Raw genomic sequence first — 69,183 nt, 5'->3', positions numbered from 1 at the left:
ACCCTTTTAAATCTCATCTGACTCAGCTCAAGTTAACTAACACGGATGGAACATTATCATGTTTCACCATGTTCAATTTGAGCCAATGTTCCCATCCTACCAAAGGTCTTAGATCCTGAGCCTGTCACCCAAATATTAACCAGCTCTGTATCATCCCCAGGTCTGATGCCCTCATCCAACCATCCATAAAGTGTTGAAGAGTACTGTGTCTCCTGAGAGGACTATTTTGAAAGAACTGAGGTCTAAATGAGTCTCTCTCTTTCAAATGGAGGCCATAGTTGGGTTTTTGGTTTTTTAAGAACTTTCAATTTTGGTAAATTTCTAACACAGAAGAGGATCAGAAAACAGTACAAAGAACTCCCACATGCCCTTTACCCAGATTCATCCACTGTTTACATTTAGCTCCATTTGCTTGATCCTTCTCTGTCCACATGTTTAAATATGAATTTTTTTCCCTGAACTTTGTGAAAGTTGGAGACATAGTGTCCCTTTAGTATTTCGTTCCTAAACACAAAGGCATTCTCTTACACAAACAACCTCAGCATGATTATCAAAATCCAGGAATTGAACATTGCTGCAAGACTGCTATGTAACTCATAGTCCATATTCAAATTCCATCAACTTTCCCAGTAAAGTCCTTCATAGCTATTCTCCCCAGTCCGGGCTCCGATCCAGAATCATGCATAGCATTCAGTAGGCAAGCTCTTTCGTGGGAGGCTATGGCTTTATTTCAGCACTTTGTTAAAAGCAGTTTGGAAACTTTTTTGAAAAACACCAACCTACGATAAACAGTGAAACCATCCCACCTTCCAGGGATGAAGAATCTGTACCTCCGAGGACAGCCAAACAAAATGTGCTGCAGACTCTGTAGGTACTTCCCATGAAGGCTTTGCCAATGTTTTTGAGCCATGGAAACATCTGGAACAAGTGCCGCCACCTGATGAGATCACTGTGGAGGGAATATCCTCAAAGAGAGCTAGGACTCCTAGGGCATTTGCTTATAAATTCGGCTCATTCCATGATAGTCAAACTGCACACCATCTTAGAGTTTCAGCTTCTGGAGAGCAGGGCCTTCTCAGTTAATTTGTTGAGGTATTGGGCTGCTGGAGCTAAGCCCCAGGTTTAGCTCCCCAAAAGGGCTATTTTTATTTGCCAGGGAATGAACCCTTCCCCTCTAAGGTCAGTCATGAGGGAGGGAATTGGGAGAACGAAGATGTACAGGGCAATCAATTCCCAACAACTCACAACACGGGTCAGGCTGATGGAGGATGGATAACGTTGACTTCCTGCCATACTCACTCCATAATGGACGCCCAATGAACACGAAAGCCCATCAACAAGCACTTGGCAGCAGGCGGCGCAGTGATCTGCTCAATGCAGGCTCCCACCGGAAATCAGGTTAGTGATGACCAGACAACGTTTCTGTAGATCTCGTCCCTCCCACGAGGTTCCAAGGCTTAGATTAGAGCTCAGTGCTTAATTGCTCCCCTTTCTCCCTCTGTTCCCAACATCTGTGAGTCACCAACCTTTTCACGCTTCTCACACTTATTCTTTCCTCTCCATTCTGGTCCAGGTCTTACTTTACTGTCTCCCTGGTCTCCGGTCTCTCCTCTCTCTTTGGTCAATTCATTCTATGTACTACCGCTAGATTAAGTTTCCCTTAAAAAATAGATCTATCTATGCTCTCCATGTCTGTGTTTAATGCTCTCCTTACGTTTCCATTTTAGATCCAGCCAAACTCACTCATCCATGAGTAAGCCATCTTCTTGGCCTTTGCTCTTGCTCTAACCCTTCCCCCAACCACCCCACTCCATCTCTCATTTCCTTAGAGATCTGGTCCCCGTGGCTCCTTATGGGGGCATGCCTAGCTTCAAGTCCTGCAACCCCTCCCTTCTAGCTGAGTGTTGAAATCATTTGACATCTCTACTACTTATTTGGCACTTAGCACATGACTCCTTTGATGATTTGTAATGTTAATGCATCTACTCTTTCTTGTAAGAAAGACTAAACCCTTCAAGAGCAGATATCATGTTCGTATCTCTTCCCATCTTATATTTAATGTAATGCCATTTTTATAGTTGGAGCACGATGCATGTTTAGTGCTGGTGACCATGGGATTCATTTGAAAAGGGTATATAACGGAGAAATAATAACAGACAACAACGTATTGAGCACATAACCATTAGACACAATGCCATACACTTTATGTGGACTCTCTCATTTGTTCCTTCAACAACCCAATGATCTAGGAACAATTATAATCCCCATTTTACTGATAAGGAAACTGAGGCTCAGGAAGGCTAGGGAATTTGCCCATGATCATCTGGCTAGGGAGCAGAAAAACCAGGATTCAACCCAAATGGTCTGATTCCAGAGCCCCTGCTCTTTTCCACCATGTGATGGCCATGAAGAGGATAATCCTCCCACCCCCAAGACTTTAAATAATAATAATTGTGATGCTGATGATAATAAATAAACATTTTCCAAGGGAAGTAGGACTCTGAGCTGTTCAAGTAGCTTTTCCAATGCTTAATGACTTCAGTCTCGCAAAGCTCTTTGGCAGTATGAATTCAGTCCTTTTTTGTTTGAGAAGATAAAATGAGCTGCAAAGTAACATTAGAATTTTACCTGGTCTTTAAAAGGCTACTCTCTTCTTTTTACTTTGTGTTTTGGCAAGGGTTAGCAATGAGGAAGACTCTAACCTACAGACCCTCTCCTGTGTTTCTGAATCCCAGGCCTGGCTAGAAATGTGTAATTTTCAGCCTCCACCACCTCTCCCAATTCCTAGTGAGCTGGGGCTTAGGGAAATTTGGTGAGGATGGCAGAAAAGGGGTAGGGTTGTGTTTTCTCGTTACGGAGGTGAGGTTTGGGGTTCCAATGGGGCCCTCAGTTCCCCATGACTCCAGAAAAGAAAAGGAAACAGGAAGCATTCTGTGTTCAGCCTGTGTTCACAGACGACATCTCAGCAAGGCAGACCCTAGCAGAGCCAGCTGATGTCACCAAGAGAGGAGGGGAGGATGGAGGAAAGAAACAATGAAAGAAGAGACAAAGAGAAGGGAGGCAAGAGGAGCAAAAAGTGAAGATGGGTAATATAGCAGAGGGGTGACAGCAAAGGGAATAGTGGAGGACAGAAAGAGGGACAATTGGAAGCCATCGTCCTTCGCCCACCTGCCTTCCCCCATCCCTCACCCCACGGGTGAGGACCTCTCGCCCTTCCCTGTCATCCAGAGGGGACCCAGACCCTCACCCTCCGACTTCCGGTGCTGTCTCCTGGGCCCAGAGGTTGCAAACAGGGGAACCGGTAAACAGTTTGTGCAATTTTCCTCCGGTTTCCCCGGGAGTTGCCCGTTTCCCGGGGCCACTCCTTTCCCTGCAGCCCTCGGGGAGCTCCCTCCCCGCAGGCCCCAGCCAGGCTCCAGCCACCCCCCTCTCCTCCATTCCCCCAGCTCTCTGGAGGGGCTCGCGTCTCCCCGATGCGCTCTGGTCTCTGTCTGAGCCATCCATCAAGGGTGGCAGGCTGAGGGAAACATGAAAAAGAGCCTATTTGGCTATTAACATCCCCTCCCGCTTTGTTGTCTCTCTCCTCCCCACTCCCCTTCCAGCCCCCCACCCCACCCCTCCCCTTCCCCTTTTGCGGGAGACAAAACCAGACTGACAAGCTGAAGACTCAAACATTAATCAAACTGCGCTCCGGAACAACCTTTCCCTCGCATTAATAAATACATTTGCGGCCCCTCATTGGACCGTTGGCCTAATTTGTTTCTCTTTCGCGGGGTGGGGGGAGCAGCCGCGCCCGCGCCCCCCGGCTCCCAGCAGCGCCGTGCAAAGCAGATGTTCCGCCGCGGACGCGGAGCTGCGCCGAGCAGCGCGCCCCGGAGCCCGCGGTTGTCATGGCGACGGCCGGGCCGCCTGCTGTCGCCGAGCACGCTGTCTCGCCCGCTCAGTGATTACCTCCATCTCCGCGGCGTTCGCCATACGGCCCGGCTTCTAATCAGATCCCCTCCCCTCCCCTCCCCCCACCCCTCCGGCGGCCCGGCGGAGCCCACCCGCCTCTGCCCCCCCAGCCCAGGGGCAGACGTGCCCCGCGCTCGCGTGTTCAGGAATGACCGGCCCCCGTTGGGAAGGGGTTCTGTGCGCCCGAAGCCATCTCTGGTGGCCCTGGACTCCCCCCCACCCCCCCGCGGCCCAGCTCCCAGTACTGTCCCCTGGAGACTCTTCCTGCCCCCCCCCCCGTCTTGGTTATGTTGAGGCGGGTCACCTGGGGTCCCCAAGAGAGGTAAGGCAGGCAACCCTAGATCCCCTTCCACCTGGGCAGGACTCTTCCATTCTGATTCTGAACATGCTAGAAATTTCTTCTGCACAGCCTGGAGGTGAGGTGGGCTCCTGGAGCCATCAGAACCTTCCTCCAAGCTCTGCTTCTTGTGCTAGAGCCCGTGGTAATCCAACGGTGCAGCCTGGCCCGAGGGTGGCCCATGGTGACTTTGACCGCCTGGCCATCACACACACACTATATGCTTCTGTGCTCCCAGGCTGAGGGGTTTTGTTTAAGGGCGATTTCCTGTGCACGCCCAGCAGGCAGTCTTGCAAGCCATGTAGTCTGTCCCTTCTCCAGGCTTGGTAGTGGGCAAGAGGCCGTTGGAAGGCCTCAGGGCCTTGGGGTACCCTGAGGTCTTTCTATTGAAAGAGGAGAATCTTTTCCTTTAGACTCTGAGGCTTCATTACAAGACCCAAACATCCCTTTCCAAACATCTCTGGCTTCAGGAGAAACAGGGTAATAATAGAGGCTGCAGGCAAAAGAGGACAGAGGGGCTAGGGGTGAGGCCAGCCTGCAAGCAGAGCAAAACATGTGGGAGAGGGATATGAGACTGTGGGTGTCGAAGTCCAAGGTGGTTGGAGCAAAAAATAATTTTGTTTCAAGTGAGGGATCCACCCCCCTCGGGGTGATGAGAAGGGGAAAAGTTCTCTTGAACACCAGGGAAAGCTTACTTAAACATTCCCACTACATCCAAAATGCGAACCTCCTCCCAATGTTTGCCTGCAAAGTCCGGAGCGGTACCAGCCAATGAGAAGAAATGCTACGGTCTGGGCTCTTTCTCCTGAGTCTACTAAGAATCCTCATGTTAGAGCTGCAAGGGCCTTTCGAGACCCAAAGCAATCCTTCATTTTACAGATGAGAAACTGGAAACTCAGAGAGGGCCCATAACTGGCTCAAGATCCGGTACCTAGGAAATAGTGGGACCTCGCTTTTGCTTTCTGCTATGGTGGCCGCTGGTGCCCCTCCCTTTCCTCTCTCAGAGGCAACTAACTGGCTGGGAAACTGGTTTCCAAGAGGCACAGGCAGAATCCCAAAAATCTCAGGCCTTTCTAAGCCGGTCGTCACTCTGTCTCCAGAAGACCTGTCACCTGAAGGCAGCACCGCTGAGTGACAGCTCCCGTTGGCCCCGGGCCAGCCTAAGGCCTCTCTGGGGGTGGTGGGGTGGGGAAGGAGCTTTTGTAGGGCCTCCCTCAGTCGATTGTCTGCAGCTCTGTCTTTGTCTGTCTGTCACTCAGAAGTGAACCGCTGGGGGGAGAGGTCAGGCTGGTTGGCGGAAAGGGAGAAAGAGGCTTGTCCCTGGCTGTGAGGGGTGGGGGAGAAGGCAGGGGGAGGGTGCCACTTCTTCAACCTCTTCATGCCCCCTCCCTTCATCTCCTCAGCTCCCCTACGGAATTCCAGCCTTGGCCCACTTTAGGACCAGGGTAGCAACTGTCCACAAAGAACCTTCTCTTCTTGCCACGTGAAATCTTGGGTCACCATTGGGGATCTACTCCCTTACTCTGCCCTGTCTGGAAGAAGGGGCTGCAAAGGAGTCTAACTCAAACCTCCTAGGAAGGGGGTTCCATTAACTCTTGGGTCGCCACTGGAGATCTACTCTTGTTTGGAAGAAGGGGCTGCGAAGTCCAACTCAAACCTCTGAGGAAGGGGGTTCATCCTGCCCCCATTCCACTTAGCCACCTCTCTGACTCCACTCCTGTGCTTGGCTGTCTCCCCGCCCCGCCTGCCTCATCAGATTCCCCAGGCTCCCCCCTCATCCCCCCACCGCAATCCCACACAAATCTATCCCCTGAGAGCCCCTGTTTTCAGGCTGCCCCAGCTTCTCCTGTACACAGCACATCTCCCCAGATTGTGCGGTTTCCAGTCTCCCCTTGCTCCCCCTGCACACGAATCTACCTCCCCAGCCTCAACAGTTTTCAGGCTTCTCACTCTCTGCCCCCCCTGTACACGAACTGTCTCCCCAGATCCTGCTGTTTCCAGGTTCCCCCATGTTTCCCCAGTATACAAATTGGCCTCCCCGGGTTCGGCAGTTTCCAGAACCCCCTTGTTCTCTCACTAGGCAGCTCCATCTCCCCAGATTCAGCTGTTTTCAGGCTCCCCTCATTTGCCCTGTACACGGATACCTCTCCCAGGTTCTGCTGTTTCCAGGCTCCCCTATTTCCCTTGTACACGGATCAGCCTCTAGCTTATGTTGATCCCAGCTGCCTAAGGGATTCAGCAGGTTTAAAGAGAATGGAAGGCAGAGGTGAGTCAGGAAGAGGAGGAGGAGAAAGACTACCATCAGGGAAGCTCCTTATTCCTCTCGTGACCTAGAATCCTGGGCCTCTGACTCTGCAAATAGCTCCCTTGAGCCAATCTGCCCTGGGACACCCCAATTCCCTCCCACCTGCTGCTGCCCAGCATCTGAACTTTAAGTCAAGCATCCCCGGGAGGGCCCCATCTTGGAGGAGGTACTTGTGAATGCCCTTCAGTGAGTCAGGCAGGAGCCCTCTCAAGCCCTGGACTGTCTCTCAGCCCGGCCTGGTCTCTCCCCTGCTTTCCCTCCACGCCTTCCCAGCTCCTCTTTGTCTCTTGCCTACCTGCTGCACCTTAGCTCCCCTCAGTGTCTTCAGGTAGAACTCAAAGGAGACCCCAAATGCAGCCCCTCGGAACAGAAGAGGTACAGAGCTAGAGACCCACACTTTTTTTTTTCTTTTAGTTTTTCAGGAGGGAGTTGATACTAATCTCACGTCCTGGAAATTCATTCTGTGCCTGGATTAGCATCCTGGCGTGCGTTGTAAACCCGTGTTTCATCCTTTCGCAGCACAGAAGCAGCCTTCCTGCATCCTAATCCTTGTTGGGGGATGGGGTTGAGGGGGGCGGGGGGCAGTATTCCGCAAGGTTTTCCAGGATTCTTACCTTCTCTGATTCATTTCAGTATTGCGCCCCAAGTTTCTAGTGGGGCCTAGGGAAGAGTGTCTGATTCTCCATCTCTCTCCTCCACTCACACACCCCCCTACCCACCCATTAGCCCAACGCCAGCCATTTTGTCAGTCATCATGCTCCACCTTGCTGGCCCCAGCAAACACCCTGGGTTCACGGGGAACACCTAGGAAAGGCAGGCCCACTGGGTCCTGGACAGTGTCCTAACAGAAGAGAGACTCTTCTTCAAAGCGAAGCCCACACCTGGGTTCAGACCTCGGCCTCTGCTCCCAGGTCCAGAGTAGCTTCCATTTCCCCAGCTGTCACGTGGGGATGGCAGTCCCTGCTTGCCTCACAGCTCAGGGAGCGCAAATAAAATTACGCGTGTGAAGGAGACAGAATTATTTTTACAGAACGTGGCAAATGTGAGCTATTTATGTAAGTCTTGTGAAAAGAAGTCTGTGCAAGAAACTGTTTTGTCTTTTGTATGTATATTCTCCTTCCACTGTTTGAAAACAAATGTGGCTAATGGTGCTCATTTCTTGATTTCATTATTTGAAAATCACTGTTGGAGTTGGTGTATCTGGAAACCATACAAACTCCCTATATACTGTTGTCAATTAAAATGTAGTTTTAGAGGCGCCTAGGTGGCTCGGTTGGTTAAGCCCCGGACTTTTTCCTTTTTTAAAGATTTTATTTTTATTTTTATTTATTTATTTATTTTTAAAGATTTTTGTTTATTTGATAGAGAGAGACACAGCGAGAGAGGGAACACAAGCAGGGAGAGTGGGAGAGGGAGAAGCAGGCTTCCCGCGGACCGGGGGAGCCTGATGTGGGAAGCCTGATGTGGGGCTCGGTCCCAGGACCCTGGGATCATGACCTGAGCTGAAGGCAGACGCTTAACAACTGATCCACACAGGCGCCCCTTAAAGATTTTATTTTTAAGCAATCCTTACACCCAACATGGGGCTTGAACTCACAACCTTGAGCTCAAGAGTCATATGCTCTACCAACTGAGCCAGTCAGGTGCCCCAAGTCCCGGACTTCTGATTTTAGCTCAGGTCTTGACTCAGGGTCATGAATTTAAGCCCCATGCTGGGACTTACATTTGGAAAAAAAAATTTTTTTTAAATGTAGTCTTAAAATGGATGAATTGTAATGTGTGTAAATCATACCTCAATAAATCTGATTGGAAACATGCCAAGAAAAATGTGAATTGGGATTTTCAGTCAAGAGCCCTATCTTTTTCAATTGCCCAGGAAGGCAGTCCTTGTCGTGGAAATTCTGTTTATAAATGTTAGATTCTGGTGTTCTGCAGAAAGCAGGGGGCAGTGGGGCAGAGGGAGGTGAGTGGGGTTTCAGGAAACTCTCATTCCTGTCCCCACTGTCACTTATTAGCTCTGTGACATCAACGAAGTCATCCTTGGAGATTCATGTCCCTCATCTGAGGGTCTCTAGCTTCCTCTCCCACAACCACCCAACTTCCTTTTTCTACATCAGAGTATAAACTGTGTTCCGTGGCCCGAACCTTTCAGCCCTTGTCTCAAGCCTTCAGTTGCCCTGGGGAGTGGGGTCAAGTCTCAAGTGTTGAAAGGTATATCTGGTTTTCTTGACAGTGTATTTAGCGGGGGGGGCCCTCTTATCTCCACACAATTGTCGCTGGTCCTATGTCCCTCATCAAGGGACACTCTTGCCTTTCCACCAAGACGCTCTCGTCTCTCTGAGGGGGCGCCCCCCCCCCACAAGGTTCTGTTCGGTCGTCTAGGGACCTCTAGGAAGGGATTCCAGCGCTCAGCACTGCAAGATAACCGCCGCCAGTAGGTAGTAGGGAAGCCCCCTAGATCTGGTCCCTGCAGGCTTTCCACCGCCCCATCCCGAGCCCAGCCCGGCAAGGAAGGATGGAAACGGGGCTTGTCTTACAGCACCATCTTCTGGGCAGACCTGTGAAAGCCGATGCTTCTTGCTGCCATCCAGAGAAGGCAGAGAACATTTTTGGTCCCAGAAGTTTTAAAAATCTCATCTGCTTCCCCGTAACCAAGTTCTGAATTCTGAACTTTTCCCAGCCATCTCTTAGGAGAGCATGTTCCAGGAGACCTCCAACCTTTTGAACACACGGCTGGACCCTCTGGAGCGGTAGGGATGGTCCTTCACCCACTGGATCCAGAGCAGCTGAGGCCAGTCTCTCCCAGTCATTTCTGTCAGTGAAGTCTTGTCTCCACATATCTACCCCATATGTCCCAACATACCCACCTTGGGAACCCCTGTCAGTCACTAAGCTGTTGCCTGGGGGTAAGGGCATGGCCTCTGTGACCTTCAGAATTTTCTTCCATCCTTAAGTTCTCCTGAATGAGGATTCATTGCAGCCAGGAGGATAAGATATTTGTTTTCAATGCCTTAAAAATAGGGTGTCTAGGGACGCCTGGGTGGCTCAGTTGGTTAACTGTCTGCCTTTGGCTCAGGTCATGATCCTGGGGTCCTGGGATTAAGCACCGCATTGCATTGGGCTCCCTGCTCAGCAGGGAGCCTGCTTCTCCCTCTGCCTGACACACCCCCTACTTGTGCTCTCTCTCTCTCTGACAAATAAATAAATAAAATCTTAAAAAAAAAAATCAGGTGTCTAGATAAAGAGTTGTGGGTCTGGTCAAATGAGATCAGATTGCTCTGACTACTTCTCTTTCTTTCATTGTGTGTGTGTGTGCGTGTGTGTGCGTGTTTTCAGACAGGGGGTAGGTGAGGGTGATAAGAGGGTACCAAATATATAAGCTACCATGTAAATTTATTACTTTTTTTTAGGACCTAATATCCAAGTCATTGTCCCTAACAAAGTGGTCCCTTTGGAAGCATTCTTTTGGAATGATTGCCTGGAATTACCTGAATTGATTCAAAAGCACCAACTCAAACGCTAAATGGAACTTGAGTTTTGCAGGTTATTTGGTGACATGATCCTCAATCAGGATGGGTGGCACTATCTTAGAGAGAGGATGAGCAGTGTAGTGAAAGCGATTGCCTTTTGTGGGTCATACATTGACCCCAAGTTCTTTTTTTTTTTTTTTAAAGATTTTATTTATTTATTTGACAGAGAGACACAGCGAGAGAGGAACACAAGCAGGGGGAGTGGGAGAGGGAGACGCAGGTTTCTAGCCGAGCAGGGACCCCGATGCGGGACTCGATCCCCGGACCCTGGGATCATGACCTGAGCCGAAGGCAGACGCCTAACGACTGAGCCACCCAGGCGCCCCGACCCCAAGTGCTTCTTCCCCTCTTCAATCCACATTCCGCATTGCTGCCAGAGTTCCTTGCTCAAAATACAGAGTTGATACCACTTAACTGCTTGAAAATCTCCGGTGGTTTCCTATAGGCTTCAGAATAGAAGCCAAGCTTCTTAGCTCTGTGGTTGGGGCAAATGGCAACAGCCATAGAATCAGACCAGTATGGGCTTAAATCTCACCTCTGTGCCATGAGCCAAATGACCCAAACCCTCAGGTCCCCTCAGTTATAAAAGTAAGTCTAACAACATCTACCTTGTTAGGTTGTTTTGAGGACAGTTACGTTTCTAAGGTGTACAGAGTAGTAAACTCAGTACATGGCTGTTATTCTCCAGCATGCATTCAACATTCACCCCCATCCAAGAGGAACCTGTCTTGGGAGAAGCCTCCTGTCTCAACACACCCCAGCCTCCCGCACAGAGGCACTCATCCCCCATTCCAGCTACATTTGCCCACCTTCGGTTCCTTGAACAGAGACTCTGCCTTTTGCTAAGCTAATACCATTGCTCCCTTCTTTCTTTCATATAGTATGTGACGCACCTTCTCCTCCGTCAATATTTATTATTTCAGCCTATGTGACTTTGTTCCCAGTCAAATCAGGAACTGTGTCTTCTAATTCATCTTAAATGCTCCCACCACCCTCAGCAAGGTGACTGGCTCAGAACAGACAGTTAGTAAATGTCTGTTGAAAGAATTCACTCCAGGGCGCCTGGGTGGCTCGGTTGGTTAAGCAACTGCCTTCGGCTCAGGTCATGATCCTGGAGTCCTGGGATCGAGTCCCACATCGGGCTCCCTGCTCAGCAGGGAGTCTGCTTCTCCCTCTCCCGCTCCCCCCTCTTGTGCTCTCTCTCTCACTCTCTCTCTCAAATAAATAAAATCTTAAAAAAAAAAAGAATTCACTCCAAATGAAAGTGAATTTTACTAGCATTATTATTATTATTTATCAATACTGCTTTTCTTACCAAAGGGTCCACTCTGGGGGACAGCGCTCATATACCTGTGCAGGGTAAAATCTATGTGTATTTCACAATGGCTCTCATTTCTTTGGATCCTCATTGAAGACGTTTTCCAGTTTTAGTTGGCAGAGATGAGGACCATACAAATGTGGATGATAGAGTAAAACTTGGCAGCCATTCGATTCTTTTCTTTTTCTTTTTTAATGAAGTATGACTTACCTACAGGAAAATACACACATCTTAAGTGTAATCTTTGAATTTTTGCCACCGCTCAGATCAAGATATAGAACATTGTTGGGCTTTAGGGGCGCCTGGGTGGCTCAGTCAGTTAAGCCCCCAACTTTTTATTTCAGCTCAGGTCTTGATCTCAGGGTTATGAGTTCAAGCCCCTAAAAAAAAAAAAAAAGAAGAAGAAAAGAAGAACATCATTTGATTTTACAATGTACTTCAACCTTGAAATATCTCCCCTAAACCATTTTCTCCTTTCAGCCCTCCACTCCTACCCCACTGCCAAGTCTGGAGTCAATCACTTGCAAAGAAGTCTCTCTCTCTCCTTTCCTTAGCTCCTGGCTCATGGCAAACACTCAAATACTTGAATGAATGAATGAGTGTAATTCACGAATATTGTTAAATGAATGAGACCCAGTTTAGAGGGAAAAGGGAGACCTGTAGCGTTGTGCCAAACCTGCTTTGGGTAAAATTTCCAACTTTGCCTACATCAGGTTCTGGAGTGAAAGGGTATTTACTGGGAATTCAGAGGTAAGATTTGTTGTTGTTGTTGTTGTTGTTGTTGTTGTTGTTGTTGTTGTTTTCCCCCTCCGTAGAGTTTCAAAGGTAGATTTAGGGCACAGAAAATTTGAGCTTAGGTTGAGCTCCAGCTCATTTCCCGCCCCATCCTCAGGCCTGGCTGGCTCCGCCTTAGCTAAACTGCCTCCCAGGAAAGACACCCTCGGCCGGCAGCGGTCCAGCCAGTGGGGAGCCATCCATCTCTGTCTGGATGCAAGCCAATCCGACCAGCCCTGCCTTCCTGCCAGCCAATGGCCGGAAAGCAGGGGGCGCGCGGGGCGCGAGAGGGAGCGACCCGCTCTGAGTGGTATAAAGGGGGTCCGAGGGCCTGGCGGTACTAACTCTGCGTCCCTAGCCCGGTCTAGGTGTGGCTAGCGTCCCTTCTGCAAGCAGAGTCCCGGGGCCATGCTTCTGCGTGCGCCCTCTGCCTGGCCCCAAGCCCCTGGGGTCTCGGTTTCTGACCTGCCCTGGTGCCCATTCTGCAGGGAAAAGCAGGCGCCCTGAAGTCCCCTTGTCTATGTATACTCGAGACTCGCTGGGTCGCCCACGAGGGCGAGGAGGAGGAGAATGTAGAAAGACGGGGAGGGCCCCTGGGAATGAGAACAGACGGGAAGGCAAGGCCTCGGCGGCCGCTCCCCGCGCCCCCCACCTCCCGAAACCGCCAACTGCCCTTCCCGAAACCCGGTCCCCGGCAGACGGCGCCCCCGCCTGCGGGGTGCTGCGCGCTCCGCCCTGCGCCCGCCGGCTCCGTCTGCGGGAAAGCCGGCGCTAGCGGGCAGAGCTCTAGGCAGACGGCCAGGCCGGCCGTTCTGGCGGCGCCGCCGGGCTGCGGGCGCTGAACGGCCCGGGGGCGCAGCGGAGTCTCCGCCTCGGCCTGCGGAGAGCCGGGCCAGCAAACGTGGGATCCCCGGGAAGAAGCAGCGCCCCAACTCTTCGGTTTCCACCGCCCTCTCTGCGCTGCCCTCCCCTCGCTGCGGACCTGGGTCGGCTACTCTGCTGCAATCCGCTTCCCCGTAGTCCTTTAGCCGCAGCGGGCGAAGACACTTTCTTGTCGCCTCTCTGCGTTACTATGCCCCCTCCGCTCATTCCTCTGAGCCCACTACAGTCCCTGCGTGGCCCTAGGTCAAGGAGCGCGGAAAAGCCACCTCTCTCCAGCAGTCCTCCTTCCCCAGGAGGCTTTGCAGAAACTGCTGCACACAGTTTAACTTTCAGAGCCTCGGTGTGCAACCTCGGTAAAATGGGAATAGCATCGGGGCGCCTGGGTGGCTCAGATGGTTAAGCGTCTGCCTTCGGCTCAGGTCATGATCCCAGGGTCCTGGAATCGAGTCCCGCATCGGGCTCTCTGCTCCTTGGGAGCCTGCTTCTCCCTCTGCCTCTCTCTGTCTCTCATGAATAAATAAATAAAATCTTTAAAAAAAAAAAAATGGGAATAGCATCGCTTGGTCCACAGGAATTCAGTGAACCAGTTTGTGAGTAGCGCCGGGCCCTCCCATTCCAGTCCCTGCATAACTGGAATTGCCGGGCCTCGGCAGACGCGACCGGGTTGCTAGGAAGCGAATTTGCCCCTTCCGACCTTGCGGTCGTTTAGCGGCAGTGGATGGAGCCGGGCACCGGATAAGGCCGCATGTTTGCCAAAGTATTCCTGGAGAACTTCTCATTTCCCGTCGCTACACTGGCCCCCGAACTCTACAGCAGTTAATTGCATATCCTTTTCTCCCTTTCGGAGTTGCCTTTTTGCATTATTTACTAGAATGGGTTATGTACACAGTGCTTACAATGTATTTGTTTACATAACTATACCTTTATCATTTTCTCTAATTACAGAAGTAGTCATACCCATTACAAATATCCAATCTTAGAGAGTTTTATAATGTAGGACGTGATAACCCGCGGGGACAGCCTCCATTACTATCCAAGGCTCGCTGCTCTCCTACTGTAGCGGCTGGCAGAAATTCGTGTGCCCACGCTGGTGCGGAACTCGCAGGGCGGGTCAAGCGTGCTGGTTGCTAGGGCAACGCCCTGTTGTCCGTGTTGGAGGCCTGGGAGGATCTTAGGAGCAGGGCTTGGTCCCGCCCTGGAGGCGGAGTTAGTCAGGGGAGCGGGGAGCGCGTTTCCCATCTTTCCCTCCAGGTGGCGCTGTAGGATCGCGGATGCGGCCCTGGGGCGGGGCTCCCCGCGGTGAAATGTGCCAGCGAGGGGCGGGGCCGGGGCGGGGCCAGGGCGGGGCGTGGACCTGCGGCTGCCGTCAGAAAAGTATCGAGGGAAACGAGCTGTTCCGGGACGGACCGTTACACACTCTAGGGGACTTATGTACAGGGACGCAGGGACGCGTCAGAGAAAGAAGGAGAAACAGGAGGTTCTGGGACAGGGAGAAAGAAGGGGAGTTACGTCGCCTAGGAAGTCGCTCCATCCTTCCCGTTTGCCCCTGGCATCCCCTGCCTTTCTCTCCTCACCCTGAGGACCTCCACTCTTCACGCACAGCCTCTGGAACGCACTGGGTGTTCTGGACACATATGCGGGTTGGGGCTGGCCAGTGCTTCCTCGCGGCCAGCATCGGGCCCAGCCATGGCAAGCTCGCAGGGCTCTAGTGCCCAGGCTGTTAGCCGAGGAATTCCGCGGCACCGGACATGCCAAGAAAAACGGGCGTGCTGTTCCTCAGTTTGTCTAGAGGAAGCCTTACGCCCTTCCCTTTTGGAAGCTGAGCATGGAAAAAGTGACTCAAAGAATCCCCAACAGGGTCACCATGTGTGTACCATCTTTTGCTCTCTTTTTCCCCGGTTTGCGCCACTTAGGAGTACCATCTTTTGTCTCCTTTTCCCCGAATGTGCGCCATTTCACCCATTATTACTTTTTTACAGTGCCACACACAATCATACCTAGCCCTTCCCATCACATATGGGGCCCCGTGAAATCAGTAGCACACTCCCTTCACGATGGTAAATCGTCCCCTTTCTCTCGACCCCCTCCCCCATCACAAGACCTCAGGGATAGTCCTGGACACCTCGGTCCTGGGCATCCTGAAAATGAACCGCAGACAGTGAAGGAGCCCTTATCAGAACTTATACACACTTCTCAGGCCACGAGAGAAGGAGACCATTGGCAGGAGACAAAGCAGGTTTATTAGGGTTCTGGGGCCAGGGATGCCTAAGGTCTGAGTTAAGGCAGCTCAGCTGGTTCTCATGGCCCAAGGGGCAGGCCAGGGCAGTGAGAAGGGGTGAGTCAGTGCTGAAGCCAAATCTTTGCATCTCAGAGTCCCTGGCCAGATACCTCAGGAGTCAGTTCTGGGAGGGCTTAGGGATACAGAGGGGTCTCTCCTGTTCCCTGGGGTCTTTGAGCTTTTGCCAGGATTGGGGAAACGCTCTGGGGGCAGGGAGCCCTGAATGCACAGCCTTCATTTCAGTAACGACCATTTAATTTGTTCCTTGGCAGACTGAAGAACCTGGAGGAGAGGGAATAAGGTGGAGAGAAAGAATTGGGAGGTGGGGGGGATGGATATCAAGTGTCTCTAAGTGTCCCTGCAACCCTCTGTCACTAGGTGGCAGCAGCTCATCCGTGCTTGGCTTGAGTGGGGCCAGGCAGTCCAAACTGGCTGCAGCTGGCTCCCAGCTCAGGCCCAGCCTGCCTGCCCGGCCCGTTCACAGTTCCCGCGGTTGCAGCCAGGGGTGTGGCAGCTGGCCCGGTCTCCCCTAGGCCGTGCCATTCGAGCGCCCGCCCAGTGCCACGTCTGGGCAGAGACTAGGCCCAGGCCAGTCACTTCCTGTGCCCAGACACCTCGGCAGCCCCCTAGCTCTGGCCTGGGCTGCCAGTGTGTCCTCAACACCCCACCCCAGGTCGCTGCTGATGTGGCAAAGGGGGCCAAGGGGGGCTGGCCCAGTGCTGCCTTGGGACACCTGCATTCAGATGCATTCATTCTCACATCCTGCTGAGGAAAAAGCCTCCGTCCGGGACTTAGACAAATCCATACAACTGGGCACACGCAATGCCGACATGGTGGGGACCCCAGGTCTGTCTTTCAGATCCTCTCTCCGGCCATCAAGCCTCATTCCCCTCCGAAGAAGTCCCGTCCTACGCCGTATGTCTCTTCCTCCTGCAGTCTCCCTCCTCTCTCAGGGCAGCCCGGCCCTGGGTTTCTCCTGCTTCTCCCAGCCAGAAACTAACCTTCCCCTCATTTCATCTCCCGTTCACTAACTACAACTTCCTTGGTTCTTCCTCAAGAATTCCATTAAAGTGCTATGTCTTCAGGGCACCTGGGTGGCTCAGATGGTTAAGCGTCTGCCTTCGGCTCAGGTCATGATCCCAGGGTCCTGGGATCGAGTCCCACATTGGGCTCCCTGCTCCTTGGGAGCCTGCTTCTCCCTCTGCCTCTCTCTCTCTCTGTCTCTTATGAATAAATAAATAAAATCTTAAAAAAAAAAAAAGTGCTATGTCTTCATTCTTTCCCCCTTTGGAAAAAATAGGAGCTGGGCTAAAAGTCTTCCCTGCATTAGCTCTCCTAATTCTCCTAGTAATGCTGTGAGCAGTGTCCCATGATCATGTGAGGCCCAGAGAGGTTGGGTAACTTTCTGTAGGTCACACAGCTTGCAGGCCGTAGGGTGGAACAGACACCCTGGGATGACTCGCACCAGCACCTGTGTTCCTAACTGCTCTGCTCATTGCTCTCCAACCTCTTTCTGACCTGAAAACTGCCATGAGGCCGCCTTCATCCCAGCGAGGTATGAGGAGGCCTGGGGAACTGGGAGGAGGAAGAGGCAGGGTGCGCAGCAAGGGCAGTAAAGGAAGTGGGCACCACACCTGGGGCTCCACGTGGGATGGCTTGGCTCCATCCCCTGCCTTAGCTGTCACAGCAGGAGGTGGTTAGTGCACTGAGGCAGGAAGCTCCATAAAAGCAGGATTAGTCTGGGCAGAGAGACCTGTGGGCAGACAGAATGGAGGTCAAGCAGTGGGCCTGACAAGCAGGAAGTTTGCACAGCTGCGGAACCAGTCAGGCCTCAGATCCAGGAACCTGCCCTCCGCCCACCCCCCACCCCCCCGCCGCACATGCATCCCAGATAGGACCGTGCAGGCGGGGATGGACTTTTCCACAGCCAGGTCATTCAGGGGCAAGGGGACAAGTGGTGAGTGGAGACGGTTAGGGGGTCCCTTAACACTCCAGCAGGAACCCTAAACAGCATGGGGTGAGAGGTTAGAGAAAAACTCCTATTTGGTATCCTTTCTGGGTTTGGGGGAGCATCAGGGGCCTCAGTCCCCAGAATGCTTTGGGGGACAAGGGACCCCAGTCATCTCCAGAGTGGTAGCTCGCCCTGGGGTTTGGATCCAACTACCCCAAGCCAGGCGATGAGGCAGGCGCGCATCACTTATGAATACCCAGCTCTGCACCATGACTCTCCAGGAGAGGGCCCATCACCGCCCCATCCCTTCCCTCCTGCACCCGTGACTTATCAGCCTCGACGGCCCCCCTGGGTCCCCCTGGGAGGCTCTGCTCTCCTTCCTCTAGCCCACTTCCGGCCAAGGCAGACAGATGCAGGGGGCCTACCTGGGCCACACTCTGTTCGGTCAGGCTGCTGTCATCGGCCTGCAGGGAAGCAGTATCAGAGGGCGGTCAGGCCAGGGGAGGGATCGGGTGAGGAAAGCGAGGTGAACGAAGGGGGCTTTGGAGGGCGGGGGGAGGTGATGCAGTGCTGGGGGGACCCAGAGTGCACCCGTATCACCGGTGAGTGGGAGCCCTGCAGCTTGCCACTCGGAAGCCAGGCCCCCGGGGCCCAACTGTAGATGGGTGCATGGACAGCAAAGGCACGAAGGGGAATAAAGATGGGAGAAAAGGTTTCATCCAGACACGAGAAGCTAAACTAGGCAGGGAGGGTCTCTCTGTACCCCCACTCTCCAAACTCAAGGCCAAGGCAGCCACCTGGTGTCTCTTGGAGAGCTTCTTTCTTTCCCCACTCTACTTCCCACTGGGGAGGATGGTGAGGTACTTGGTGATTCTCCAGGGGGGGAGAGGGCAAGAGATTTCTTTTATTCACTGCCACCCCTGCAAGTGCATCCACTCAGGACTTGCTTCTACTAGAGGAGCGCGGGTTCCTAGTCTCCTGGCCTTGGCATCGCCTGCACCAGGAGGAAAGGAGGCGAAGAGGGTGGGATGGGCAGCCCGGGGGAGATGGGAGTCAGGGACACGCAGGAAGACTCTTACCCTAAAATTCACTTTCTGGATCACTTGCTGAGGGTCGCTCTCCAGAATCACACTACAAGATGAGAGAGAAACCAGGAGGAAAATCAATGACATGACTCTCCCTTCTGCTGCCTCTCCCTGCCGGGCCCCTTGCCTCCCTTACCACATCCTGCAGGTGTTCCCTCCAGGGTACCTTCCCACTGATAGTCCTCAGCCAGGACTCTCCCTCCCTATGTGCGCCCTCAGCTTTGATTCCTCTATGCTTCAAACCTGATGGTCACACACACTTGGTTGTCCCTGGTCAAAAGCTTTGAAATGGGGTGAGGGCAGTCCAGTCTAGAATGATGAGAGTGTCAAAAGCAGAGACTGAAAAACTTTGAGCTCTTGAAAGTGCTCTTCACGTTCCGGATCTAAGGATGAATTCAGATGAGGTGAAGGAAGGGAGGGCCCCTGGGGACCCCATCCTGTCTCACTAGGATTCTATGCCACGGGGTCATGCCATACAGGAGGGAAACAGAACACTTAAAATCAGGATCTATCGGGCGCCTGGGTGGCTCAGTTGGTTAAGCGACTGCCTTCGGCTCAGGTCATGATCCTGGAGTCCCGGGATCGAGTCCCGCATCGGGCTCCCTGCTCAGAAGGGAGTCTGCCTCTCTCTCTGACCCTCCCCACTCTCATGCTCTCTATCTCATTCTCTCTCTCAAATAAATAAATAAAATCTTTAAAAAAAAAAAATCAGGATCTATCTTCCCTTTCGATAGACCCTCATACCAGGGCTTCTCTTGGTTAGCGGCCAGTCCTTCACCATGCAGTGGGGGTGCAGGGGAGCTTTTGCGGGTATGTGCAGGGCTGCGGGTGGGAGGCCTGGTCACTGAGGGTGGGACAGGGGCGGGGGGGGATTGACTGAATGCTCTTCACCCCATGAGGCTCCTCTAGGGCAGAAGCCGAGTTTTTCTTTCATGCCAGTCCCAGGGGAGTGAACAGGTATTTCTCGAGAGCCTCTTCCAGGCCCCATCGCTGGGGCACCCAGCACCCCTTTATCAGAGATCCTTTCATCCATAAAGACAGGAGCATCCCAAGCCAAGGCTCCCGTTCAGGCCCTGTCTCAACTGACACTGCCCCAGTTTTCCTTAGAGGGATACTGAGCTCCTCAGGGGGCAGAGACTGGGCCTTCTGGGGGTACAGGCCTGGAGGCATACAAAGCTTACATCCTCCTTTGCACACCTCTTCCAAGGCTTTCATTTTGTATTTATAATAGTGTGTGTGTGTGTGTGTGTGTGTGTTCCTTGAAGAGGATCCACAAAATTGTATACATTTCAGGTCCTACCAAGGCTGGTCTTACCCCACTCACTTTGGGGTTCGGGCAGTTAGCACAAGGTCTTGCTGCAACAGGCGTGGGCGGGAGAGGGAAGGAGGGGGGAGGGAGGGAAGGAGGCGCCGTGCCCCGCTCCCAGAGTGTCCAGTGTCGTGGAAAGAGCACAATCTCTGGAACCATGCACATGGCGTTTGATCTTGGCCCTGCTCTTCCCTAGCCTCGGGACCTTGGGCAGGTCACTTGAATCTCTGAGCCTCTGATTCCTGTCTATAAATTGGTTGTTATGAAAGAGGCACGTCTTTCTCTTATCCTTTGCCCTAGAGCCAGAGTTCTTTTTCTCCCTCAATATCATCCGAGATGGAAATTCACTACCCAACCCTTCTGGGAAGGGCTCCCAGCTTCCCAGGAGTATCCAAGCGCAGCAGGAGGAGGTGATGTTCATTGGATGAGAGGCGAGAGGTGGGAGGCGAGAGGCGTGAGCTTCACCTGCCTCACCTCATTTAATCCCCACACCGGCTGAGGTAGTCCCCTTATCCCCATTGGAAGATGAGGAAAGATGAGGAAAGGTCATGCATCTAGCTGATCTAGGTTGGGATGGAGCTCTAAGAGCGGGGGTGTGGAGGCAGCAGGGAGCTGAATGGGGATCTCCCAAGGAGAGGCGGGGGCCTGTCCTGCCCCTTTCTCCTGGGCACTGGAGATCAAACCATGTCCCCAAACCCTGCCTGTTCAACAGTGGGCCATCGTTCGACCTGTGATTACTTTGTTTGCCTGACTTTGGCTAACGCAGAAATCAACCTCCACCCTCATGAGCCGTGTGGGGGAAGGGAGGGAGGAGTTGGCCAGAGAGCCAACAATGTGCTTGGTATCATCTAGAGCTGGTGACCCTCAAAGGCACCTCCCGCTGTGAGTGTCCCGGAGCAGTCCCTCTTCTCTCCACCCGCTCCTCACCCGCCGTCCACAATCTCGTCCAGTACCAGGAAGGCTCCATCCATGTTCTCCAGCAACCAGCGCTTCTCCACATTCTTCCTGAAGGCAGACATAGCTCCTGGACCTCTCCATGGCCAGGAGGAGCTGGGTTTCTGCCTGGGTGAGGCAGACCCTCTCTCTCCACCCATTCCCCCACCCCCACCCCAAGCACAGGGAAGGAGAACGTCAAGGGCAGTGAGGGCAGCGCCTATGCAAGGGATTCCTGAGCTTAGGCCCCCCTTTGCCCAACCTCCCACACTCGGGGCATCGACACTGCACCCACCAAGTTACCCCTAATGCATTTCATAGCTGGGTTAGACGTTAAAGCTGTACTATAGTTAATTGTCTCAACTGTAGATATTTATTTTTGGACTATCCTGGTTTGGTTTACCCAGGCTATGTTCACTGGGACAGACACCAGGTAACTGAATGGGGGTGCTGTGAAAACATCCTGAGCTTCAAGTCAAAAAACCTGAGTTTGAGTCTCTGTTCTGATATAAACAGACTGTAACCCCAGGCAAATCACCTTGCTTCTCTGGACCTCACTTTCTGGCCATAACCTGATGTGGCTCTGCTCTGGGTGACACCACGGTGGTCCAGTAAAGGGCAGGGGCCTTGGAGGAGAATGCTCTGGCTCCAGTGTTAGTCTTTTGGGGACTTCGTGGGGAACGCAGAGGAAGGGTCCTGCCTCTGCGATGTATCCGGCCTGGGGGGTGAGGGCCTTGGAGGGCAGAGGACCTCACTCACCTTAACACATGGCTCAGGGACTCAAACAGGCAGGTGAGAACAGACATGAGCATCAGCTGAGGATGGGTGGATAGGGGAGGAGGAAAACAAGAGAGCTTGAGGTTGAGAAGGCCAAAAGGAGCATTCAGAGCCTACCTGTGTGGGCAGTTGTCCCTCTTCAGAGAGGACAGGGCTAGAGACTGACTGCAGCTTGACCCCAGGGTGCCTCCCGGTGCATGGGCTGAGAAGTACTGGGGTGCCCCACTGTGGGACCCTGAGGGCATCCTTCCCTGGTGATATTTAAGGAAGAAACCAAGGCTCCCTGCCCGGGATTTCATTTCTGGTTCCTGAGGAACCTAAGAGGCATCATGGATATGTCCCATCCCAGAAAGACTCATTCTGGGTGCTCCCCAGCCCCAAGAGCCTAGAAGGAGGAGTACCAATGATAAGCCTTCAGAACCCAGCTTCTACCCCAGAATCCAAGCTACGGACAGACCCTCTTTGTCACCCCAACCTCCTGAATTCACCTCATTTTCGTGGGAAGAGCCCACCACATACAGGAAGAGGTCAATGCTGCTCTTGTAGATGATTGTCATGCCCCCGAAAAATGCAATCTCACCTAGAAATGGAGGGGGCTTTCAGGTCTGGCCACCTCTGCCGGGCCCCTCCTCCCGATCTCCAGCTCTGCTTCTCTCCCCCTTCTTTCTTCTTCACTTTCCAAGGAACCCTTGAAAAGACTAGCACTAGGCACACCCCCATTAGGCTACTCTATTTCTGGTGACTGTCTCGTTCTGAGAAGTCAACAAATCCAGTACAGGGTGACCTTCGGTCCCCCTCCCACCATGTGCAATGCCTCGTTCCAGCCTCAGGCTGGTGGGGGACACACAATGCCATTGGCCTCTTCCGCTGAGAGAGAGGTCTGGGTGTGTTGGGGGGTGGAGTGGGGGGTTAGAGAGGGATCGGGAGTGAAGGTTCCCCAGAGGAAGGGAGAGGAGAACAGCTGGGAGGAAGAGGAAGAAGGAAAGGGGATGGCCTGTGGGTATGTATGGCCGACAGGGATAGATGTGTCCAGATTGAGAGGCTGGCCGTGTGCATCTGAGAGCTCTGGGCAAGGAAGAGGCGGCCACTTACTGTCAGTCCGGCTGGTCTTGTTGAAGACATTTTTCTCGAAGGCCATCTGCTCCTTCAAGGAGGGGAATGTCTCATCATAATACTATGAGAAAGGGAAGGAGAAGGGGTGATAACTTTTCCATAGGGCCTGGCTCCTCCCTGGATGGGAGGTGCTGGCCAAGCAGAGCCCCGTCCCCTGTTTGTGGCCCTTTAGGCCTGTGTGCTCACTGTCTCCCCATAACCACACATTTTAAGCAAAGGAAGTCATAAAAAGTCGAGGAATTTTAAGCCCTGCTTTTGGAGTCCTCGCCTGATTTCCTGGAGGCTTTTGTACATTTGGCAGATGTTCAGTGTGCTAAGGACTGGGGTGGTCAGTGGGTCACCCTGTTGCTACAGGAACCTGAGTCCACAGGAAAGAATGCAGAGCCGGGGTGGGGGGGTCCCTTATCACAACGATGACAATCACAGCAGCTTTGTTATCCCCATTATATTGATGGGGATGTGGAGGTGTGAAGAAGTCAGGTAACCTCCCCGACATCTTGCAGTTGTAAGGGGCAGAACCAAGGATGGTCCGACTTCAGACAGGGTTGTGGTGATGAAGACTACATATCAAAGGGAAAGTTCCTGGCGCACACCGCATAACTAGATGGATGCTTTTTTGTTTGGGTGGGTGAGCCTCTTTCTGTGACTCAGTGTCTTAAACTGAACATGGATGGGTCCTGCAGGGAGGAGGCCCTGGAGCCTTGGGCATGGCTGATCCACCTCTGATCATCTGCTGGAGCAGAGTGTGATCGGCTCAGCTTTCAATTTTCTGGATGTGGATTTTGCCGCTTAGTACCCCATCTGCAGGCAAATTAGTAGCCTCCCTGCTTGGCCACTGCTGTGGTGAGCAAGCTCATTTGAATATCAGGAAGACAAAAAGTTTCAGTCCCAAACAAACAAACACATCTAGAATGCATTTCATAGTTAGTTTAGATGCCATAGTCCTACTGTAGTTAATTGTGTCCATGATAGACATTTCTTTTCAGATTATTCTAGTTTGGTTTACCCAGGCCATGTGGGATAGACACCAGACAACTGAATAGTTGGTGCAATGAAAATCACCCTCCTGAGCTTCGAGTCAAAATACCTGAGTTCAGATCTGTGTTCTGATAGTAACACTCGTGACCTTGGGCAACTCGGCTAGCTTCTCTAGACCACATTTTCTTCATTTGTGAAAGGAGAGAGCGGGATCATATAGTCTCTAAGATCTTGTCTGGTTCTAAATTCTCAGACTCCTCAGACTAAATCCTGAGTGTTTCCCAAACTGTAGAAGAAAAGTGGAGGTTGCTTATATAGAATATGGGGACTAAGGCTCCTGGGTCCCAGACTCAACACTCCCCTGACCTCTCAGGAGGTCCTTCCGTGCCCAAGGTCCTGCTGACCACTGGAAAGAATGATGAGAAGACACTTCGAGGAATGTGAGCAGAAACAGAGGTACCACACTGCCCCCGCCCCGGGGCCAGCAGTCTGACAAGGCAGGAGGATGGACAGAATGACCTTTGGAGGGGTCTAAGCTGAGTTGCTCTGAGTCACTGAGCCCCCAGTGGGGTCTCTCCTGAGACAGGAGAGTCAGCTGGGTGGGGACTTCTGTTCTTGGGGCTGTAGCAGTGTCCTCAGGGGCCTTCCGGTGAGGGTGGGAGGTTACCTTGGCCAGGAGGCGGTGTCCGTCATTATCTAGGATGAAAACAGCCTTGATGGTGTAGAGGGAAGGTTCCTGCAACTGACACCAGGGGAGAGCTCCGTTGACTCCTGACTCAAGGCAGACACCCTGCCATTGGCTCTATGGCCTCTGCTGGCCCCAGGAGACCATCCTCAGGGTCCAGCCACCCCAAAGGTCCACAGCTGGTTCTGGCCCACCCCTGTGCGGCACGGGCCAACTCCGGTGCCTGCTCCACTCCCCGCCAGATGTTCCACTGCAGGCCCCGGGTGGGCGCTGTGCCCATTGGGTGCAGAAGGTCCGTCCGGGCCCAAGTTCTGTCATGCACTGACTGCTCCAGAGCCCGAGTCGGAGTGTATCACAGAACCTGGGCCGGGGGGACAGCGGCGCCGAGCCTCCTCCTTCCAGCGGACCCCGGGCCGAGGCTGGACCCGCGCTCTCGGCGCGCCCCCAGCCCCCTGGCCCGGGGAAGGGGGCTCCAGAAGCCCCGCACGTCAGCCCACACCCCCCGCCCCGTGGAAGCTCGAGTCCCGGGCGGCCCCGCCACTCCTCAGCCCTCCCAGCGGAACCTCGGTCCACCGCCCCCCCCTCCCCCGCCCCGAGCTCTGCCCATCACCGCTCCGAACCGATCCAGAACTTCAGTCCCACGCGCACTCGAGCCCGGCCTCCTCGCGGGTCGGCGCCCGGAGAACTTTTTCTCCCCTGCCCTGGCCCCGGGCCCCCTCCCCGGGCGGTCGGTGGGGGCCCCAAATTCCTGGGCGCGGGCGCGCGAGCGGTGAGTTGGCGGCCCCCCGCCCCCCCCCCCCCCCCCCCCGCGCTCTTCCCTACCCACCCCAGCCCGGCTCCCGCCGCCCGGGACCCCGGCGCCCTCCCGCTCCGTACCCGCAGCCCCGCCGGCTCCCCGGCTCGAGCGGGCGGCGCCGGGCCCCCGGCCTGGGCCGCCGCGGCCCCCTCCCCCGGGTGCAGACGTGGCCAGGCCTCCGGCCGCTGCATTCCGCCCGCCGCCCCGCGCTGACAGCGCCGCCCGCCGCCCCGCCTCCGCCCGCCCTGCCGGCCGGGCCGTCCCCCGGACGCCGCGGCCCGTGCTGTCCCCGCGGCCGCAGGCCTCGCGCCCTCCCCCTCTGCCCCGCTGTGCGTGTCTTCCCTTCTCCCCGTGGCCCCTTCCTGCCTCTCGCCCTCCCCGCTCTCCCTTCCCGCCCACTCCGCCCTGCGCCCCGCAGCCCAGCTCCCCTTCCCCCGCTGCGCCTTCCCCTCTCCCCTCCTCCGCGGCTCTCGGTTCCACGGAGTCCAGAGCTCTCCGAATCCTCGCGCTGCCCCGGGACCGGCCCGGCTTTCCCCTGCCGCCTCCCGCCCTGGCCCGTGCATCTGGTTTGCTGCGGGGTCCGCAGGCGGTCCTGGGGCCAGCAGGAAACACACGCCAAGGCCGGTTTTGTCTCTTGACTCCTGTGTTCGATTCCTCGGGGACAAAATATCTCTCGGCATCCCTCGGGTCTCGGGACAGGTTCTGGGAGTGAGAGCAGACAAGAACAGTTCTGGGGAGACCCCTCTACGCAGAAAAGTTTCTCCCACTCCTCAGGAAGGGAGCCATGGCCCAGAGACCCCTCCCTAGAATCTCCCAAGACACAGACAGGACAATCTGGGGCAGGACAGATGCCCCACCGATGGCGTCAGGCGTTGCCATGCTTTGGTTTCTTTGGTTGGAGAAGACCCGAGTTCAAACTTTCACTTCAGGAGACTTCTCGAGACCAGTGGGAAATTCATATTCGGAAGGTACAAAGTTAAGGGTCTTTGCCCATTTGCCCATAACAACACCATGCGTGTGTTTTACATTTAAACACTTACAGCCATTAACTAATATAACCCACACCTGTGAGATAGGTCCCATCACCCACATTTTAAGGGGTGGGGAGACTCCGTTTGTGTGACCATATCAGGATGGTACAGCTTATAAAGACTGTAGTTGAATGGGGGAGGGGAGCCGGTTTCCGGCTCAACATGGCTTCTCCCTTCTCCTCCTCAAGGCCTGTTCCAATGTGTACCACACTCTCTCATCCAGATGATTCCTGAGTGGGCTCTTCCTCCGCTGACGAAGGTCTTCTTGCTCTTCGAGGGTCAGCTTCATCACCAAAGGAAACCTAACCCACGGGACCTAACTCGATAGGTCTCTCCTGTCACATTCTCTGTCTCAGCTCTCTACTTATTTCTTACATTGTACCTTTCTTAATCTCGAGATATCATCTTTACTGAGTTATTTACATACAAATGTCTACGGTCCTTCTCCCCACCAGACTGAGTCCTAGGAGAACAGAGATCATGTGTCCGTCCTGTTCCCTGTGAAATCCCTGGACAGGGCCTGGAGAGTGACAGGTACTTCAAAGGATTTGTGAATAAGTAAATGAATTCAGGATGAGGAAGATTGTATATAGTCACAGACTACCTATTTTAAATAAAGAAAAATAAAAACGTATTTATCAAACTGTATTTTATGTGCTGTACAAATATTGAGTGCTTACTGTGTACCAGGTACTTTTCCAGTTACTGGGATAGAATAGTAGACAAAATAAACAAAATCTTCGCTTTCATGGAACTTATATTCAAGTGTTTTGGTGTGTGTGCAGGCATTTCTGTGCAAATCAGATAAGCCACAAATGAATAAGATAGGTATTGTGTGAGTTGGTGATAAATGCTATGAAGAAAAAAGATCAGGAATGTGAGGGGTTGGGGAACGCAGGACAATGCCATTTTCGTTAGGGTCATTTGAGAAAGGTGACATTTGAACAAAGAACTGAAAGAGAGCGAGCCACACAAGCATCTGAGGAAAACATCTGCCGAACCTCTTTCTATGATTTAGAAGACACATCTGAATCTTCCTTGCAGGCTATCAGCATTATAATAGTGAACATGAATCAACACTATTTGGTGCAGTAAGGGGAAAAGACACAGTATTTTATTTGTTTGGAGTCCAGATCATCAGAAGTTATGGCAATGGTCATGCCGGCTCGGTATGTAATAAAAAATACCGATTTGATTATTTTGATGCCTTAATATTTTTGTCAGCTAGTTCACTTTTAGCTCATATTTACAAGGACAGATCAAAAAGCCTCCAGGGGGCATTTCCTAGCCTCTGTTTGGCATGTGGTACCCACAGTGGGAGAGGGTCAGCTTCCAGAAGGCCTGGGTTGATAGGGGACTTAGGGAGCCCGTGTGGCTCCACGGGGGAGGGGGGGTGGGGGAGCTGGTTACAGGAGAGTGGGCATAGGCATAGGGTCTGGGATGAGAGAGAAGGCCCTGGAAGGAAGCGTAGGAACCACAAGATCCTCCCCACTACCACCTCTACCACCTTGGTTGTTGCTACAGTTATAATCACTGGGATCTCTTTACATGCTGTGGTGAAAAAGTAAATTCAGAGACTTCAAGGTAACTTTTCCAGAAAGGGATTCTCCCCAGGGATGGTTCCTCCTCTAAAGTCCCTCAGCAGAGAGCTCAGGACTCACTCTCTTCTCTGGGCTCCCAGCCCAGGGTGCCCCTTTAATATAAAATATGTAAAAATGTAAAAATACTGGCTCAGGGAGCGCAGTGACAGGACAGTGTCTTCTCCAGAGGACTGTCCCAAGGGGACGTCACAGCGTAAGCCTGGCAGCACCTAAGCAGTGCGCAAGTGCAGCAGATGAGAAGCAGCTGGAGAGGCTCCCTGGAATGAGGAAGCCAAAGCTGTGTTCAAAAAGAATGCAGCCTTGTGCTTCCCCGCTCTCTGCTCCCTTGGGGGTGGGTGCGCTGGGGTGAGGGATGGGGGTGAGGGGCTGCGTGAATCTCTAACCAGCTGGAGTCTGCGGAGTAGCGGGACCCCGAATTGGTTCTGACAACTAAACACAGGTCCCTGCCCTTGGGAGTCTCCTGGAGGCTAGTGATTCACATGGGTTCCCCTCTGGGTCTTGGTAGATCTTGGAGGTGAGACCATTCTGTTTCCTCTGACTCACTCTCCTGCTGCCACATTTCTGTGCTGTCCTAGGATTTGGGCATCTGTTCTTGTGTGACAAGAAGAAACAGCTCCCTTGGGTAACAGTCTCTCTCGCTCCTTCTTGCTATAATGTCAAGAGGGGGAGGTGTGTGTGGAATGAGAGGTGTGGATGTGTGTGCTTGTGGCATCCTCCAGAGAGAAAATGAAAGCTTCCCTGCTCTGTCTGCAGGATGAGTTTCCAGCTGATTATCCTAAGGACAGCTCTCATTTCTTTCAAGGCGTTTGGCTTTCTCTGGGATAATAAGGTTGTAGGGTGGGTGGAGAGAGAGCTGGGCATGAAAGGAGCCTCATGCTTGGTTTTACCCAGGCACAGGTGGGTTTAGACACAGGTCTGATTTTTTTTTTTTTAAGGAGGCTCCAGGTCCAACGTGGGCTTGAACTGGTGACCCTGAGATCAAGCATTACATGCTTTACCAAATGAGCCAGCCATGTGCCCCATGGGATCTGATTTTTAAACCTTGTGAATTTGTATGTCATCTTCATTTAGCTCAGGAGGGCCCAACAAGTAAGTGGGAGAGCCAGATTTTTGAACCCAGCTCTGAGTCTGAAACACCCACTCTTCCCACCTCAGGATAGCACCTCCCTGAAAATTACCCAACATTGTTGGGGCAATGGGGTGAGGCGTGCAGAATGGCTGAACTTCATAAATTGTTACCAAAACATGAATGAACAATGAGGTGTTTTCATTGGATAGTTCAAGGAAGGGGGCATGCCAGGACTGAGAAAGACTATATCCTAAAATCAGGTGGTGATTCTAGTCTATGCTTATGTATTACCACTGCTGTTTTCTTTTAATATCTATCTATCTATCTATCTTTTATTTATTTGACAGAGAGAGACACAGCGAGAAAGGGAACACAAGCAGGGGGAGTGGGAGAGGGAGAAGCAGGCTTCCCGCTGAGCAGGGAGCCTGATGCAGGGCTCGATCCCAGGACCCTGAGATCATGACCTGAGCCGAAGGCAGACGTTTGAGGACTGAGCCACCCAGGCGCCCCAACCTCTGTTCTTTTTCTTTTTTAAGGGAGAGAGAATTTTATTTTTATTTTTTTTTTTTAAGATTCTACTTATTTGACAGAGACACAGCGAGAGAGGGAACACAAGCAGGGGGAGTGGGAGAGGGAGAAGCAGGCTTCCCGCTGAGCAGGGAGCCCGACGCGGGACTCCATCCCAGGACCCCGGGACCATGACGTGAGCCGAAGGCAGACGCTTAGCGACTGAGCCACCCAGTCACCCACTGCTGTTATTTTTTACCCAATTTGGATTCTTGCTCCAAGCTAGCAATTCTCTACTTTGCACGTAAGAATCACCTGAGGAGGGGCACCTGGGTGGCTCAGTCGTTAAGCGTCTGCCTTCGGCTCAGGTCATGATCCCAGGGTCCCGAGATCGAGCCCCGCGTCGGGCTCCCTGCTCAGCGGGGAGCCTGCTTCTCCCTCTCCCACTCCCCCTGCTTGTGTTCCCTCTCACTGTCTCTCTCTGTCAAATAAATAAATAAATAAAATCTTAAAAAAAAAAAATCACCCGAGGAGCATTTTACAAAATCTTGATGCGCGGGGCTGCTCTGCGAGACTCCGACTTAATTGGTTGGGGGTGGGACCTGGGCATGGATAATTTTTACCAGCCCCCCAGGTGATTCTAATGTGCAGCCAGGGTTGAGAAGCAATCTTCTAAGACAGCCGAGGTGTAGGGATGCACAGGGAAGAGGCTGGTTTGTGGAAGAGCTTTACCTCTTTTGAGGGTTTAATGGTAACAAGCTTGCTAATGATGTTTACCATGTAAGAAAGGAGGCCAGATGTCTGGATTAGCTGGATAACTAACTGATTTCCTTGCAAGACATGTTAACATTTAGTATTGACAGGATGTAATCCTAGAATCTCTCAGAAGGGCTGTAAGGAAATCTCTCAGTCATCTAATATACTCTGCTGGATTAGATGAAAGTTGGAGAGTGAGAAATATTTATATAGATTAGCAATATTTAAAAACATTTTTTTTAAAGAAACGGGAAAACAATGGGCAACCAGAATAGCAGAAAGACTAGATTTCCCCTCAGGGGAAAAAGCAATCCCTGCTATTCCAGAAGAAATCCAACCTCTTCTCTGAGGGTTTCCTGGCAGGATGACTGGATGTGCCTGCTGGTGGCAACAGCTTTTTCCATGGAGGAAGCTGGGCCAACACAGATATAACCCAGATGAGTAGGGAATCTAGTGTATAGTTAGCTGGCTCTTCGATGACCCTAAATCCCTGTGCATTAGAACAAACTCTCTTCCTGGCTTCCCACTGCCTTCTCCTTTCCCAAGTGGTCTCCGTCTCGAGTCTCAGTCTCGAGCGCAAGGCCTGGTTTTACTGACGGCTCTCAGCCTCTCCCTTAGGGAAGGGAGCGCATGTGCTCACTTTTTCCAGTGGTCTTCTCAGTCTGATTTAATGGATATACCAGGACTGATGACACATCAGCATGGCATCTTTCTTTTGCTTCTTGGGTAATTTTCCTATTAACAGCTGTCCCAGGCAAAGGAGAGGGAGAGGATGCGGTGGGGGTGGGGGGAGGGAAGAGGGTGGTTTCCTAGGTGAAGGACACACCCTGGATTTTACAGGGTTAATCAGTGGGAAGGAGCTTTGCACCTGCTCAGACTTGATCTGGAACTCTCGACAGAGTGGAAGACAGTGTTTGGATCCCCGCTCCCTACCATGGAGTATCAACTATCCTGGATGCCCACAGCCTGCCAGGCCTAAATGCCTACCATGCTGATTGAGACTCTACATCTAGATTCTCCTCAGCCCTTGCAACGGGCGAACAATTCTTTAACCGTTAAGCAGGAAACTTGAACTATCCAGGCATCCTTTAACCCAGTTATATAGTTCCTGATCCACCTCTCTCCCATTGAATGCTCAAATAATCAGACACAGTGAAGCACAGTACTAGAAGTACTGTGGCAGGCAAAAGAAAATGAAGGGGACAGTGTAGACACAAACAAAAGACTTTTCCACACCTCTCCCACCCCTTCTCTAGGGATTAACATGGAGACCCTCCTCTCCTCAGTGCCTGCACCTCCCTTTACACCCAGGACCCCAGAAAGGGGAGGAGAGGATGGGTAGGACTGCTATCTATCTCAACAAATTTTGAGTCATTAAAAGCCACCAAATGAGTTTAAGCTTTCCAAGTGATGTGACAGTGTCACATGTTAGCTCCCCAGTGTGGCCTTCAACCTACGGCTGCCATTTCATTTCAGTGAATATTTACCTCATTTGACTTCACATTAGTCAGTTTGGTGTCCACTGTAAGACTTTTTTTTGTTTGTTTTTTAAATTTTTTGCTTGTTTTTAAGATTATTTATTTATGAGAGAGAGTGCATGAGCGGGGAGGAGGTGCAAAGGGAGAGAGAGAAGCAGACTCCCTGCTGAGTGGGGAGCCCAATGCAGGGCTCCATCGCAGGACCCTGGGATCATGACCTGAGCCGAAGGCAGACGCTTAACCGACTGAGCCACCCAGGCGCCCCAGGACTTTCTTTCTTATCCCAGGCACCTGGTACCCTGCTATGCAGCTCAAAAGGAACTTGGAAAATACAAGTGGACCTGTCTAAAACATCAGTTTTGTTGGTGCTAAAGTTTCCCCTAGATTAGAGGCTCGCCCAGTTTTTTTGTTTTTTTTTTTTTTAAACTGTGTCAAGGTTTAAAATTGTTCTGTATTTGCTGGGTCAAACAAACGACACTCTCCTATTTTCTCCAAAGTCTTGTATTTAAGCCCCACAACTTTAGTCTAGCTTTGGTATCTTTCAGTTCTATGGTTTTTATACATTCTTCTCAACCCCGTTGGTATATTTTTAGAGTTAACAAAGCACACCTCAATTTCTCCTCTTTTCTTATCCAACAGGAGTATTGCCCTTCATGGTCTTATTAATTCAGGGTCCGAATGGTCTCCCATTTCCTTGGTAACATGCCATATCCCTCAAAACCACATCTCTTCCACATATTAATTTCTGCTTTTAGCAGGAACTTCTAATCACAGACCTGCCTGCTGGAGTTCTCCTTCAACTATTCAGTATTTATTGTCTACTTTGCTCCTGGCACTGTTCCAGGTTTTGAGGACTCAACAGTTAATGCACAGAATTCCAGTCCTCATGGAGTTTATATTCTAGCATTTACTAGAAGCTAAATAGTAAAACGAGTAAGTAAAACATGTGCTCTCTGAATCAGTCTTTGTTTTTTTTTTAAAGCTTTTATTTATTTATTTAACAGAGATAGAGAGAGAGTGTAAGTAGGTAGAGTGGCAGACAGAGGGAGAGGGAGTGGGAGAAGCAGGCTCCCCACTGAGCAGGGAGCCCAATGCGGGGCTCGATCCCAGGACCCTGGTATCATGACCTGAGCCGAAGGCAGCTGCTTAACCGACCGAGCCACCCAGGCGCCCCCTGAATCAGTCTTTGAAATGCACAACTACCTTGCAGTTTGTTAAGGATTCAATGACCAGACGCTGGTGCACTTTCTGTATGAATTTTCAAAGTGCTTTATAATCTGTGAACCACCCCAAATTAAGCCTCCCAACTCTCCAAACACGTGAGGACTGCATGTTATCTGAAGAGTTGGCAGTTTGTCTTGTCCTTAGTTGTACCAGGACCAGTGATTTCACCCACTAGATAACGAGGATCTTCCTGGGAGTCAAGAATTTGAGTTGATGTCTCTTTTTCCCACAGCTGGGAACAAAGTACTATGAACTTCAACTTAGTGATTGCCTAAAGGTGGTCTTGGGATCAACTGTGTTAAAACTACAGGAGTCATTACTAAGCAGGCAGGTTATCAGGCCGCCACCCCAGGGTTAAGTGAATCGCGATCTCTGGAGTGAGGCCTCAGAATTTGCAGGTTTAACAAGCTCCCCCAAGAGAGGCTGGGGATAATAAAGCAATGTTCGAAAATCACAAAGACGTTGGCTAGGTGAGACTGGCCAGCACCTGAAATCGAGGGAAGTTCCTGAAAGGCAAGACTAAACTCGGTGGTAGTCTGGGCGGGGGTTGGGAGGGTACTAGACGGGGAAGGGTAGCTCTACGGGATGTTCCTATCACGAGAAAACTCAATTATGCCACATCCCCCCACACCGCCAATGTCCCACCACTGTGGTGGCAACCCGACCGCTGGGCCATTCCCGCGACGTAACCGTCCCTGACTGGCGCGAGCCACGGCCTGCACAGAGCGGAAGCGGCGACAGCGGCTTCCGCTGCCAGCACCCAATATGGCGGCTCGAGCGTCGCCACCGCGGGAAATACTCTGGGTCCCGCCTCGGCCCCCTCGGGTCTTACTGGGCTTTTGCAAGTCACCGTGGGAACCTTCGGGGCGGGGGAGAACTCCGCGCTCCGGCAGCTATACCACCTCTCACCCTCAGCCCTAAGCCCTTATCCCCGAGCTGGAAAATGCACTGGTAGCGCTTAGCTTGCACACTTTACTCCGCGCCCCGCCTGAAATACCTTGGGCGACCGACGCACCGCGGAGGGGCCAGAATGCCGGGCCGTAGGGCCTTCGCCCCACTTACTGGTGAGCCCACGCCGCGGGGCGGGTCTATGCGCCCACTGGGCTGTGGGCCATGTCAGTCTTGGGAAATCGGGAGAGGGAGGAGGAGGCACACTCAGCCATTGGGCTCTTTCGGCTGTCAATCAAAATGACATCCGGCGACGGCCGCAGTTTCGGCTCGTTGATTGGAGAAACGTGGTCCTAGGAAGGACGCGGAGGGCGGGCTTCCGAATGAGGTGGGAGGTGGAAGGAGGGGGCGGGGAGGGAAGCGGAGGCTGGGGAGCTCTAGGCCGGCCGGCGGTGGCGGCGGCAAGGCCGGGACTCGGGCTGAGGGCCTGCTGTGGCGGCAGCGGCGGACGCCGAGCTCTGCAGCGGGTATCCGGCATATTCCTTTCCCCGACGTGGGGGGGGTGGTGGTGGGCGCAGCGCCGCGGGAACGAGGCTTGTGGGGTGAAGGGCGGCGGGGTGGAGCCCAGGGGCAGGAGGCTGGAGGCGGGAACGGGCGGGCGAGCGGGGTTCGCGTCGGGCCCGAGCCCGAGCCTGGGCTTGGCAGGGAGGGGCCGCGAGGCCGTGGAGAAAGCTAGCTCCGGGGTGGGTTGGACTGGGGAGGGCTGAGGGCGCGAGAAGGCGTGGTGTGAGGCCCAGGCCTGAAGCGGGGTGGGGCCATCGGGACGGAGGGCGGGGTGGGGTTTGGCTGTGAGGGTGGGTCAAGGCCGCCGAGTCGCACTTGTTCGCTGTTGCCCCAGAAGGCTAGAAGCCGAGGCGCCGACAGCGGGCATGGCGACTTGGTCCCGGCCGGACTCGGGTATCCGGGGCGGGGTGGGACCGGGCTCAGACCAGAGGCCTCTGGCCTTACTCCGTCTTTAAGGGGCCTTGTCCGGTTTCTGGAACTTAAATGTCTCTTGGGAGGTTTTAGTAATAAATTGGCGTGAGAACGGGAGGGTAGTGTAAGCAGGAATTCTGAGTCGCAGTTGTGTTTACTTTAACCAAATAAGGTGTGTGTGTGTGTGTGTGTGTCCGTCCGTCCGTCCGTCCGTGTGTCACTCTTCCCCTTTAGGATGAAGTTGGTAGGTGGGTCACAACAGTGAAGAGGAGAGTTATGTTTTGGTCTGTGAGGTTAATGGAAGCTCAAAAGTAGAGACCAGAAACTGAAAGGCAGGTTTACTCCCTCCCCAGTTGGCTATCTAGGTTGAGAACTTGGCCTTATCCTTCTGCTTAGGCTCAGAAGGTCATATGAATGAAAATAAAACCTGCCTATTGCAAATTCTGGGTCGAATAATCCTCCTGCTTCAGTGCTCCCCGCCCCCCCCCCAAGCCCTCTCAGCCCTCCTTCCCCCTTTTAATGTGAGAGATAGGAAGGGGAAATCATATTTTAAAGTTGGGAAAACAAAAGGCATTATTGTTTCGTGAGGTGGTGTCCTGAACGCGTCCTCATATCCTTTTACACCCTTCTCCCATTAATAGTTTCTCCCTTCCCTTTAAAATGGGAAAGGACAGGGATTGTAGGCAGTTTTCTCTTGAGAGATGGAGGATACAACTTTTCTTTAAGTTAGGAAATGGGCTTCTCATGCTAAAAATAGAAGCTGGGTAGTGTGTGGATGGGGTGGGGGAGGGTTGGTAAATCAGACAACATGTAAAATATTTTGGATGCCCCGGGCATTATCTGCTTATCCAAAACAAGCTACCTTTTAGGGTATTACAAATTTAGTATCCAGAAACAGGGATCCTTTGTGAGCAATATTTTCCTTTCGTAGTTGTTCTGCCTATAACAGATTTTTGGTTTTTATTTCTTTAGGAGTAAAATAATTGACTTAGTTTTCAATAAAATATGAAAGTGGAATTTGAACGTCTTTCCTGCCTTCTGCCTTGATCATGGTGTGAAAATTCTGGAATCTTATCCTGTTGCTCTTGTGATTCCCATTTCAGGTTTCTCTGGAAACCCCCCTGGTAAGTGTGGAGGAGGCGGGACACTCTGACCCAAGACAAAAGGCTTGTAGCTCCAGCCAAAGAAAATAAACCTTAGGGAGAAGGAAAAAAAAAACAAAAAACAAAACCAACCCATCAGCTGTTCCTGAGAACAGTCTGCAGTGGAAACTACAGAGAGGACAACTAATGTGAGTGAGGAAGTGACTGTATGTGGACTGTGGAGACAGTAAGTCACGTGGGCCCTGAGGGCCTGGACTGGGTTAGCAACAGTTGTACATGCTGAGGTGAGGTGCTGAGAAGGGAAAAGTGAATGTGGTCTGGAGAGTGGCCTTGGCTTCACAGGGTGTGCTTTCCTCTGAGGCCATCCGGGAGCTCAGCCCCTGTGTTCTGCCAGGGTGGGATACAGGGTTTGGCACTGAGGAGGGTAACTTGCTGGCTGGAGCAGCAGAGCAGTGGCCTTGATTTGTCTTTTGGAAGATTTAAAAACCAAAAAGCATAAACATTCTGGTCCTTCAGCAATGCTTTCTCTGAAGAAATACTTAACGGAAGGACTCCTCCAGTTCACCATTCTGCTGAGTTTGATTGGGGTGCGGGTGGACGTGGATACTTACCTGACCTCACAGCTTCCCCCGCTCCGGGAGATCATTCTGGGGCCCAGTTCTGCCTATACTCAGACCCAGTTCCACAACCTGAGGAATACCTTGGATGGCTATGGTATCCACCCCAAGAGCATAGACCTGGACAATTACTTCACTGCCCGGCGGCTCCTCAGTCAGGTGAGGGCCCTGGACAGGTTCCAGGTGCCGACCACTGAGGTAAACGCCTGGCTGGTCCACCGGGATCCAGAGGGGTCTGTCTCTGGCAGCCAGCCCAGCTCAGGCCTCACCCTCGAGAGTTCCAGTGGCCTCCAGGATGTGACAGGCCCAGACAACGGGGTGCGAGAAAGCGAAACGGAGCAGGGATTCAGTGAAGATTTGGAGGATTTGGGAGCTGTAGCCCCTCCAGTCAGTGGAGACCTAACCAAAGAGGTTAGTGACCACACGTCGGGGTGGGTGAGAAGGGCTTGGGGTTTCGGGGGGGCGGGGGCTGGTTCTGGTCCTGGTCCTGAAGGGGCGAGGTCATAGTACTAACTCCTGTAAAGAACTAGAGTGGTTTAGGGGGTGGGGGTCTCAGGCATTGTTCTTTGACAGGAATGAGCTGAATTGTCTGACCAGGATTGGGGGCTGGGAGCATTTCCTTGCGTTGAACCATTGACCCACCTCTAAATGTACCGTCAGGGCAGTGGGAGGTTCCTAGAACATGCCAGCATGTTTACTGCTTGGATTTCAACATGACTGCTGGAGGCCCCAGAGTGGGGGAGGGAGTGGTGTTGTGATGGGCTTTGGTGCGGTGTGTATTTGTTGCTAAGACACAAATACTTTGTGGACTCTTGCCTTGTACCTCCCCCCACGTCAAAACACACATGCATATCCTGAAGTTCTCCTCCTTTGTGGTCGGGCCTGTTGTTGTAAGGTCCTTGATAAGTCGGCTCTCCTGGGCCTGAGCCAAGGGGTAGATTTAGATAGTTATTCTTGGCCAGAAGAGGGCCAAGGCTTCCATTCCTTGCTAAAGGCCTGCTGCAGGGAGTAGGGAGAAGAGGGCTAGGAGCTAGAAGAGAAACTGCATTCTGCTGCTTAAGTCAGCTTGCTCTGAGCTGTCAGAGATCCGTAGCTCCTGACACGTGGCTGATACACTGTTCTGGGCAGAACAGAAAGCCTTTAACAATGTGAATGGTTCCTGCTGCTCCCACCTCACCAGCATGATGATAAAACCACTTTGAGCTCTGTGTTTGGCCTGGGCTTGCCACTCGGCCTTAAGGAGCTTGAGAAAAGGCCTGCTGCACTCTCCTGGCCATTAGGAAAGGGAAGGCTAAGGCTGGATTGCACTGGGCTGGGTTTCCCAGAGCTGAGTCTTGGGGAGGGGGGGTAGGTATGTAAAAAGTTTTACAGGGGCTGCAGATCTTGGCTCTTTTTCTGCCCACCAGTCAGACCAGGTTTTGCCTCCTGTCCTGCATTTGAGCCTGTTTCTGAGCTCATTTCTTTGAATGTTAGTGGCTGTCAGAGCTTGTGGCTTTCTCTGGCCAGTGGTGTTCAACTGGGGACGATTTGGCCCATCCAGGGGATAGATGGCCATGTCTAGAGACAGTATTGGTTGTCACAACTGGAAGAGGTGCCATTGGTGGGGAGAAGCCAGGGATGCTGCAAAACTTACTAAAAAGCACAGGACGGCCCCCGGAGGTCAGATGGATCTGGCCGCACACGTCTGTGGTGCCAGGGCTGCTCTCTGCTCAGCTGCCTCGCTGGGTCTGCTTTGAGAGAGACTAGAATTATCTGAGCACGGGAGCTGTGAGCATTCCTTACCTTACAGTGCCTCAGTTCTTAGATTCTCCCAGTGCCACTGGGAACTTTGCCTTTTTTCTGCTTCCTCTGTCCTTTTCCTTCAAATGGGCTTCAGTCTCGGCACTGTGGTCTGAAGAAGTATGTCTCCCAGCTTCCTCTTCCGTCCTTCTGCCCTGATGCAGCTCCCCAGGGGGTGGGGTGTGTAACTGGGCTTGCTCCTGGGAACTCTGCAGGTGAAGCTCCGTTCCTCTTCCTGTTGGGAGCTCTCCTGGGATGGGGTGGGAAGTTTGGATATGGTTGGATGGGTTGGGGCAGAATGGGATGAGACTTTGACCCTGCTTTCTTCCATTTCTTGGCCTTCATGAAGGTTGTGCTGTCCCTGACCCCAGGCCTTCTCTGCTCTCTTTGGGGGTTGGGGTGGGTCAGCATTAGGGCTCTAGGCTGGGTGTGGGGGAAGGGAGGATTATTACGTGTCTAGAACAACATTTCCTCAGCAACTCAGGGATAAAAATACCCAGGTCCAGAGCATGTGACAGGCACTGCTGGAGCTGGTATTCTCCCCCCCGGGTGGCAGCACGCCCCCGCTGCCAGGTCGGTTCGATGGGCAGCCCTAGCCCAGGCCCTTGTCGGGGATAGGATTCCCCTGGAGGCTGGCACTCTGCCCAGAGCAGGGGGTGGCTTGTGTACAACTCTCTCCCGGCGAGGAGCATTCTGTGACCAAGGGGAACATACTGTCCCTCACCTGACCTTAGGCTCGAGGGGTGCAGCAGTGAGGTTGGACGTTGGAACTGTGCTCCCGATTCTGTGGGTGGCGTTTTCCTGGTGTTAGAGATGGGGACCAGGGGTCCGGGGGGAGAAGCTCTTGAACGAAGCTGGAGTGAAGAGGGAGCGTGGCGCACGTGTCCGGCTCTTTCAGGGTTGGCCTTCAGGCCCGAGGCTCCCTTCTGCCTGGGGCGAGGCCTGGCCGGCACTCCTTCCTCTCCTCTGGCCTGGGGTCCCTGGCTCTCAGCAGGCCCTGCCTCAGCTTGCGATCCGTGGGCTTCAGGACGAGCGGCCGCAGCCCTGCTGAGGAACAGGAAAACTCCTTCCACTTCCAGGGAAGAACTAGATTCCCTGAGAATCTGCGGGAGTGGTTTCTGCCCAGTCCTGAGTGGGCTGGGGAAGCAGGATGCGACAGGAGGGAGAGTGGCACCCCCCCCCCCAGGGCTCTCTCACTGCGCCACCCCGGCTGGCTGACTGGGCTGGGTGGGGCTGCCCGCCCCTGGGTGCGTCTCCTTGAGGAGACGGAGGCGGCCCAGGGATGGGCTGGTTCCTTGCGGCAGCTTCTCCAGCTGCCCTGGTGCAGAGATTGGCTCCCGGCTGCAGCTAGGTAACAGGCGGTGGGAGGGGATTGGCTCCTTCCGCATCTCCAGCGGAGACTTGGGGGAGGAGATTGGCTCTCGTCGCAGCCTAGGTAACGACAGTGGGAGGGGATTGGCTCTTTCCGCAGCCCAGCTGCTGACCTGGGGGAGGGGATTGGCTCTCCGCAGCCTCAGCAGTGACCTGCGGGGTGGGAGGGGGAGGGGATTGGCTCCTTGCTGCAGCCTAGGTAACAAGTTTGGGGGGCGTGGGGAGGGGGAGAGAGGGAGGAGCGGGAGGCTAGGCCCTGGAGGGAGCTGGCTCTCCTCTGCAGCTTGAGCACGGAGCATGGGGTGGGAGTCCCATCTCACTGCAGCCTCTGCGGTGAGCTCAGGGTGGGGGCTGCCGGGTGCCTGAGTGGAACTGGGGTTGTGAGGTGGGAGGGGGCTGCTCGAGGATGGAGGAAGGGGGCTGGGCTGGGCCGCCCAGGCAGCAGCACGGGCGGGGCACCCTCCTCGGGCCCCTCGGAGCTAGCAAGGGGCCACCCTTCCAGCCTGGTGTGCTCCCTGCAAGCCAAGAGCTCCTTGCAGCCCCCTGCCCGGCTTCCCGGCACCAGCTGCCCTGGGGCTCTTCTCGCAGACCATGACCCGCCTGGACCGCAGCTCTCACAGTGGTGGGGGCCATGCCAAAGGGAGCCGGCCCCTTAACTCTTTGCTGGCTGGGCACCGGGTGGCCCAGCCCCCCTCTGCTCCTGGGTCCAGGGCTTCTGTTCAGGTTGGTGTATGTGGGGAGACTGAAGGGAGAGGTACACCTGGGAGGTCTTGGGATTTGGGAGGGTTACGGTGGGAAAGGGGTACCTGGTCAGGGCTGGGGAGGTGGGTCTCATGTAAGGATATTGCTTTCTGGAAAGCGCTTTTTGAACCTCTGAATGGAAGGCAAGAGTTCAGGGTTTCTTCAGCCACAGGGGGATGGCATGTGTAGGAAGCCCAAATGGCTCCTATTTATTGGGGTTCTATGCTCGTGGCTCTGGGGGTGGCAGTCGGTGCAGGAACTGATCAGGAGCCACCAGGGTAGAGTGGGAAGGAGGAATTTTGGTCCCTGAGGTGGCAGTTGTGGCTGAGCGGTGATGGGGCCCATGTCCTTGAGTGGGTTGACTGACGGAGCGCCAGTGAGTCCTGGGGTGTGGTGAGGAAGGGAGTGAGAGTGCTGGCGTGAGGGGACACCGGGGCCTTGGCAGGGGTGGGGTGCCCAGTGAGGATCATCTGACTGCCTGCGGCTCTCCTGGGACAGAGGCAGCCTGCTAGCATCAGCTGAGAGTGGGAATTCTGGCAGGGATGGACCTTGAGGTGAGCCTGGGCTTTGGGTGTCCGGCCTTACTCTTGGCCTCAGCCAGGGAGGGGGACCGGCTCTAGGCAGGGCTGGAGGCAGCCCGTCAGTTGCCATCGGGTGCAGCAGGTGGTTGCAAATGCAGGGATTTTCCTCTCTGGCCCACCCCACCCCTTTATGCAAATGAAATGGCACCAGAGGCTGATGCAAGCCTGGCCACCACGAAGCAATTCTGCATGACAGTTCGCCCTTGCCTGGCCTGGCCAGCATCCTACAAACCCAAGTTTGAAGGGATTCTCATTCCCAGAATGAGAAGTGTCTCCTGCTTCCCCCTTCTTTCTTGTGTAGCGGTGAGGTGGCCCTGCCTTTTGGCCTGGCTGTGTCTCTGGTCCTAAGCCCACAGGCTTGTATGGGGTTGATTATGCTGGTAATTTTTGCTAGCTCTTGTGTTTTTTTTTGTTTTGTTTTGTTTTTTTATTTTTTGGAGGCTGGTATCTGGAAATGGATGAATGAAGCCTTGTTGGTATGGAGGAGACAGAGGCTGGGAGAGCTGCCTCCCACTCCCAGGACTAATTGGAGTGACGCTAGGAAAGGCCCCTGGATCTGAGAGCTAAAGTCACGGTGATCTGTCTTTCAGGACATAGATCTGATTGACATCCTTTGGCGACAGGATATTGACCTGGGGGCTGGGCGTGAGATTTTTGACTATAGTCATCGCCAGAAGGAGCAGGATGTGGATAAGGACCTGCGAGATGGAGCGGAGCAGGACGACACCTGGTCAGGCGAGGGTGCAGAAGCTCTGGCGCGAAACCTGCTAGTGGATGGAGAAACTGGGGAGAGCTTCCCTGCACAGGTACCCCCACCTCTGCCCACTTCCAGAAACTTCTCCTTAGAGAAGGCCGCTTCTGTCTGTGGGATGAACCCGAATGTATCTTTTGGGTTGGGGTCTCTTAAGTCACTTGGGCTGAGGAACGGGGAGTGGATGAGCAACAGAAGCAGAGGGGCCAGGCCTTGGTAACGAACAGCACAGAGGAGGCAAGGCATCTAGCAGCTTCCTGTTTGCGTCAGGACTCTTCCACTTTCCCTCTGCTCTTTCCTGGAGGTTGGGACGCAGGGCCAGCCATCAGCCCGGGCACAGAGGGAGAGTGTGGGCCTGTAGCCCTTGCCGCCCTCCTTCAGCTTCCCCCTTGGAAGGGCTGGGGAAGAGGCTTTGGCCCGCAGGCAGCCAAGGCCCAGGTCAGTCAGACTTACGGTTGCTGTTGCCACAGGTGCCTGGTGGGGAGGACCAGACGGCCCTGTCCCTGGAAGAGTGCCTTAGGCTGCTGGAGGCCACCTGCCCCTTTGGGGAGAATGCTGAGGTGAGCAGGACTCCAGGGAGAGCCCACCAAGCCAGCAGGGCAGCCTGCACGCCGTGGGCCCCCGTGCGGCTGCCCAAGGGGCCAGCACCCGGTGTGGCCTGCTCCTGGCTGCGGGGCTGAATTCAGAGGAAGGAAGAGACAGAACCTCAGCTGGCAGTCTCTGGGGGGAATGCGACGGTGGTCTTGCCTCCCCCCGTTAAAGCCTCTTGTGTTTTGCCCTAGTTTCCAGCAGACGTTTCCAGCATAACAGAAGCAGTGCCTAGTGAGAGTGAGCCCCCAGGTCTTCAGAACCACCTCTTGTCTCCTCTCCTGACGGGGACGGAGTCGCCATTCGATCTGGAGCAGCAGTGGCAAGACCTCATGTCCATCATGGAAATGCAGGTAGGATTAGCCAGAGCAGGACCCGGTGTTCTCGGACCGGGGGTGGGGGTGGGGGTGTTCGCATTCGCTGCTTTTTCCCCGCTGGGAAGAGAACGGAGCACTTCTCTGATCCATAGGAAAGTGGGGACACAGAGGCCATTGTCCGGGTGTCTCCTTGGGGTAGGGGGTGCAGTCAGCAGTGGGGTTTGGGTTAGAAGCCCAGGGCTAAGCCTTCTAAAACAGGACTGTCCCCTAGGTATGCCTTCTTCCTTCCCTTTAGGTAGATACTCAGTTGACCAAATGCTCCAGCTTTAGCACCGGCCATTCGTGCGGGGCGTTGGCAGCCCCGGCGCCAGCCCCCCTGCCCCTTACAGTCACCTAGTCCGCCCTTTGTTATTTTAAAGGTGAGGAAATTGGAGCTCAGAGAGGTTAAGTGCTGTGCCCTTGGTCACACAGCAAAGTGGTACAGCTAGGTTTTCTCCCTGCAAGGCTGGGTGTTCCTTTCGCTGTGCAGATTTTACACTGAGGAGAGGTAGCCCTTGTTGGGTGTTTCCTTTTTTTCCTTTCCCTCCAAGGTGGGGGAGTCTGTCCAAACACAGCTGGGAACTGGTCAGCCCTGCATTGGGGTGGGGTCTACAGGGAGGACCCATCTCTGCCAGGCCTGGTAGGTCTGGTGGATCGAGCAGGGCCAGGAGTGGACCCTGGACTCTGGATTCCAGTCTCTTGCCTTTCCACCCGCTCAGCTGTGCCTGTGTTGGGTGCCTGTTGGCGGGAGCCCCCCGCCAGCCTCGGGGAGGGAGTCTGCTCAGAGTGAACGGTGACGCTCTTCTCCCCTGCCAGGCCATGGAGGTGAACACTTCAACGAGTGAGATCCTGTACAGTGCCCCTCCTGGAGACCCCCTGAGCACCAACTACAGCCTTGCCCCCAACACTCCCATCAATCAGAATGTCAGCCTGCATCAGGCGTCCCTGGGGGGCTGCAGCCAGGACTTCTCACTCTTCAGTCCCGAGGTGGAGAGCCTCCCTGTGGCCAGCAGCTCCACGCTGCTCCCGCTGGTCCCCAGCAATTCCACCAGCCTCCACTCCACCTTTGGCTCCACCAACCTGGCGGGCCTCTTCTTTCCACCCCAGCTCAACGGCTCGGCCAACGACACGGCAGGCCCTGAGCTGCCCGACCCACTGGGGGGCCTGTTAGACGAAGCCATGCTGGACGAGATCAGCCTGATGGACCTGGCCATCGAAGAGGGCTTCAACCCCGTGCAGGCCTCCCAGCTTGAAGAGGAGTTTGACTCGGACTCAGGCCTCTCCTTGGACTCCAGCCATAGCCCTTCCTCTCTGAGCAGCTCCGAAGGCAGCTCTTCTTCCTCCTCGTCCTCCTCCTCGTCCTCCTCCTCGTCGTCCTCTTCCTCTGCTTCCTCTTCAGCTTCTTCCTCCTTTTCTGAGGAAGGTGCTGTTGGCTACAGCTCTGACTCGGAGACCCTGGATCTGGAAGAGGCCGAGGGCGCTGTGGGTTACCAGCCCGAGTATTCCAAGTTCTGCCGCATGAGCTACCAGGATCCGTCCCAGCTCTCCTGCCTGCCCTACTTAGAGCACGTGGGCCACAACCACACATACAACATGGCGCCCAGTGCCCTCGACTCTGCTGACCTGCCACCGCCCAGCGCCCTCAAGAAAGGCAGCAAGGAGAAGCAGGCCGACTTCCTAGACAAGCAGATGAGCCGGGATGAGCATCGAGCCCGAGCCATGAAGATCCCCTTCACCAATGACAAAATCATCAACCTGCCAGTGGAGGAGTTCAATGAGCTGCTGTCCAAATACCAGCTGAGCGAGGCCCAGCTGAGCCTCATCCGCGACATCCGGCGCCGGGGCAAGAACAAGATGGCGGCGCAGAACTGCCGCAAGCGCAAGCTGGACACCATCCTGAACCTGGAGCGGGACGTGGAGGACCTGCAGCGCGATAAAGCCCGGCTGCTGCGGGAGAAGGTGGAGTTCCTCCGGTCCCTGCGGCAGATGAAGCAGAAGGTCCAGAGCCTGTACCAGGAGGTGTTTGGGCGGCTGCGGGATGAGAATGGGCGACCCTACTCGCCCAGTCAGTACGCACTCCAGTATGCCGGGGATGGTAGTGTCCTCCTCATCCCCCGCACCCTGGCCGACCAGCAGGCCCGGCGACAGGAGAGGAAGCCAAAGGACCGAAGAAAGTGAGCCTGGGGAGGAAAGGGGGGTTGACGCTCACCGGGATGGAAACTGGAGAAGGGCTGGGCCTGGACCTGGACCTACAGTGGGGACTTGAATGCCTTCTTATCCAATAGATCTTCTCAGATGGGATGAACTGCGGGTCAGTGGACAGGAAGAGGAGGGCGCAGGCGCTGTCTGGCTCAGCTTCCCCCCGTGGGGGGGTGGCGGAAGCAGCCAGACCGTTTGGGTGGACAGGGTCCTCACCCCTACTGTTTCCTCTGAGAGAAGGGGTGGTGCTGGAGGCCGACCAAGGGTAAAGAGGGGGGATCTAGTGAGAGGAAAGTCGTAGAAAGTCTCATTCCTGGAAGCAAGTAAGGAACGAAGGAAGGAAGGAAGGAAGGAAGAGGGATAAAAAAAACCCAAAAAAATCAAAGCGGGAAGAAAATCAAAGGGCAGGTTAAGGTTGGCTCTGGCCAGGATACCAGGCGGCAGGTTTCAGGTGGGACTAGGCCCTAGGCACGAGTAAACCCCACTTCACCCCCGGGGAGGGTGGAACACAAGGTGGGATCTGGGAGGGGCTTCGTGGGTCTTTCAGCTCCTGCCCTGTGGCAGCCCTGAGAGGGGAGCTCTTGGATGTGTCCTGTGATGTTCTCCTTCGGACCGGAGCCACTGGGACCCGACACTGGCTTGGGGGGTTAGGGTCAAAAAAGGAGAGGGGACAGGAAAGGGTCACGAGGCCCCTGTGCCGTGTTGCAGCAGCCCCAACACCAAGCATGTCCCTCACTGCCCGGCCATTCCATCTCTCTCTGTGCCCGGTCCCCACCCCCCCCAGCTGAGGTCCCCACGTTTCCATCAGAGTCTGCATGCGAATGCTGTTCTCTTCCCGCCCCGTGTGCCCCCGCCCCTCCCCTCCCCGCTGCCTGAGCTCTGCTGCAGCTGGGGTGCCGGCTGCGCCCCCAGTGCTGAGCCTGCGGCCTCGGGGGGCTGCTCTGAGGCAGGGCGTGTGGAGAAGCCAGGCAGTATTCAGCACAACACTGGGGAGTGACCCTTCCCTCAGGCCTCCCCTGCCAACCACTGGGCATGTCACTGGAGGACAAAACCACAAAACCCAGCAACAAAAACAAACTAGTCCTTTTAGAATTTCTTGCGCTTTGATTTTTTTAGGGCTTGAGCCCTGTTTCACTTATAGGGTCTAGAATGCTTGTGTTGAGTAAAAAGGAGATACCCCAATATTCAAAGCTGCTAAATGTTCTCTTTGCCATAAAGACTCCGTGTAACTGTGTGAACACTTGGGATTTTTCTCCTCTGTCCCGAGGTCTGTCTTTGCCTTTTTCTTTTTCTTTTTTTTTGGGGGGGTGGGGTTTCTTTCTAGGAGAATGAGAAGTGCATGTAATGAGGGCTTGAGAGCACCTACCCCCCCAGGCTCTCGGCCACAGGCTGCTTCTCTACACCCCCAGTTTAGCAAAGGCCCCAAGCAGGAGGACTGCCTGGGGGAGGCAGAGAGGGGAGCGCCAAGGTGGCCAGATGGTTCCAGGACCACAGTGTCTTTATTTTTAACTGTTTGCCACTGCTGCCCCCACCCCTGCCTGGCTCGGGAGTACAGTCAGCCCAGACTAGCAGGGGTGAGTTGTGGGGAGAGATGGACCGATTCTCCTCCCCACTGGGGGGCGTTCTGACTGAGCAGTAGGGATAGAAGGCACGAGCCTGGGAAGTGCTTTTATAAATTATTTTCCTTGTAGATTTTATTTTTAATTTATCTCTGACCTGCCAGGGAGAGGAGAGAGAAAGAGAGATGCTGTGAGCACATGACAAAATAAAATAAAATAAAATGGATGATTCATTCTCAAGTGCAGTTTTTCCCTACTTTTAATTTAAATTGAGTAAAAGACCCAGGAAGGGAGGACTGGCCATCGTGTGGCTAAGCCAGAGCTCACTTGGGAAGGTGGATGGAGAAAGGGGAGGTTGACAGGAATTTAGAAAGACAAAAGTCTTAAGTACCGTATTAAACCGTCCAAGCAGGTGTTGGTACCTCTTCACAGGGTTCGCTAGTTGAATCCTGAGAGGAAGGATTCAGAATCCTTTTTGGCCTTTCTCATAGGACTGGGCTAGGTGGAGGTGCTGTCCCTTGGCCCAGCTCCTTGTCTGTGCACCTCTGAGAGAGTGCTTTTTTTTTTTTTTAAGATTTTATTTATTTTTTTGACCGAGACATAGCGAGAGCAGGAACACAAGCAGGGGGAGTGGGAGAGGGAGAAGCAGGCTTCTGGTCGAGCAGGGAGCCCGATGCGGGGCTCGATCCCAGGACCCTGGGATCATGACCTGAGCCGAAGGCAGACGCTTAACGACTGAGCCACCCAGGCGCCCTGAGAGAGTGCATTTTTAATCTTGAGCGTGCTGTCCTTTCTCCGGTGGCCCCACCTGCCAAAGGGCTGCAGAGCATCGGAGAGTAAGCCCGAGCAGTGACCGGGACTAGAAACCCGAGAAATCCACGAGACTGACACACGCCCGGTACTTGAGTGTAAGAGCAGGGCCGCAGAACTAGAGAAGCAAGAAGCCAGACTCCGGGGCTTAAGGCCTCAGAAAGCCTCCCAGCTGAGGGGAACAGAATCTGTTCTCCCTCCGAAAACCTGCTTTAATATCAAGCCTACGAAGAGCTGGAGGCTTCCAGGTGCTGGGTGCTTGCTGGCGCTGCCACCCCAGGCTGGGGTAGGTGTCTAGCAAATGCTAAGGAATGAATGCTCACCCGGCAGCCTGTGAAATTACTGGACGAGGTTTAGGACCAGAAGCAGTTGATCCCCACAATGGAACCTCCCGTGTTACCACTGTGTGACCTGGCTTAGCCCCATAGTCCTACTGGAGTACCCCAAGGGATGGAATAGAATTCATAACATCAATTTATTTGTTTCAGTTTACACTTTTTTTTTTTTTTAACCCCCATCTAGTTGGAAAGTGTCATCAGATGAGCTCTTTCCTAATTAGGAATTAGCTATGTCCGTAAGCCAGATAAAAGCAAGATTCTTGAAAAACGAGTAAGACTAAAAAATTAAGTTTGAAAAACTTTAATTCATGCTGATAAAAAATACAAACATATAGAAGAATAAATTGTGACAGTTAAAGTCATGTTTTTGTACCCCTTCTAGAAATATGTGTATGTATTTTTAAGTACACAATTAGGCTGTAACTTTAATCTTGCTTTGCAATTTTAACCTAACATATTTAAATGTTTTTTAAGAGTAAAAAAAAAAATCCTCCCTCACCCTGTTAGTGCTGCCCCTGCTCTGAGAAAGTACATTTTTGTCACCCGTCCCCCGTGCCCCCTTATGGAGAGACGTACAGTTGTCTAGGATCCCGCTGATTAGCTGGGGCTTTGGGCCAAGTTGGTCAGCACCGGCTGTGGGGTTGACCTCTTTTTGCTGCTGGCAGGTGGAGTGGGTGCTCCAGCTTCAAGGCTTTTTCTGGCAGGAAGAAGATCCGAGGACTCGAGTAAAGCCCGTCAAAGAGCCGCTACACCTCAGACAAGTGAGAAGAGGTCCTAGACTCGGCAGGGAGATGAGCAGGCCTCAGGCTTAACTGAGCACCAGACTTCAAGGTGACCTGCTTGGGTGGGGGCGGAAGCCTGGCTTTGTCTTGACTTCAGCAGCAGTAGGCTCCCTTCAAGCCGATTTCTCCCCACGTCCTAATTCACATTAGCATTTGGAAGTAGACCCCTTGTTCCAAACTCTGCCCTGCACAGATCTCACCAGTGAGGCTGGGCTCGTTATTTCAGTGTCCATAAAAATGGAAGAAATCCCGAACTAAGGGGAGATGTAGTGAGCTTGAGAATGCTCAGTGTCACCAAGACCTGGCCTCTAATGGCGGACTCCAGCCCCGACCAGGGAAAGCTGAACAGCAGCAGCCAGCCAGCGAATGGGGAGTACTTTCCATGGAGCCCTGCGTTCCTCAGGCAGCCCTCGGCCCTCGTACAACCCCAGCTAGGCCGGACTTTGCTGCTTCTCAGGTTTGTTTGGCAAAAGCTGGAAAAACAAGTGCCTCGTAGGAAAAAAACCGTCCCCACCACCTTCACGTCTCCTGCCTCACCCAGGAGGCACTGACCTAGACCTACAGCTTCAGCTCCAGCTAACTTGTTTTATGGCGCTACCAGCAAGAAGTCCATTCCATCACTGACGCTGTCCACGGACAATCACAGGCACCAGACTGGTGGCTGCCTCTCTGGAAGTCATTTTCCCAACCAGGTGTAGAAATGGTCTAGCAAAACCCACGTGCTTCATAATCATGAGTGGTTAAGCCTTGTTATCACTGCTCCGTCTGGGACATGAAAGGGACTCAGAGACCTTCAATTTGCCATTCTGTCAGCCTAACAAGAACCTTTCACCTTTCACTTTTCCCACAGAGGCCAGCCATCCTCCTTGCCTCTGGTTCTGAACTTCGTAGTGCAGAACGTACGTGTGGGGGAACTTGGTATATACATGGAACTTAGCACATGATTTGAGTTCTACTCCTTGTTCTGTCAAGGACTTTTGAAAGTTCATGTCAGCCTCGATTAGTTGAGACACAGAATCCAGTGCACAGATTGTCTGGAGGAGTTTGGGATCCCACTAAAGAGGTGTGTTCTTAAAGCTGGTTCTTTTCCAGTCTTAACTGCAGAATGGATAGGCTGCATAGTATTTGTTACTTAATTCCAGATGCCATCTCAACCAAGGAAACAAAACCTAGTTTATACTTGGGGGAGGCAGGGAAAAGGCTAAGGAGTTGGTGCTCTGCCTTTTGTTTTAAACACGAATTTAATCAGGCTAATTCAGTTGTCTTAATCCTTCCAGTTCTCAGCTAGGAGCTGAAGCAGTAATTTAAACAATGAGCCAGTGCCCCACAGCTGGGCCCCAAAGTTGCCCAGTCTGACCTGAGGCTATGCAAACAATAAATGGCAGGATTGGTCAAAGTCAACTAGGATTTAAAAATCCTTACGGGGGGGGGTGCCTGGGTGGCTCAGTTGGTTAAGCGACTGCCTTCGGCTCAGGTCATGATCCTGGAGTCCCGGGATCGAGTCCCGCATCGGGCTCCCTGCTTGGCGGGGAGCCTGCTTCTCCCTCTGACCCTCCTCCCTCTCATGCTCTCTCTCTCTCATAAATAAAAAAATCTTAAAAAAAAAAAAAATCCTTGTGGGGTAAACAGTGGCTCTGGTATTACCACAAACCACCAAGGTTACAATGCAGATCCAGATACGCTATTGAGTATTTTAACACAAGCTATTTAATGTAAGCAACAACTACAGAACCAAATCATCAGTATATATCGTAAACATGATGTTTCAGCCTTGCCTCATAGTCCTGCTGCCTCACTGGCCTAAGGCTGGGGGGGGGAGGGGAGAAGCCTTAGCAAACAGAATACTTGCTCTACCTGCCCCCCATACAGCAGGACCAATTATGTTTTTCATCCCAGTGCAAGACGGTTTTATTTTGGATTTCATTTGCTTTCAATATTCAGCCATTTATTCAGTGGGAAGCTCCCAAGGCCAAGGTCAATTAAAAGTCATCCACAGAAGAGAGCTGAGCAACTGTGAACACATTAGTTAGAAGAGCAGTAACTTCTAAAGAAAACCTCAATGCTGGACAGTCAAACCAACGTGATAGGCAGATCACAGATTGAGGATTGTCCCCGGAATCTTTAAGCTCCACCATCACCAAGCTTCCTTAGCCACACACCACAACGCCCAGATGCGTCTGCCCAGAGTGGTTCCTACTGCTGAAAAGCAAGATGAAGCCGAGATGCCTTCCTTTACCAAAGCTGAATGCTGGCCTGGTATTGATATTTGTATTTCAGTTGTATGCTAGAGGAGGGGAAGCATTGAGCCTGGACTTAGTTCAGTCCTATCAGCTCTAAATTTTAAACAAGATCTTTTTATCCTCACAAACGACCCAACTTGTAAACCAGATTAATACTAGTATCACAGAAACTGATCAGGTTAATTTGATCTCAAACAGAACCCGGGTCCATTCATAGTTTAGTATCTGGAGCCCCTGTAGAAAATTTGGATTTCAGAGTTCCAGTTCCACCAAATTATTTTGGAGTAGCACTTTCCTCTCATTTTCCCTTACTCTGTGATGGAAATAGTGACTAGAACACATTCCACTGTCACAGGCCATAAAGATGTCCTGAGCATACGTGGCCAAACACCAAATGGCCATGTTAAAATCAAATTGAGCTGAGTTGGAATGAGTTCTAGAATATAAGATTGTATCTGAAAATAAATACTTAAAAACTCAACTATTAAAAACAGTTGTCCAAACTTTCAAATCACACTGAAGAGCAGAAATAATTATTCCTGAGCACTGTCGGCTGACAGATTGCCTCTGTGGTCATTTGCTGTACTAACTTGAAACTCAACTGAAGACAGTGGAGGACACCTCAGATGGTGACTGGTCCCCAGATTAGGAAGCTCTTCTTCTGAAATAGCAACTAAGGTGATCCCGTCTCCTCTTCAACTCCGGCTGAGGAGTCTCCGATGACGCAGCTCCACAGACGCCATCCAGCCCGCCTTTGTGCTGCCGGAAGAAATGCTCTCCGAACACCTTCTAAGACAGATGGAAGCTTTGTTGTGCCTGTGTAGCTTTTATTTCCAGCATTTCTGCATCTGTGGCTTCAACAAGCACTTGAGAAAATTTTATACCGAAACCCTGCATCTAGACACGTGACAGTTGGCTTTCAAACGTAACGAAATTGTGAAAATCTATCCTTACTTCAATTTTCATGCATTATCAATTTCAGCATCTTCCTGGGGGGGAAGAATGAGAGGGTTTTACAAGGGTTCAGGAATGCCAGAAATGGCAATTAAGTAGGTTCCAAAGGTTGAGACAAAAGCTTAATAGCACTCCATTCTGGACACACACCAAGGCTGAAGGCTAATTTCAATGCATCTAATGAGGCAGAACAGAACCAGAACGTCTCTGCCCACCACCCCCCAACTCATTCAACGAGCAGCTCCGCTGCCAACCCCAAGGACACACCCAGACCTCCACGCAGAAAGGCGTCCTCCCAGGCTCCGCTTTACCTCATCGCCCCAAACTCCTAGGAGGCTCGCTCTTTTTTTTCTTTTTTTAAGATTTTGTTTTTAGGTAATCTCCACACCCAACGTAGGGCTCGAACTCACAACCCTGAGATCAAGAATTGCATGCTCTACTGACTGAGCCAGCCAGATGCCCCAAAGAGGCTTTTTTTTTTTTTTTTAAAGATTTTATTTATTTATTTGACAGAGAGACATAGCGAGAGAGGGAACACAAGCAAGGGGAATCGGAGAGGGAGAAGCAGGCTCCCCGCTGAGCAGGGAGCCCGATGCGGGACTCGATCCCAGGACCCCAGGAACATGACCTGAGCCGAAGGCAGATGCTCAACGACTGAGCCATCAGGAGTTTAAGTCCCACCTTGTAGAGATTACTGAAATAAGTAAGTGTTTTTAAAGATTTTATTTATTTATCTGCCAGAGAGAGTGAGAGAGAGAGCGCGCACAAGCAGGGGGGAGCGGCAGGCAGAGGGAGAAGCAGGCTCTCTGCTGAGCAAGGAGCCCGATGTGGGACTCCATCCCAGGACCCTGGGATCATGACCTGAGCCGAAGGCAGACGTTTAACGACTGAGCCACCCAGGCGCCCCCCAAAGAGGCTTTTTGAAAAAAATATTTATGCATCAGTTTATTTGGAGCAAATGCTTTGTACTATTGAGTAAAGCTGATTTGATCTCAGTGGAAATCCCATTTTCCCTTTTAATAACAAGAACCTAGTTCCATTTTGGCTCTCGAATTATAGGCAGAAAATGATGTTAAAAAGTGGGTAACATTTTAACTCAGTGATCAAACACGAGGCCAATTCCTGAAAATTTTAGAGTTGACTATTTAGCTAAGGTGACACAAGTCTACAAACTACATGAGCCAAGGGGCGCCTAGGTGGCTCAGTAGTTAAGCTTTTGCCTTTGGCTCAGGTCATGGTCCCAGGGTCCTGGGATCGAGCCCCGCGTCGGGCTTCCTGCTCCCACTCCCCTTGCTTGTGTTCCCTCTCTGGCTGTCTCTCTCTCTGTCAAAGAAATAAATAAAATCTTAAAAAAATATATATATATATACATGAGCCACGAACTAAACCTAACTCAAAACCCATGTTTCCAAACATATCATAGTCTGAAAGTGCAAGCAGGTCAGAGTGCTAAATAAACTTCGAGCAACATGAAGACAATGATGTGACAAGCTTTACAACCTCTGGAGTAATTATAAATGTTCAATAAATATTTACTAAATAAATAATGATGAAACCACTCAAAGATTCAGGCCAGACATTAGATTTTCAAGCCTACAGGGTTCAAGAAATTAAACCATCAAACTGTGGAAGCTGTTTCCTTCTAGGCTGAACCTATAAGGTAATGAAAGTCAGGGAGGGTTTTTGGTAATGCTTAATCAAGACAGAAATCCAAGATTATAAATCTATAGTTTTATTAAGACAAAAACTGACAATGTGGTATGAAGTTTACATTTAAACAAAGTTTCCACAGAAACCTAACACATGCCTAAAAAGATTTTACAATGGAGTTCTAGAATGCAGGTCTAGACGATGTCAAGAACTGATGGATCTCATGATTCAAGACAGCATTTTGGGTATTAGTTAATTCTTAGGATTAAAAAAATGTTTTGTTTTGTGTTTTAAAGTGAACCACTGCCCCAGTATGAAAGTTTAATCTTCTCCTGAGACCAGGGCTTTTGAAATCCTTCCACTCTTGAAGTGATTCAGTGAACTTGTGCTGTCAGTGACTGAACCCTGCCACCAATGATTGATTTCAGAGTTCAAAGTTCAAATAACAGGCTCCAAGAGTTTTCCACCCTAAGAGCAGGGGCCTTTGTCTTTCTCTACTCGCCCACTTTCTATACTACCCTCTTCCCCTCCCCAAATACCTCAGCCAGTGGCGTGGATGGACAAGCTGATGTTTAAAACTTCATATTGGAAAAGAAAGGGTCTTCTTAACAATTTCAAGAATTAGCACCTCTAAGACAGAACAATCTGCCTATGTATACACTCCAATAAGACTTCCTCTTCAACCAGTTTCCATCCCCAAAATGGCAGCTTTGGTAACTTATTAACTGGCTTAGTCCTTTGTTGGGAACAGCATTAAGCTCAGGCAGGGAACACCTGGGCTTATAAGTTTCGGGCATTCACAGCTTTTAAACAGTCTCTCACAGTCCTCATTTAGGTTGCCAATGACATCTTTTTGAAAAGATAAAATATTCTGGACACAGAACCGAATCACCACAAGTTTGTTCTTTCCATTGTTTCACCATTTTCCCAATCGGGTCCCAAATTTTAACAAAAATGATCCTACCCATCTCTGTTCCTTCCCTCCCCCAACCCTCCCACCCCCAAATGATACACCAGTAATAGCCAAAAACTACACACATGCTACGCTGTAAAAATGCAGAGTTAACACTATTGGGAAGAAGGCTGTGGGTTGTGGAGATGCGCTTTGAAGATCTACAGTATCTTTTGCTCTCCCACACACCCATTCTGCAAGTTCTGTCCTTCATGGAAGGCCCTTTGCCTTTCTCAGCAAAGTACAGAATGGGTTGCCTTGCAACACTTCTCTTCCTTCCCCTCCACTGGGATGGGTGTGCCAACTACACAGCATGGAAAGGCTTTAAAGCACTTGGGCTGCCGTAGGGCACAGAAACGATACTGACTCTTCAAAGGACATCTTCTCAAGCCACCTCTATGGTGTCAAGACAAGTAGAACTCCTTCCCTCCCCACTTGAAACCCACAGTCAGATGTGACAGGGGCAGGTACTCAGGAGAGTTAATTCTTGTCATCTTTTTTGTCATCATCCTCCGAGGGGTAAGAATGCCACGTCAGCCTTTCCTCATAGAAGGATATGACCACCTGTGGGCACTTGACATTGGCTTCCTTGGCAGGGACTAGGTCAGCCTCATCAGAATTTTTCCTGCAGAACAAAGCAGAGAGACCTTGAGACCAGGTGCTGGTGGTCTCCTAACTTGGATGACACAAGGGATAGGGCTTTAAAAGTACTAATTCCAGAAAAGTAGCCTAGGGAAGGGTGATAACATGGCCCAAGCAGCATTTTGTCAAGTGACATCCTCAGAGATCTTCTGTTGAAAATCCTCTCTGGGTATCTTTGTTAAAAGCTAAGTCACTTAACTCAGTCGATCACATCTGAACCTCTGGGCAAGGCCAGAAAAAAAAACATGACTCTCCGATTCTTAGAGGGCAGAAGAGAGGCTTCCCACACTCTTCCAAAAGCCATATCCCAGCTGCCAAAAGCCCATGGAGAGATCTTGGCTTTGTAATAGTATTTAATACCAGGTTGGACAGTAAGATTTAATACCAATAAGACTTAATACCACTGGCTCTAGCCAACACGGGTGGACACGTTCTCGCTGACTCGGAATTACACTGTTTAACATTACCAAGTGCCATGCTCACACAGATAGTCCACAACTCCCAGGTGCTTTGAAATGGTGCTTCAAAACTGGGAAGTAGAAAATAAGGGACTGTTACGTAATTTTCTGGATTTTTCTGGATTTTAAAATGGTCTCAGAATTTGAAAATCACATACATATTACAAGGGACTTAGGAGTGAGGTCACTGGGAATCTCCTGGATGGGAGCAGTAGCATTAGGGTAGGTAGCAGTTATGTGATGGGATCTCTGATGAGGCACCACCCCAAACTTCTAGAACTCAGCGACAGGTAAACCAAAGCCAGAGAGCCCAAAGAACCAGGGTTGACGAAGCTGGTAAGGTAGGTTTTTGACCAATGGACTGAAGAAAATGGGAGAGAAAAGGAGTATGATAGTATGGGAGCCTGAAGCAGGCTGCCCTTGTTGACAATAAAAACAACACTTTCTGAGGGAAGGTCATTCGGTCATTTCAGAGCAAAGAAATATTTGCTATTTTGGAAATAGACAAGTATCTCAACTCTCCAGGAGAATCACCTTAAAATGCACTTGGTTTTGTAATCAACATCCAATCTTTTTATCTTAACCTGTAGAGTTACATTCAGGTACTATCTTTACAAATAGCAGTAATTCAACCACAGGAGTGTAATCTTAAACAGTATGGAGATAGTACTGTCACTCAGACTGGTCACATGCAGACAGAGAAAATATATTCTAGTTGGACTATAAACCCTGCTATCAATCCTTTTCCCCCAGACGCACATCTTAAAAATGAACGTTTCTCCTATAGGCTAGCAATAAATCAGCTAAAAGGTCAGATTCAGTGAACATCTAGGGAATGCAAAATTAAGAAAACAGTTTCACCTAACTGTGACATAGGCTTTCAGTAGTGTCAAAATTAGGCCTCTCTGGCCACCTTCTAAACCAGAGGAGTTAGTGTAGATGGGAGTTTCAGAGAAGGTTCTAGACTGACAAAGAACAAAATCCTTAGAATGATGCCTTAATTGGCAAAAGTTTAGAATCGAATGATCCTATGGGAGGGGGGGAAGCACAAGTATTTTTCAACAAGCAAGAAAAAGGAAAGCCTTCCTTTTGGACAGAGAACAGGGAAATTTTAGAGAATTTGGGGTTACAGTTCTTGTAACTCTCAAGACAAGTGTTTTCATTAAGCTGTTACGTGGAGTATTACTACCATTGCTATACTTCTAATGAAAAAAAATAGCCTTGCTCTATGCTCAGTATAGTAAAGAGAACTTGCTGACCCCTACTGGCTGATCCTGGAATTATAGAATCTGCACAAAGTAGGAAGGATCTAACAATCAAGGACAAAGGAAGAGCTACAGAAATTCTTAACTGACCCTGAGAAGTTAACAGCACTTCTGATCCTGGGGCCAGCCCGATCTTTATTAAGGAGGTAGTACAAGGGGAGGGTGGTTCAATCACATTTCATTCTCCCCCTTCATTTACGTAAGTGAAATGTGATTCTTCCTGTATCTTCTCCGTTCTGGATTTTCTCCCACCTCCTAAAAAACTGGGCAAAGATCTGAGAATCCTAAGGGCCCCTACCTGTAACTCATGAGTCCAGGTTGGCAGTCAGGCCGAGGGTCACTATCGAAGGACTATGTCATCTTAAAGATTTCACACTTGGGCGACTGGAATTTCGAAGGTCCAGCTCTTTTCCTCTGGCATGGAACAGATGGGGAGAAGAAAAAAACCACCACACAGAGCCACTGGCAGACTCACCATTTCATCAGGAACATGAGTTCTCCACTGGAGTCTGTAGCTCCAATAATCCGCTCTGGCTCCAAACCCCGGGCAAAGCCTCGTGGCTTTTCTGACTGTAAAAACCAGATGGATGGAACAACTTTAATTATACGGGACTGTTATCCAGACTGGAGTCACTCCTGCTTCTCTGATTAATATAATCACACTTTTGTCAATATTTCACCAATACCTTGGCTCCAAGTCACAGGCCTTTTTGCATCCTTGAGTGATTCTTCCATCAAGGTCTTGACGTTTCCCCGTATGTAAAAAGGGACATACATCTCAAGCAAAATGAATTTTCACAACTGTTTCTTCACCCTCAGAAAATAACTTACTTTGAGGTACTGAATAGATGAACATAGCTATCTCACACCTATAATGATTACAACACTGAAAACTATCTATAAGAATGAATTTACTTGCACTGATTATTCTTGAACCTCAGATAAAATAAGTATAGATTATGTGGCTTTAACAGAGTGAACCTCCTAACACTTTGTAAGCATTAGCCTAAGATTCCAGAAGGAATGAGAGATGGCTGCTGAGGTCCAAGAAGCAGCCGAATAAAAGTCCTTAAATTTAAAAATTAAAAGGGCTTTCAGCTTCTTTGACAGCAGTAGGAATTCTGGACTAGTAAAAATTCTTCTCCCCTTACCTCTTCTTTCTTCTTCTTTGGTTTGCTCTCTTCTCCCTTATCTTCAGAATCAGAGTCAGCTTTGCGTTTGCCTCCCTCTGATTTATCTGTCTCATGTGCTGTTTTCTGTGACTGCAGAAACTCGGCAATGAGATCAGGGCAATCCAGGTTCTCTTCTGGCTCCCACGTGTTATCCTCACTGAAACCAGAGGGCACAGTGAGTCACACTTTCCATTCAAAGTTAGCACACTCATACTAAGGAGACGCACAGGATGACGAGAGCTGGTGTCCTTGGAAAAGAGGAGTTAATGATAATGAGTAACCAGATTTTGTCCAAGACCAAGAACTTGGTAATGCTGAAATTTCTTGGGGGTGGGGGGAGGTAGGGGACTTTTTAATACAAATTGAAAGCTTAGAAACTTGCCTTCTTCAAAGGAAAATTACTCTCTTTGCATACTTTAATCAGTCTAAAGCTGCACATAAAACTGCTTCTCAGAAATCACTGTCTTGCATTATAGCACTTTGTACATGTAGACAGTTTTCCTAATTAGACTATAAGCCATGAAGGCCAGGCCTGGGTCACACTCCCCATCAGAGCACCCTAGGCCTTGCACATTACTAGACTCCTAAGAAATAGTCAGTGACTAAGTGAATGGATTTACCCAGGTTAATGAAACTTACTCTGAGAACCCCTTCCACTTTAGGAGGTACTCCACTTTGCCCTTTACCACTCGACGGTCAAGAACTTTTTCCACCACATATTCCTCTTCCTCCTCTTCTAGCACCTCCTCCACTTTCTTCTTGTTTTGTTTCTTCCCCATAGTGCCCGCCAGCTTTCTGGTCTAAAGGGTGACGCTGCTAAAGTGATAAAATAAAAAGGGCGTTAGGGCACACTTTTCTTGGTTAGGTGAATATGTGGATGGTTAGAAATCCAGGGACATCACTGACTTTAATAGCGTATGCTGCTTATATTAAGTGTTCTGCCCATTCAGCTTCAGTATAAAATAAAGTTTTCTGATATATTCAGCTAGAAAGTTAGTGCATAAACAGCCCCAACCAATCTCATAGCAAAACTTTATTCTTGCATATCCACTTAAAACTTTTATACCTATTCTAAGTTTTTTGTTTGTTTTTGTTTTTTAAGATTTCATTTATTTGTGAGAGAGAACAAGCAGGGGGAGTGGCAGGCAGAGGGAGAAGCAGGCTCCCCACTGAGCAAGGAGCCCGATGCGGGACTTGATCCCAGGATCCTGGGATTATGACCTGAGCTAAAGGCAGATGCTTAACCAACTGAGCCACCCAGGCGTCCCTATTCTTTCTAAATTATTACGTTCCCAATACCCCTTTAATATAGAGCATAGTATCTAAAAATATTAATTAAATTGGGGGCACCTGGGTGGCTCAGTTGGTTAAGCGTCCAACTCTTGTTTTCAACTCAGGCCATGATCTTCACTCAGCGGGGAGTCTCCTTCTCTGTCTCTCTCTGCCCTTCCCCCCTGCTCATGCTCTCTCTCTAAAATAAATAAGTAAATCTTTAAAAAAATATTAAATTGAAAGCAAGGCTCCTAAAAATAATGTACACACATCAGACTTATATACATATAACCCTCTGATCCATACCTCCGTATTACTGGACTTCAACTTTTACAGTGTGAAGTAGCTTGTCCTATTTATCACACATCTGGCTTAATTTTCCCCCATTTCTTTGCATTGTTAAAACACCTCTCCTGAGTCTCCTTAAGGTTTTTTATGCAGCGTTTTCTGAATGCCAGCAATGATTTACAATCTGAAAGTTTCTTGTTAGTTTCTTATTCTACTTAGTTTATTTCTGAGGTGGAGAAAAGACTCATAAAAATGCCAGAATGACCACAAAATCCTCTACACTGGGACAATGCAACAGTCTGGAAAATGATAGGAAAAAAAGAGATCGTTATTACAGTAATAGAACCTAAGTTTATTCTTTTGTAAAATACATCTCCAGGCTGGGTGACTTCTAGTGCTTAAATTCTAGTTCCCTATGAATTCATTTTTAATCCTTCAAATAAAACTGTTGGTAGGCTTAAAGCCATTTGCTTACCAATTTGTGTCAGTAGGTGGCGCCATAAGATATCAATACAACAAAATGAGCTACAAAACTGGCCAAAAATCTAATTGATGGATCACAGTTGCCCACAATGATACACAAAGAATCAAGAGTATAGCAGATAATCCAAGCCAAGAAAGTAGTTACTACCATGTCTGAAATTCAAGGCAATGATGATTTGGGGTTAAACTGGTTGTTCCTAGCATCCTTGAGAAAGGGAGTCTTACTTAGCCTAAGTAGAAATTCTTCTAAACATACTTTAAAACGGGCATGTACAAAATGTTTTTTTTTTAAAGTCCATCTACAGACCACATGAAATATAACAAATTTTCATAAAAGTCAGGATCATCATATCAATCAGTTAAATTATCCACAAGAAGCTTTGGTTTATACCCTGAGATATTCCCATGTCTGCATACATGAGCAATGTTTACTTACTGAAACATCTGTTTAACTATACTAGAAAATCTAGACACTGCTGGATACTGCCTATTCAAGAGAGTAAGACATGGTTCTTGCTTTTCTGATGCTTAATGTCTGAAAAGAAAAAAGCGAACACCACTTTTACTTAAAGGTATTCTGAACTTTAAGATTTTGTTTATGGGGCGCCTGGGTGGCTCAGTTGGTTAAGTGCCTGCCTTCAGCTCAGGTCATGATCCCAGGGTCCTGGGATAGAGCCCCGAATCAGGCCCCCTGCTCAGCAGGAAGCCTGCTCCTCCCTCTCCCACTCTCCCTGCTTGTGTTCCCTCTCTCGCTGTCTTTCTCTGTCAAATAAATAAATACTTTATAAATAATAAATTAAATTAAATAAATACTTTATTTGACAGAGAAAGAGAAAGAGAGCGCACAAGAGGGGGAATGGCAGGCAGAGGGAGAGGGAGAAGCAGGCTCCCTGCTGAGCAGAGAGCCCAATGTGGGGTTAATCCCACCTGGGATCATGACCTGAGCAGAGGGCAGAGGTTTAACTGATTGAGCCACCCAGGTGCCCCAGGTATTCTGAACTTTTGCAGAGTGGCACAAAACAATGTTTTCTGGAGTGCTTTTAGTGTGGTCTAAGGCAACACGCAAGGCCCCTGTCCACAGAAGGATTCAGAACAGTTCTCAGATAAGAGGCATCTTTTCAACACTCTTCCTCTCCACTTACATACCGAAGAATCTGCTTTGCTCTCCTTCCCTCCCCAACCTATTTTTTAGAGAAAATACCACACGAGTCTTCCCTTCCGTCTTTTACTGATCAGACTAACCAGGGGACTGAATGTAATCTGGCTAATTCTTGGCTAGCTTCACTGTGCCTCTGATTCAGAGGCTGTGTGTGCTTCTTTGTGGAGGGAGATAATTTCATGTTTTCAGAATTCTAACTGCCATATGACAAGTATTATTTTATGAGGAAAGAAAAATTTAGTTTTCCTTTTGGATAAATGCAGTTGTGTTTCCTCCCAAGAACAAGTGCTATTCCTTGCTTCCTTCCACTATGAGTTGAAGGAGTGAGCAGGATTCCTCCTCAGTCTTTGGTTAACATGTGGAGAAAAATAAATTGACAATCACCTTAGATAAAGGGTACCACAACTCTCTATACATTAATTTGGACTCAGAAATTGGAAGATACTCCCTTTCTCAAGAGGTGGAAGTGGAAGGAAAACAATGGGTTACAGACAATCCCAAAACAGTAACTGTCCCCTAACAACCCCTCTACCAAGTAATTAAATTTAAGAAAGTAGAGGAAAGGCATTCTATCATTATGGCTTCAAAATTCAGGGCTATGCAAGGCCCCGTGTTATCTACATTAATAGCTGTATTTGTCTTACTCACAAAAAGCAGCAGCTCTGAATACTGCCCATCCTATCCTGCTACTGGGAACCAAAAGGGTCAGGACAGCTTCTGGTTTGTCTCTAGCTACTCTACAGGGCCTACTCTATCTAGCAGGCCTCCTCTCCTTGTATCATTAACCTGGTCCCAAGGAGGAAGAGTCAAGGGACAAAGAATATATCCTTTAGGTTAAGTGAAGAAATCCCCCCCAAATGGGGAAATCTAAAGGGAGACCTCTTTATTTTCTTTACTCACTTAACTCATTGTCTTAAGAGCAACTCAAAAAAGTGAAGAATGTAGAAAACAGACTCCTGCTTCTCTCTGGGCTTTCTTATCTGGCTCATCCCAGCATCTACCTCAGGTACCGGATTCTTCATATTGGAGATTCTCAGCCAGGCTTCCCAACTTGTTTTCCCCTTATTTATAGGTAGTTCTCTAGGGTCCTGAATAAGCTGTTTGTCAAAATCAGTGAAGTAGATTAAAAATGCAACCCACTCTTTCTATAGAATCTAGCACCTTCAGATAAGCCAAGAGCGCCCTTAAATATTATAACGTGCCGATTCTCAGTTTCTGTATGGATTTTTTTTTTAAAGATTTTATTTACTTTTTTGAGAGAGAGAGCGAGCATGAGTAGGGGAGGAGCAGAGGCAGAGGGAGAAGCAGACTCCCCACTCATGACCTGAGCCAAAGGCAGACACCCAACCGACTGAGCCACCTAGGTGCCCCCCAAATGGATTATTTCAAGAGAAATCCTCTTTCCCTGAATATGGCAGCCTCCAAACACTAGCAGGGGCATCCAGAAGGACTCTCAATTGGAATTGCTTGGCAAGGAAATCTCAGAGTAACTCAAATCAGTGTAGTAGCACAATGGAAAAATGCCTTTCATCAACACAATTTGCCATTTCCCCCTAAGCATCCTGGCACCAAAAGTGCCACAATCAAAAAAAAAAAGAAAAAAGGAAAAAAAAGTGCCATAATCATTGAACAAAGAGTCAAAAATTATGACAGAACATCACAAGAGGTGTATGTTAATTAAGGGTGAACTCAGAAATCTTAGTCCTTGGACAAGTCCCCTTAAGGCTTATCCCGATGTTGCAGACAAAAAAACCTAGAGTTAACCTAAGCTGCTATAACTTTTATCAAAATAATTACTGGCGGGGGCACCTGGCTGGCTCAGTCGGTAAAGCATGTGACTCTTAATCTTGGGATTGTGAGTTTGAACCCCACGTTGGGCTCAAAATAAACAAATAAATTTACTGGGTCTGCCACAGTTTAAGCTGCCTAGAAAAATACACTTATATTGAAATTTAGTTTACAAAGTGCTACCTCATTTGTTGTTGTTGTTGTTTTTTTAAAGATTTATTTATCTGACAGAGAGAGTGAGAAAGGGAACACAAGCAGGGGGAGTGGGAGAGGGAGAAGCAGGCTTCCCGCGGAGCAGGGAGCCCAATGTGGGGCTCGATCCCAGGACCCTGGGATCATGACCTGAGCCGAAGGCAGACGCTTAACGACTGAGCCACCCAGGCGCCCCAAAGTGTACCTCATTTGAGCCTCGAAACCATCCCATGAAACAAGCCACTCAGATGTTACTGACACCTCATAGATAACAGAACATTTACACACAATAAATCACCTAAGGTCACACAATTAACAAAGAGCATAGCACCTCAGTAAGGACATCTAGCAAGGCTGAGCTAAAAGCCCTGCTGCACACACAGAACTAGGAGCTAGCCACACACCTGTAGGGAGAACTTCCCTTCAACCTGTACAAGAACAGGACAGAGATTTCTTTCTTCCTTCTCTTTTTTTTTTTTAGTATTTTATTTATTTGAGAGAGAGAGCATGAGCAGGGGGAGGGACAGAGGAAGAGGGAGAAGCAGACTCCCCGCCGATGCAGGGGCTCGATCCCAGGACCCCGGGGGATCATGACTCGAGCAGAAGGCAGAGGCCTAACCAACTGAGCCACCCAGGCGCCCCAGGACAGAGATTTCTTTAAATGGATCCTCCCTACAATTTGTCATCAGTAAATAAAAAGTGACTGATAATGATTTTCTTTCAGAAAAGACATTGTAAGGTATGGCTATTAAAAAAACCAATGATTCTTGGGGCGCCTGGGTGGCTCAGTTGGTTAAGCGACTGCCTTCGGCTCAGGTCATGATCCTGGAGTCCCGGGATCGAGTCCCGCATCGGGCTCCCTGCTCGGCGGGGAGCCTGCTTCTCCCTCTGACCCTCCCCCCTCTCATGCTCGCTCTATCTCATTCTCTGTCTCAAATAAATAAATAAAATCTTAAAAATAAATAAATAAATAAATAAAAAATAAAAATAAAAAAACCAATGATTCTTAATTGGTTACTGGAATACAAAGGTACTCATTGTTAATTAAATCAGCAGGCAGTAACAAAGCCTTGGTTGTCAGTGCCCCAGCAAGTCTTTGGAGTCTTAAATTGACACATGATAGACGGTGCGGAAATTTTGAAGTAACCTACACCAAGTAGGCTGGAGAGGGTACTAAGAAAATGCCAATTTTAAGAAACCAAAATTCATCTAGAGTGTCCCAATGAATCGAGGGATGGTGTAAATCTGAAGCAAGAGTCACGAACTCATAGCACTTTCAAGAGGAAAAAAAAAAAAAAGCACTGTCCTGATTCCCCCTCCACACCCTCCACCAGGAGGTAAGAAGCTAGAAAATAGAGAGGAACAATGCTACTTGAAAGCAGAAGGCGGTACAGTATCAGATACAAGATAAGGCATTTTGTTTTGTTTTTGAGGAGCTGGTACTTATTTCTTGCCAGCCTGAAAGATCAAATTCCAGATGTCAGGACAGGTAACAATCACAGACCTCTGAAACCAAAGCAGTAGGGCTTTGAGCTAAATGCTAAGGAGCATTCAGAATGTTGGTCTGGTGAGGTGACCATCTTTACTAAGAAAGAATTCACAGGAAAGCAGACCTTGAGGAGAGAGCTTTCACCTATAGAAGAATCAGAATCACCCATGGAGTTTATAAATAGACGCCCAGATCCAATGACATAGAAAGTAGGGTGTGCATTATTTTTAAGAAATAGTTTTTCGGGGTGCCTGGGTGGCTCAGTCGTTAAGCATCTGCCTTCGGCTCAGGTCATGATCCCGGGGTCCTGGGATCGAGCCCTGCGTCAGGCTCCTTGCTCGGCGGGAAGACTGCTTCCGCCTCTCCCACTCCCCCTGCTTGTCGTTCCTGCTCTCACGATCTCTCTATCAAATAAGTAAAATCTTAAAGAAATACTGTTTTTCTATCTGTAATATAATACATGTATTCATATTCAATTACAAAAATATTTTATGTAGGAAATCAATTCCTTGGCCCAAAACCTGCCAAAGCCTGTTCTCATTCTTTATACATAAACTAACACAGATATACATTAAGTGAAAATAGATTATTATAATTCTACAACTTGCCTTTTTATAGAACGTAGTGCATCTTTCACACTGTTCCATATAGATCTCCATTCATAACAAGCTGCACAGTATTCCATATTGTAAGGACACACCATACTCTAACCATCACCTAGTGACGAAAATTTGGGTTGTTTCCAATTTTCTGTTATTACAAACAATGTTGCTTTGACCATGGCATCTGCATCTTTAAAAGCTTCTTAGGCGGGCGCCTGGGTGGCTCAGATGGTTAAGCGTCTGCCTTCGGCTCAGGTCATGATCCCAGGGTCCTGGGATCGAGTCCCGCATCGGGCTCTCTGCTCCTTGGGAGCCTGCTTCTCCCTCTGCCTCTCTCTCTCTGTCTCTCATGAATAAATAAATAAAAATCTTTAAAAAAATAAATAAATAAAATAAAAGCTTCTTAGGTGATCTGTGTGACTCTTTGTCATGAGTTTGAGCCCCACGCTGGGCATACAGTTTACTTAAAAATAAATAAATAATATAAAATTAAAAGCTCCTTAGGTGATTTAATGCATATCCTTGGATAAAAGCGATTGCTATAAGAGGACTGGCAGAAACTACATTCCTCAGGTGAAATGACACACATTATTACAGACATAAATCAATTCTTAGAGTCAGCTAAAAGGCAGGTGAACATTTTACTTTCTTTATAGAATTGAGAATAAGGTTGGAGCAATAAACTAATGCTCTTGAAAACAAAACCTTCTCTATATCACACTCAGCATTATTCAATCTAGACCCTTTCTGCAACAGCAATGAAATTGGAAGAGCACTGCTTGAAGGATCCTCATAGTTCCTCTCACCAGAAGAAAGCTAGTATGAGGACAAGATGGTTATCTTTCCTGTCCCTACCTCTCAAAACAACTTTATGCCTACAGGCAGTTATATATATTTATTAAATAACTCGATTTCCTAATAAGTAAAAAAAAAAAAATAGGTGTAACAACCCTCACGGGATTCCTGAGGTGAACTTTTATGACCTTCTGGTATTATCTATTTATGTATTTGCAAATATGTCCTATTTCATTAGATTATTTACTGCTTTAAGCTTAAAGATAGCTTTCTGAAACCCAATGCATTAAGAACTCAATAAGAAAACTGCACTTCCATCCTGTGTGTATGGTTGAAATTCATGGCTTAGTTTCTAAAACCGGAGAGCAGCTCCAGAACACACTCAAGAAGGACCCAGGTCTGGCTGTTATGAAGGAACCAATAATTACGAAAGAGAGAAACCAAGATCTCATTTCTAGATGACCAAGACAGAAGAGCTGCCAGAAACTGAAAAATCACACTTCATATACCTGAAGTGTAGAAAATTTCTTGTGCTCTTCCTTTTATCTGGCCCTCACAAGAAAATAAAGTAGCACTACTCTTGTAGTAACTGGCAAAAGGAATATATCTTCTTATCAAGAAAGATAAGATGGGTGGGACGCCTGGGTGGCTCAGTTGGTTAAGCGACTGCCTTCGGCTCAGGTCATGATCCTGTGGAGTCCCTGGATCGAGTCCCGCATCGGGCTCCCTGCTTGGCGGGGAGTCTGCTTCTCCCTCTGACCCTCCACCTCATGCTGTCTCCCATTCTCTCTCTCAAAAAAAAAAAAAAAAAGGTAAGATGTAAAAAGCCAATTAAATGAACAATGGTCTAAGAATTCACAGTGCTTTTACTGAGCTCAAGACAAAAGTAACAACCATCCTTGATTTCTCTCCACTTATCCTCTGCATCTAGCCTCTTACTAAATCCTATTGAGTTTGTATCTTAAATTTCTTTTCTTTTTTTTTTTTGGTAAATATCCTTCAATTCATACATTTTTTTAGGCCTACTACTTCCATCCTATCGCAAGCTAACATCATCTCTTGACTGGGTAACTCCTAACCAGAAGTATCTCAATACTAGCCACTCATTTAAAATGCAGATCTCTTCATATCATTATCTGCGAGCATCTGAGCTGAAGACCACTACACCTAACCTATCAATCACAATTACCTTAATCTTTGACCGATTCTTTCACTTGACTGCTTCCCTTACCTAAAATGTCAGGGTCAGAGCTTCCCTGAGGCCCCAGACTAGGTTTACGTTATTAATTCTTCCTACGAACACCCTCCTACAGTATTCATCATTTAGCAATTATCTATTGGATACCTATTATGTGTAAGGTGCTAGACAAAGGGGGTGAGCAGAAGAGACAAAAATCCCTGGTCTCTTAGAATTTATATTCTAATGTAGACGAGTTGAGCATGAGTGGGAGTATGTGCATGCATGCATGTGCAGGCAGAGCAGGGCACAGACGATACGCAAGAAGGTATTAGTGATAAATGCTATAAAGAAAGTAACTTTAGGGGCGCCTGGGTGGCTCAGTGGTTAAGCGTCTGCCTTCGGCTCAGGTCATGATCCCGGAGTCCCGGGATCGAGCCCCGCATCGGGCTCCCTGCTCAGCGGGGAGCCTGCTTCTCCCTCTCCCTCTGCTGCTGCTCCCCTACTTGTGCTCTCTCTGTCAAATAAATAAAATCTTAAAAAAAAAAAAAAGGTAACTTTAGATTAAGTAACATTTAAACAGAACCTCAATGACAAGACAACTTGGCAAAAATCAGAAAAACACACCAAGTTGAGGGAATAGTTGGTTCAAAGTCCTAAAGTGAGAAGAGCTTGCTTTATCTGAGGAACAGAAATGGGACCAGGTAGAAATGATGAGACTGAAGGAATGGCCAGTAAGGACCACATGATAATTACTGTGCGTATCACTCCCACATCACTCCCTCTTTCATCTAGCTCCTTTTTCCCTTCCTTATTTTCCTTCTGCCTCTTTTGCCTCTAGCTTAGGTTTAAGATCTAGGCATTAATGACCATAAAAGTTTTTAACTACAGCTCCTCCAGCGTTTAATACTATCTATTTAAAACCAAATAAAATCAATAAGCATTTATTAAAAGCCTGGGTGGCAATACAGGGTGACCAAGTCACTCTGGCGAAAGCACTGACAGTTGCACATTGAAGGGACCCTCTCACACCCAGACAAATGCAGCTGGTTGTTCAGGCCAGCAGGGTGTGCGGCCACACAGGCAGCCCAGGCTTCTGAGAATCCCTTAGTGGTTAAGTGATAACAACAACTAACACTTCCTGAACACTTAAAACTGAATGTATATAGGGGCGCCCGGGTGGCTCAGTCGGTTAAGCGTCCGCCTTCGGCTCAGGTCATGATCCCGGGGTCCTGGGATCGAGCCCCGCATCGGGCTCCTTGCTCGGCAGGGAGCCTGCTTCTCCCTCTCCCTCTGCCTCTCTGCCTCCCACTGCTTGTGCTCTCTCTCTGACAAATAAAAAACAACCCACTTAATGTATATAAAGGCATTCAATCCTCATGGCAACTCTATTAGACCCATTTCACAAATGAGGAAACTAAGGCTTATGAAAATTTCCCAAAGCCCCTAGAGCCAGGCCTGAAAGATAAAAACATACAAAACAATGCAAGTGGAACTTTATTTCAGTAAGAGAAATGGTAAAAGTGTATAATAATTAGCAAAAGAAACATAAGCAAGAATAAGTAGCCACAAAAGCACTACAGGGACTTGGAAGAATAAATGGATAGGGGGATTAGGAAAGGTTTTGAAAAGTTGGAATTGAAGCCAGGCTCCAAGAGCATTTGAAAAGGTGGACTGAGGAGGGCAGTTTGGCCCAAGGAACCTTTGTGAACAAAAGCAATGAGGCACATCTGAGGTAGACGGTGTGTAAACCAGTTTGGGCGGAGTAGACTGAATAGGAAAGTGGCAGGTAACTGCTAAAAAATTTTCTGCAAGGTCCCTCCTCCTTAAAACAAAAACCAACTCCTCAGTGCAACATCTAGCACCCTTTGGTTCCAAGCATTTCATACTTCTACTCGCTCACAAAACCTACACTCCTGTCAAAACTATAACCTGAACATGTCCTGCACATTTCCTCCATGCAAGGCTTTGCTCATTAAGAAGTGTTCCTGTCCAACACCAACAGTCAAAATCCTAGCCATCCTTTAAGACCGAACTTAAATGCTACTTCTTCCATGAAGCCTAGTCAAATATTATTTCTCTTTTCCTTGTGGTTCCTAAAGCATTTTGTTTCTATTTTTACTCACTCAATTAAAGGCAGGTCGGAGCCCTGTGTAACGTGTTGAACCTTCCTTGTATGGACAGTGAGGATGGAGGTCTCAGACTCCAAAAATCAGGGACTAGAAGTCCAAAGCTGTTAGTGTTTTAGAGAATGATCAGTAAGAGGAATCTCATCTGCAAGCCCAAAATGGAAAACAAGAAAGAAGTACTTCTTTGCTGAGCATTAGCAACTACATACCAGTCATCAAAAGGCAGGTGAAGGCATGTGTGATATATACTTCATTTGTAGCCCTCTTGACTCATGTTTCTAAACTGCCGTTAGTCTGTTTGTTAGCTATGGCTGTTTGGGAGGCAAATGCTTTCCAGATGGAAAACTTTACTGAGTAGAAAACAAGA

At 50.2% G+C, this 69,183-nt stretch overlaps 3 protein-coding genes across 12 annotated transcripts in view; 1 reads left to right on the top strand and 2 right to left on the bottom strand.

The window, feature by feature from the left end:
* Positions 1-15,317: 15,317 nt before the first annotated feature.
* COPZ2 (COPI coat complex subunit zeta 2) lies at positions 15,318-25,221 on the bottom strand. Of its 2 annotated transcripts, XM_035026947.1 has the most exons (10): positions 25,086-25,221; positions 24,192-24,266; positions 22,526-22,607; positions 21,922-22,013; positions 21,416-21,471; positions 20,651-20,728; positions 18,409-18,460; positions 17,755-17,793; positions 17,013-17,131; positions 15,318-15,660 (listed from the first exon to the last, which is right to left on the bottom strand). In XM_035026947.1, exons 1-9 carry the CDS (start codon positions 25,194-25,196, stop codon positions 17,060-17,062), a joined length of 657 nt encoding a protein of 218 aa, XP_034882838.1. In that variant the 5' UTR covers positions 25,197-25,221; the 3' UTR covers positions 15,318-15,660; positions 17,013-17,059. The 2 variants fall into 2 exon arrangements, with proteins under 2 accessions (XP_034882838.1, XP_034882839.1); XM_035026948.1 differs by lacking the exon at positions 17,013-17,131.
* Positions 25,222-33,597: 8,376 nt separating this feature from the next.
* Positions 33,598-49,570, top strand: NFE2L1 (nuclear factor, erythroid 2 like 1). 9 transcript variants are annotated; one of them, XM_035026941.1, is made up of 7 exons: positions 33,598-33,735; positions 35,638-36,665; positions 41,317-41,532; positions 41,948-42,037; positions 42,260-42,418; positions 43,238-44,595; positions 48,032-49,569. In XM_035026941.1, exons 2-7 carry the CDS (start codon positions 36,156-36,158, stop codon positions 48,054-48,056), a joined length of 2,358 nt encoding a protein of 785 aa, XP_034882832.1. In that variant the 5' UTR covers positions 33,598-33,735; positions 35,638-36,155; the 3' UTR covers positions 48,057-49,569. The 9 variants fall into 9 exon arrangements, with proteins under 9 accessions (XP_034882832.1, XP_034882830.1, XP_034882829.1 ...); XM_035026939.1 differs by lacking the exon at positions 33,598-33,735 and adding an exon at positions 33,975-34,086; XM_035026938.1 differs by lacking the exon at positions 33,598-33,735 and adding an exon at positions 34,417-34,516.
* Positions 49,571-53,019: 3,449 nt separating this feature from the next.
* Positions 53,020-69,183, bottom strand: part of CBX1 (chromobox 1) — a 19,862-nt gene continuing 3,698 nt past the window's right edge. Inside the window, exons 2-5 of the mRNA XM_035026937.1 lie at positions 58,082-58,258; positions 57,422-57,599; positions 56,746-56,840; positions 53,020-54,530 (exon numbers count right to left, since the gene is read on the bottom strand). Coding sequence (XP_034882828.1) covers positions 54,386-54,530; positions 56,746-56,840; positions 57,422-57,599; positions 58,082-58,221 — 558 coding nt within the window. The 5' untranslated portion in view covers positions 58,222-58,258 and the 3' untranslated portion in view covers positions 53,020-54,385. The remainder of the gene's footprint in view (positions 54,531-56,745; positions 56,841-57,421; positions 57,600-58,081; positions 58,259-69,183) is intronic.

Source organism: Mirounga leonina, unplaced genomic scaffold (assembly GCF_011800145.1).
Source record: "Mirounga leonina isolate KUSES-001 unplaced genomic scaffold, KU_Mleo_1.0 Mir_200, whole genome shotgun sequence".
Taxonomy (NCBI): Eukaryota; Metazoa; Chordata; class Mammalia; order Carnivora; family Phocidae; genus Mirounga; species Mirounga leonina.
The sequence above is the reverse complement of the archived record's forward strand: the minus strand, read 5'-3'. Positions and strand labels throughout refer to the sequence as shown.

Bases quoted from the DNA above. Each gene is read 5' to 3' on its own strand.
- COPZ2 (XM_035026947.1), bottom strand. From the start codon at position 25,196: ATGCAGCGGCCGGAGGCCTGGCCACGTCTGCACCCGGGGGAGGGGGCC. The intron at 22,608-24,191 runs GTAACCTCCCAC...CCTTTCTCATAG, and splicing joins GACACCGCCTCCTGGCCAAG to TATTATGATGAGACATTCCC. The intron at 18,461-20,650 runs GTGAGGAGCGGG...CTCATCTTGTAG, and splicing joins GACGAGATTGTGGACGGCGG to TGTGATTCTGGAGAGCGACC.
- NFE2L1 (XM_035026941.1), top strand. From the start codon at position 36,156: ATGCTTTCTCTGAAGAAATACTTAACGGAAGGACTCCTCCAGTTCACC. The intron at 41,533-41,947 runs GTACCCCCACCT...CTGTTGCCACAG, and splicing joins GGGAGAGCTTCCCTGCACAG to GTGCCTGGTGGGGAGGACCA. The intron at 42,038-42,259 runs GTGAGCAGGACT...GTTTTGCCCTAG, and splicing joins CCTTTGGGGAGAATGCTGAG to TTTCCAGCAGACGTTTCCAG.